At 39.2% G+C, this 60,948-nt stretch overlaps 2 protein-coding genes and 1 long non-coding RNA gene across 3 annotated transcripts in view; 2 read left to right on the top strand and 1 right to left on the bottom strand.

Annotated features, from left to right (window-relative positions):
- Positions 1 to 223: 223 nt before the first annotated feature.
- CLEC1B (C-type lectin domain family 1 member B) lies at positions 224 to 8,508 on the bottom strand. The gene is made up of 6 exons (XM_060658404.3): positions 8,301 to 8,508; positions 7,599 to 7,697; positions 6,220 to 6,339; positions 5,912 to 6,063; positions 2,873 to 2,979; positions 224 to 574 (listed from the first exon to the last, which is right to left on the bottom strand). Exons 1-6 carry the CDS (start codon positions 8,503 to 8,505, stop codon positions 430 to 432), a joined length of 828 nt encoding a protein of 275 aa, XP_060514387.3. The 5' UTR covers positions 8,506 to 8,508; the 3' UTR covers positions 224 to 429.
- A 10,377-nt stretch (positions 8,509 to 18,885) lies between these two features.
- On the top strand, positions 18,886 to 27,137 carry CLEC12B (C-type lectin domain family 12 member B). The gene is made up of 6 exons (XM_060658407.3): positions 18,886 to 19,074; positions 20,916 to 21,014; positions 22,851 to 23,069; positions 23,578 to 23,732; positions 23,909 to 24,024; positions 26,683 to 27,137. The coding sequence occupies exons 1-6, from the start codon at positions 18,984 to 18,986 to the stop codon at positions 26,831 to 26,833; spliced, it is 831 nt and encodes a 276-aa protein (XP_060514390.1). The 5' UTR covers positions 18,886 to 18,983; the 3' UTR covers positions 26,834 to 27,137.
- A 30,884-nt stretch (positions 27,138 to 58,021) lies between these two features.
- Positions 58,022 to 60,948, top strand: part of LOC132694737 (uncharacterized) — a 4,752-nt gene continuing 1,825 nt past the window's right edge. Inside the window, exon 1 of the long non-coding RNA XR_009617458.3 lies at positions 58,022 to 58,478. This is a non-coding gene — a long non-coding RNA (uncharacterized LOC132694737). The remainder of the gene's footprint in view (positions 58,479 to 60,948) is intronic.

The raw sequence follows: 60,948 nt of genomic DNA, 5'->3' as shown, positions 1-60,948 counted from the left end.
TTCCACTACCTTATGTTGTCTTTCAAACGTAGATATCTTGCACAGCTTCGGTTGATGAAAGCCTAGCCGTTCTCATTCCAATTTAAAGTGTTTTTTTGTTTGCGTCTGAAGATGCAGTGAATCATACTGGGTTGACATAATTATGAGGAGAAGACAAGAAGAAAGAAAACCCATGGAAACAGAACAACTGAGAACAAACGATCAACTCACAGACTGGCTTCCGGAGGTATAAAGAAGGGATTAAGTTATCCCTTAGTATGAAGGGATAGATAAAGGAGGAATGAAGCGGGGTTGGTAGAAAAGATAACATAAAGATGACTCCAAGGGGGATGAAGGGAAAAAATAAACAATTTTATGTCCAGGAAGTCCTTCATCCAGATCTGTCACTGTACAATCAAGCACCTGTGATATCCTTCCCATCTCTTTGCATTACAGGAGTGTGTCCACCTTTGTCAAGCCTGCCTTCCTCTCACACATTAAGTAATGTTTGTCATTACAGAAGGTGGGGTAAATTTTCCCATTATAAAAATAGGCACAATTCATATTGTCTCCTCCATTTCCAGAAAGCTCAAACCTGTGAATGGAAAAGGGAGAATGAGTTCCCGTGAAAAACGATGTCAACAATCAACGATCAAACCCTGCATGCAAGTACTTTGTGGCACAAAGTGGGAAAAAAAAATGAAAACACACATTCAGATCATTGAGAAATTTTCACTCTGCTCGGGAGTATAAAGTATGCACAGCTGAGGAGCTCCGTAGCGATTTCAAACAGCATCGATTAAGTAGTAAGTGAGCAGTAAGCACCATTAGAGTCCAGAGAAAGAGACGGATATGGATGGGATCTAAAACTATGGAGAAGGCTTTATCTTTTCATCTTTTCATAGAAGAGCATGCTTTAGCTCTGTCTTGAAGGAAGGATAGGATTTAGAGCAACAGAGAGGAGTTAGAAGAACCCCGTAGGACAAGTAGCTGCACAAAATGGGAAGGAGCTCAAGAAAAAGGAAGTTGATTAGACTTTTTTTTTAAATGAGGATTTATGTTACAAGGTAGCAGATATAAGGCTAAGCACACTCTACCGTGATTGCCTTACCTTGTCTTTATTCCCTGCCACACTGCTCGTGACAAGAGAACAAAGAATGTATACATCTAATTGGTTTGCCAAACATCTGTAGGATACCTACCATGTGCCAAAGCTGTTTTATGTGCCGATGATAGAGTCAACAAGGACACGGTCCTTTCTATCAGGGAACTTACATTAAATGTAAGAGGATATTGGTAAGAAGCCAACAAATAAAAAATTTCAGGGAGTGGTAAGAGTTACAAAGAAATGAAACGATGTGATAACAGACTCGAGTGGATGTGGGGCTAATTTAGTTTCAGTAATTGAAGTTGACCTCATTGAGGAAGTGAGGTTTAAACAGACATGTGAGTCACAAGGGGGAGCCCACCATGGAGTTCTGGAGGTGGAACATTCCAGAAGAAAACAGTAAATCCAAAAGCCCTGAGACAACAAAACAAGTTGAGCTTGTTGAAAGCACAGAGGGTTCACCCGTTTGCCTAGAGTATTGGGAATGAGGCAGAAAATGACAGGAGCTAAAGCTCAAGACCTATGAAGAAATTTGCTTGTACCTGCAGTATCCTTTGCTCATCCCCACAGTAAATACTTAGGATCTGTTGAATCAATTAATTGCAAATTTTAGTAACGACCAGATTGTACAAGTTTTAGTTATATGGTTTACATTTTAACTGGAAAGACAGAGTTTTGACATACAAAATGAGCAAAAATCTTGAGGTTGGAAACTGGAAAGCCATATTAACTATTAATGCAATTGGCTCCTTTGCCTGGCTTGTCTGTAGAAGGATGGAGCCTTATGATACGAACATTGGAACCACCTTGTAAACGATGTGCCTGATTCTTGGAGAACCCTGGCGTGAAAGAGTAGGTAAAATGATGCTGAAAAGTCCAAAGAATCCTCAGAGTAATCACTTCCAACCACAAAACAACAAGAATGATAATTTTGTTCGAAAAATATGTGAAGAGAATCAGATCACGTTAAATACATTCACACGCACACACACACATGCAAATATCACAACGGTAAATTTGAGGGTAGAAATGAATGGGGAAAAATATTGGAAGTAGAGGTTGGTTGTGACACAGATAAAGAGCAGAGGCATGGGAGAGTAAGGAAGGTAGAACTGTCTTATTACCAGTGGTCACTTATTAGGACTCGGGTGTCAGTGACTCAGCTACTGCTTATGTAGCACACAGAAGGGTACAGAGCCACCTCCCAACTTTCTTTTTTTCACTTTTTTTTTTTTTTTTTTTAATTTTTTTTTTTCAACGTTTTTTAATTTTTTATTTTTGGGACAGAGAGAGACAGAGCATGAACGGGGGAGGGGCAGAGAGAGAGGGAGATACAGAATTGGAAACAGGCTCCAGGCTCCGAGCCATCAGCCCAGAGCCTGACGCGGGGCTCGAACTAGCGGACCGCGAGATCGTGACCTGGCTGAAGTCGGACGCTTAACCGACTGCGCCACCCAGGCGCCCCTCTTTTTTTCACTTTTTTAATGTTTATTTATTTTTGAGAGAGAGAGAGAGAGAGGGCACAAGTGGGGCAGGGGAAGAGAGAGACGGAGTCACGGAATCCGAAGTAGGCTCCAGGCTCTGAGCTGTCAGCACAGAGCCCGATGCGGGGCTCGAACTCGCAGACCGCGAGATCGTGACCTGAGCCCAAGTCCGACGCTCAAGCGATTGAGCCACCCAGGCGCCCCAAGCCACCTCCCAACTTTTAAGTAACTTGTCATCAAGAGAGCAAAGGTTCTCAGGAATAAAATTTGCTAGTTGTATTCCAAAAGTCCAGTGACTTACACATCTTTGGAGGGCACTGAACCATCTTCCCACCTCCAGACCTCATTAGTGTTCTTGCGGGACAATCCAACCCAACGAATGAATCCAGTCCTAGACTTCATGTATTCCTATTGCAAACACAAATAAATAGAACGGTCAGCATGCTTTCACAGGTCTTGTAATGATGTAAAGACAAAGCTTCTTGATAAGACCCTGAACAACAACAATAAATTAGATTACACGTCAATATTAATATTAATTTTATTTGGTGTTTAGAATTGTGCCAAGTTCACTTGTTCCAGAAAGAAAAATTGCTTGTAGAATACAGGGAAGAAATGTTCACAAAAAGCAGATATTCTAACCTCCTCTGTGTTTATCTTTCACTGACAGAAGACTAGAGTCTATTATTACCACTTCAAATAGAGTACCAAATATGGCTCTTAAATAAGATAACGGCAAACAACTGGAGAAGAAACATAAAAAAGAAATATATTGCTGGCGAAACTATTATTCCCTAGGTTTAACCTCTACTTGCTTTGGTTTCATTGCTTAGCTTAGTTTTGTAGTAGCCTACAAAATTTACATATGGAAGTATTAATTTGTTTCAGTTGATTGAGTAAAAGGAAGTTATATGAGGTCTTTCTCAAAGGGATTACAAACAGCGTCTGCTTTATCTAATTTGCCTTCTTTTTTTTTTTTTTTAATGTTTATTTATTTATTTTGCGAGAGCGCACAAGCAGGGGAGGGGCAGAGAGAGGGAGACAGAGAATCTGAAGCAGGCTTCGAGCTGTCAGTGCAGAGCCTAACACGGGGCTCGAACCCATGAACTGAGCCGAAATCAGATGTTTAACCAACTGATCCATCCAGGCGCCCTCTAATTTACCTTTCTCTGCCTAGGAATGAACACTACCCACTATACGTTATGGGTCATTGCCTATTGCCCCAATTAGAATATAAGCTCCCCAAGGTTAGGGACTTCTGGAAGTTTTGTTAACTGCGTAGGTTCAGATTCTGGACTAGTTTCAGTGAATATTTGTGGAATTGATGGATCAATCAATCAATCAATCAATCTATGGGTAACAAAATTAAAAGGAGTCAAATGTTCATATACGCTCATACCTCTCAGAAAAAACAGGTGAGAATGCATTCTTGATAAATAAAAAGTGACTTGAGCTTTTTGACAGATGTGAGACACAGACTGGCATTCCATAAGAGATAGTGTCTGAAAGTCACCTTTAACTGCTTATTTTTTAAAGCTTCAGGCATAACTCACCTTTCTGTTAACCCCCTGTTTTTTTCGCTAAAATACACCCACATTGTATACTTCACTCTACCAAGTATAGTCCACCTGCCGTTCAACTGTTCTTTGTTTCTCAAAAATGACATTGCTTCCTCTTTCATTCGTAAATCTCCAATCTGGCATCAGCTTAGGGTAGCAAGATTCAAGACATGTTTCCATGTCTCCAATTAATCTCTGGCTGTTGAAGTCGAGGTTTTCGGGCACTCTCTTCTTTTGCCAGATTGGAAAGAAAATTAATGTATTTATCCAAATGCCGTCTCTGAGTTTCAGTCCACGACAAGAGTTAGTAGATGAAGCAGCACACACAAAGGAGCATGCGTGTCAGTGGAATGTTCTCCTCATGTCTGGTCCAGTTCTGTGGACTCCAGCTCAGGAAAGTAGAAGTCAGTTTTACTGATCAACTATGGCAGTTTTGTAGACTATGACTGGCTTGAGCATTTGCATTTGGTTTGATCTCTGCACACAGCCCAAATCCTGATCTTGTATTCGAACTTATACTTGCGGTCATGTTTAATATACAGAATATGATACTTACCATAATAGAAGGTGTAGGATGGATACCATAAATACTTTATGCCTTTTAAAAAACGTTTCAGGGGCACCTGGGTGACTCAGCCAGTGAAGCGCCTGACTCTTGGTTTTAACTCAGGTCACGATCATGTGTTCGAGCCCCGCATCAGGCTCTGCACTGACAGAGTGGAGCCTGCTGGTGACGCTCTCTCTCCCTCTCTCACTGCCCCTCCCCTGCTAGCTCTCTCTCTTTCAATCTCTCTCTCTCTCTCTCAAAATATTTTTAAAAAATTAAAAAATGTTTTAATAAACGTATTGCTTAAAAATTAAAAAAAATAACCTATTATTTGGTGGAAGGGAGACTCTAAGGCACGGTTTCTGGTTTGCTTCCAGGATTCACGAAGAAGAGAAAAGCTATACTAAATAATAAAGAGAGAGTGCATGAGTGGATGTGAACATAGTTCGCTTGAAAATAGAGCCTTTGGGGTGGCTCAGTCGGTTGAGCGTCCGACTTCGGCTCAGGTCATGATCTCGCAGTCTGTGAGTTCGAGCCCCGCATCCGGCTCTGTGCTGACAGTTCAGAGCCTGGAGCCTGCTTTCGATTCTGTGTCTCCCTCTCTCTGCCCCTCCCCCGCTCATGCCCTGTCTCTCTCTGTCAAAAATAAATAACCATTAAAAAAAAATAGAGCCTTTGTTAGAAGCTGTCAAAGAGGAAAATGTGGAAGAGGCAACGCGTTTTGCAGAAAAATTTCAACTGAAATCCTGTGTGTTTCGTAAATGAGATTGTTCCCCATCCTACCCAAGAGCCTGTGGAAAGGTGGAGTTTGTATCATGGTTTGTTCAAGTTCAACTGTTCAACAACTTAGCAGGACCTGGGGAGCCATGTACTACTGAGATGACATTGTTATTTATATTTTACAGTGATATTGAGCTGCTGAGTTTCTTTATACTTTCAGATTCTTCTGTGAATTAGTAAATGGAGTTAAGAAAGCTGAGAAAGCTTAAATGACTTGTCACAGGAGTAAGACCAGAATTCGAAGTCTCATTAGTTCATTTTCACACTTATTAGTCTCAGCTGTGGTCATTTCTACTGGGCTTGATAAGGTTCGCAGATTAGTACAAACTGTAAGACTCGAGAAACGTGTGTGTGTGTGTGTGTGTGTGTGTGCGTTGTGTGCATAAAATCAAATGCTTCACTTACAATTTTGCTCTGCATGACTCCAAAATATTTGACAGAAGAATCTCCTTACCAGAACTTTCTGGCTGGTGATCTTCAGCAAAGTGGCGTTCATGTTAACACAGTACTGCTTACTCTCTTCCCACGTCAAGTTGTGCCTGAAAAATCCATAGCAACTATCGCCGTAGTATCTCCAGTTTCGGTCACATGGGCTGCATTTATGGCCTTAAGGAGAAACCCAGCATAGGAATCTTTACTTTCTACTTTTCCTTTTTCCCTATATTCAATGTTTCTTGCAGATCTCCAGATTCCCTACGGATAACATCACAGAAATACTCCGGAGGGGGGGCGGAGAGGAAGAGGTTACAAAACCATACTTACTGGCGCCGCTCTTTTGTTCGGATTGTTTTATTAAATACTGGCAGAACTGCTGTGCCAACCGGTGCAGAGTGCCTGAGAAATTTTTGTTCTCCATTTGTAGGTAGTTTCGCTCTGTGGCAGCTGGATGTAAACATTGGGTAATAATTTGTCATCAGGATAATAACGGTGATGCAGAGACCTTTCAATGAACTCTACTTTCAGTAGAATTGTCAAACTGAGTGGTTACTGGATACACATGAATAAACGAGGACTGCAAAGGGTCTGGGGAAAAGGGGGGAAGGGGACCCAGAACAAATTAAGAACTGCGCAAAACTGACACCTGGTGGTCATCCAAAAGAAGTTGAGTTATATGAAGGAGACCATCGCAAAGTAAGAAAATGCCCTGATCAAATGAGGTGCATGTTTTGAGATTTGCTTGAATGCAGGTTGCTAAGCAGATTTCAAAGGTGGATGGCACGTTACTTTGTTTTTCACGTCATACCAAAATCTCTTTTGATTTAAAAAATACATTATTGATTTCTGGTTGTGCTCAAAATATTGTGATATTCGGGTGAATAAAAGATGTCACAGGAGGGGCGCCTGAGGGGCTCCATCGGTTGAGCTTCAGGCTTTGGCTCCGGTCATGATCTCATGGTCTGTGAGTTCGAGCCCCTTGCGTGGGACTCTGCTGTCAGTAGAGAGCCTGCTTCAGATCCTCTGTCCCTCTCTCTCTCTCTGTTCCTCCCCCACGCATTGTCTCTCTTTCACAAAAATAAATAAAACATTTCAAAATATTTTTAACACTACACATTTTCTAAAAAAAAAAAGACGACAAATGAAAGATTCTACAATATCTTATGAAAAATAAACAGGTACACAAACCAGCAACAGCTACATCATGGGCTTTTAGATTTATAAAAAGAAGGGCTTTTAGACTTCTAAAAAGAAAAAAATGATAATTTTTTGTGTGTGGGACACAAATTGTTTCTGACTGAAAATAAACACATTCATTAAACACAATGGGAAGGAGGGCTTTTAGGAAGAGGGACTAGAGGGAGCAAACTCTCAGGCGGGGAAACTGAGAAAGCCCCATGTTGGTCGGGGCGTGGGATATGCGAGACAGGGAGAAAAAAAACTTGAAAAGATCGTGGGGATCTAAACCGAGCGGGATCTCCAAGACCAGTTTAAAATTCTTGAAAAGGATTGTAATTAATAAATCAGCAAAGTGATCGTAAACAGAAGGAAAAAGTCGGAAGTCGAAATTGAGAATTTCTTGGCAGCCATGTAGAAGATGATTGAAATAGTAACAAGACAGTGACAATTTGGTTCAGGGGCATCCACCCGGACCCTCAGGTGTTGCTTTCGCCAGGTCAACTCTTTCCCAATGAGTCAATACTTACACATCATCCACAAAGCCACCAGCCCAATAACTAACCCCACGCACAAGGTCAGCAGAATCAAAGCCATCACACGCCACAAAGGTGAGGAAGCAGAGTCAACTGTGGGCACACAATAAAGATGTTAGGGGGCGGGCTATGTGGCAGTGTCACCTCTGCCCTTGCTCTCTCAAGGTTATCTGAGTGATATAAACAGATTCATTGCCAAATCTTGCTAGTGTTCTTTTGGTGATCATCAATAGCGAGCATAACCCATTCCCCATGCCACACACCCATCTTTTTCCAATGGATTTCGACTCTGAGTCAAAAACAACGATTAAGGGTTTTGTTTCTTGGTCTTCGTTGTGTTTTGTACCCACCCCCCTAAATGATGGCTTTTATAAGCCAGAGCTGGAGAATCATACCCATTGGTTGAAATCTTCGAAAATGAGGTTAGAAAACATTCTTTCCCCTTATCCGCTTGATTTTGATTCCTCCCAGCAAGAAACTGTGTAAACCTTAGGGTAACGTTCCCTGCTTTTATCTTCTATCGCTGATATTCTAAATAAGTCTGTCTGAGCCTACGTAGGTATTAGTCAAATTCTGAAGAGAAGGAAGGTCATCAGGAAAATGAAACGACACGTGCTACCCCTAGCAGAGAAGGGAAACTCCGACTGACCGATTTCAACAATTAATTTCCAAGTTGCTGGCTCCGGGCACTCTTACCTGAGGTGAGAGGCGGTTTTCGACCTTTAATATTTAAAGTGACATATCCGTCTTCATCCTGCATGGCTTCCCTTGGACTACGAGTGAGCTTAGGGTCCAATGACTTTGCAAACTTGTCCACTCTTAACGATTTCAGTGTTGACGATTTCAGTGAGAGAGATCCTCCTCTCTCTGGTAAGGAGGAGCCATAGGAGTTGGGGGACATGGTTGTTTTGTTTTGTTTTGGTTTGGGTTTGGGTTTTTTTTTTTTTTTTTTGGATATTTTTTCTCCCAGGAAGCCTTTTCCTAGCTGTTCAGAGATACAAGGACCTTGAATGTAAAAACATAAAAATAATAACTTGCCGTGAAGGAGGAGATATGGCATTTGCTTCCTGTTTTCTTTATCTTCAGCCCTGAATGAAGGAACATCTCCTTACGTGTATCCTTTCAAAGAACAAAAGTTCATGCCTCATCTTCGCCTTAGTGGAGCCTAAATCATGTTGTCGAAATGAACCGCTTTGTGATGAAAATTTCCTGGGCAAAATACAAGCAGATACATAGACTCCTCCATGGTGAGGAGAAAGTCTAACATAATTTGATCTAATATGAGCTGTATGAGACGTTTCAGGGTCTTGTGTTAGAGGGCAGCATTTCTAACTATAGCCTACAATTCATCCAAATGCGTGCATCTTCCACAAATTATATTTTTCAAAACTTTGAGGACTCTGCAGGAAGCAGGCTTCATACTGCTTGGGTTTAGGCATCAGAGAAAACCCACCAAATAAAGTGAAATAAAGCCGAGTCGGGGATGTAGGCACTGTCTTTCAAAGGTTTTCACTTTAAAATGAATTTCCAGCAAGGGGCAAATCATCATTAAGCGGAATTGTGTAATTACAGGTATGGTGGTGCTTCGATGAAGAGCTGTTTGTGGAAGGGACAGGTTCCTAGTGCCCTGCACATCGGAGTGTGATATGTGTTTCCACGCATTTAACTGTATAAAATGGGTTTTCAGGTTGTTATTGTGGCTCACACTGAAAGGAGTTGTAAGAACAACCAGAGAAAGCTAGTTGCTGTGCTAATGTAAGAATATTAGTGAGGACGCTATTTTGTCATTAGGGTAGCTTTTATATAGTTTTATAGCAGACATATATAAGTATATATATAAATAATAATAATATAAATATATATAAATATACTATACAAACATACATATAATATAAATAATACTTACATATAAATATAATATAAATAATACTTATATCTAAAAATAATATAAAGAACTATATAAAAATATAATATAAATAATAATTATTTATATATATAATAATAATATATGTACAGTTAAAACTTCATGGCCAGAAAAGCTTCCCTTCTTCTAAGTAACTTCTAGGCATTAATCTTATAAATAATCTTATTTTTCTTTTTCTCTAGTTAGCTGAGTGTCAGACTTTACTTTTCAATACAGTAATTACATAAGATCTCATGGCAAGTATTTTGTTTACTAATTTTCCCTTGGGGACATCTTGTACCTATTTCTTTTTCCCTTTCTGTTACCTCCTTCCCTCTGAATTCTTTGTCAAATTCACTTAAAATAATCTTTCATTTTAAAATTTCTTTCCTTACACACCTCACCTAATTTTAAAAGTGAGGTAAAGAATAACCAAAACAACATGGGAGGCATTGCCCAGGAATTACTCAGACCCTCCTTCTCTTCTTCGGCTGCCTTTATTCACACACCATTCCTGAGGCTTTCCCTCTACCTTCACTCCTCTGTTCTGTGTTCTTTCTGTCACTGCCTTACATCAGCTTTCTCCCTCCCCCCAAAATATGCAGAGACACTGAAAAATAATTGTGACATAGTGACAGAGAGAAAAGAACGGAGGAGAGTGAGTTCAAATGACACATTTTTTGCAAATCTTTGCTCTGGTCTTAGTAGCCCAATAAGTAACTTCTGAAAATTTACAGTTAAATTAAATCAAATATGTAAATGTAAGGTTCGTAAGCATTCGAAAGCCTTTGTAATTATTGTAAACGTTTTCTTGTTCAATTAGCAGAAATTTTCAGGAAGTATGAAACATTACAATCAGCTTTTTCTTTGTGGCTTCTACATTCTCTAGGTCTTGGGTAATTGGTTGAGATATAAAAATATCGCGTTTATTCTTCTTGGAAATTGCCAAGAATATGTTGGGCTTACTTCCTGATTCACGAATGCTTAAAACTGTACATTTAACACCAGAAATAGGAAAGCTGAAATGTAAGCCTCAGGTGACATTCCTTTCCTATAGCTCAGCCTCTGGACTTTCTTTGGTTTTTGTTTTCCTTTTAATGATTGTAATACAACTTTTTTTTCTTTTCTTTTCTTTTCTTTTCTTTTCTTTTCTTTTCTTTTCTTTTTTTTAATCGTTGATAACACTAGCCAAAAGCTGAGAGTCTTAGGTCCAGATCTATGTTGCATAAAAATATATTTGCCTTTATTTGTATCACTCTAACGTGGCTTGGAGGGTGAGTACAGTTTCTCAGGGTCAAAGGAGCCCTTGATAACATTAGTCTTAATTCTATTTTCTTCCTCTACATAGCCTATAAATACAAGCTGAGTTACTCAGCAAATTAAACAGAGAACTGCAGGAAAAAGAGATAGAGATAACACACTTTTCTTTTTCCTTTTCCAAAATCCAAAGACTTTGCAAGATTGCGCGTGCGCGCTCTCATTTTTGAGTAAACTTTATCCCCAACGTGAGGCTCAAACTCAGGACCCTGAGATTAAAAGTTGCATGCTCTACCCACTGATGCAGCCAGGTGCCCCTTTGCTAATCACCCTACAAGACCTGTCATTGACACGTTATTTCTGTTTTTATATTTTATTGTTCCTGTTTTCTTGTCTTAGTAGAGTAAAACTAAAAAAGTCCTCTACTGCGAATATTGTGATAAGTTTGAATTACAAATAATTTTTTTTTATTTGTTTACTATTTTGGAGATTAAGAGGCACTTTTCCATAAGTTACCTTTTTTATTTTAAAGCAAATTTGTAAACTGTCTTGGACACTGAAATTGGGAGTGAATATCCACGGGGAAAGTCATTGTCCTAGTCTTTGTGGAGCAGTCTTAGGTTTTAGCTATCTAACCTTTGTTCATTAGTGTGTAGAACAACTTTCCTAACTCCAATATACACCAGCCCACTTTCCCTCTTTCTTGTTTCACTTTTTTTCCATTACACTTATCATTCTCTGACCACCCCCCCACCCCCCCACCCCCCACACGCACTCACACACACAGGGAGGCATTTTTGTCATGTATCCCCAAAGAATGTATTCCTTGGCTCTAAAATAGTGACTGGCATAGAGTTACCATCCAATAGATATTTGGTAAGTGAATGAAAGGGTATTTTCATCCTGATATTTCATGTGTAGAAAGAGAAAGTTAAGGAACGTGGGGACTTTTCTATGTTCACACTTCTTGTAAAAAGCAATATCATTTCCTGGTTCCCAAGTATCTTTTCCTGGTTCCCAAGTTCTTTCCCAAGTTATAAAGTCTTCCACATTTAAGTATTGTCCAGACTCCATTTCAGTTTATAGCTGAAGAATGAGTAAAAGACACTAGAATCACAATGACAAGGTATAGATTCGATAGGAAATCAGTTGAATTCATCACATTGTGGATAAAATTGTTTAATATATAATGAGGGCTAGTGGATATGTATGAGAGAAAGACCAAAGGAAAATCACGTTGACTATTATGAATGCAATAATGATGTCTTTAAACTGAAAACAAATAAAGGAAGGGAAAATTTTGCAGCTGGTGGTATCTTTTTTACAGACTTCTTAAGGCACGTCACCTTTTCACTAACCCCTAGTACATTTATTGGTGATATCCTGTTCCTTTAAGTCTTCCGCATTAAGATTGTTGGTTCACCTCTGACTTACTAGCTTTCTACAAATACACCAAATACTGTTTATCTTTGGAAAAGGCTAGGATTTCCTGTCATGAAAAAAAAAAAACATTATTAGTATTTTCTTTCGTTTTCAGCAAGCTTAAATATGTGGACTGAAAAGTGCAGTGCTTTATTAAAAATTAATGAACTACATAATGCATAGCTATCAGACAATAGCCATGGCAAAGCCTTTTGTTAGACAGTAGAGAAAATAAAGGGAAATGTGTCAAATATCAACTGTCACACTGAGAAGTTTATCACGCACATGCCCACAAAGTATCTGAAAAGGTAAATAAGAATCAAATGGAATCCGTAAGCCTCTTGAGTTAAGATTTGAAGCAAAGGCAAAGAGAAAGGAAAGGAATACTTTTGTCGGGCAGGGCAAACATCTAAAAGCTATGGAAGTATGAGTGAGTATGGCGTGATCCAAGAAAGCAAAGTGATCAAGCATATTCGAACTGAGGGTTCGTGTCACAATATATTGGGATATAAGGTATCCTATTAAAATCACTACTAAACGTATCCAGCAGGGGTAACTAATCAATTATTTAAATATATATTTATTGATCTCTGTATGTGTATAGTATTCTATTTTCCGGGATAACGTGGTGAGCAAAACATACAACAGTCGTGCTCTTATGGATCTTACAATCTAGTGGAGGGCGATGAACACAAATAGCAAAGAGGCAAAAAAAAGAAAAAAGCAAGATAATTTCAGATCATAAGTGCAATGTAAAAAATAGTGTAATAGATCTTTAGGGGCGGAGCTTGGGACAGGCCCTTGTGTTCATTTCACTGGACAAGTAAATGTTGCTCTGAGAGTTAAGGCAATCAATCTGTCAGCATAGCCCTTTATTGGAATCAGGGTATTTGATTATCCGGATTGGTTGAATATACATTTCAAAATAAATTCTACCATGTATTTATCCTCCAGCTCCTCCTTGTGGCCATTTTTTTTTTCTCTCTGCTTTTATCTTTAGGTCTTTGATGCCTGCGGATTTAATCTTGACTTTTCTCCTTCCCTTTTTGTAAATAGTGTTGAATGAATTTCCATTTTGCCCATTCTCTAGATACTATCCAATTAAGACCCCTCTTTAAAAGTGTTCTCTGAAATGGGCACATAATATGTGGGAATGGAATGATCATTGAAGAGTAAAGTTAGAGTATCTGATTGTGTAAACTCTATTTCTTTTAATGTATCCCAAATCAACTATACTTCCATATTTAATACGTGCCTCCCCTTATTTCCCACAATGAACAGTATATTCTGGGGGATTTAATTCATGTGGCAGCAACACGAGAAGTCAAAGTTGATTCTGAGTTTTGGGCTAAGTGAAGTTTTCATTTACTGAAATGGAGAAGCATACAGTGACACAGCTGGAAAAGCGCTGTTTATTTTTTTGAGGTGTTAAGTTTGAAACTCCTATAACATATCTAAATAAATATTCCAAGTCGTCAGTCATATGTACGGACCTGGTGATCAAACCCTGGCCTGAAGACATAGGTTTGGAGATCACCTATGTATGGCTGTCAATATCCCCGGATGAGCACAAACAGGACAAAGGGCCAGGAACTGAACTTTGGGCCACAGCAGTATTTTGAAGTCAGATAAGGAGGAACCAGCAAATCTGAGGGAGTATTAGGTAGTGAAGTAGAAAGAAAAACAAGATAATGTTGTCCTGGAGAACAGAGTATTTTGGAGAAGAATTTTAAGTTAAAGGGAACAACCAATTATATAAACACTGCTGATAGGCCGAGTAAAATGAAACCGGGGGAAGAGTCACTGGATGGGTTAATGTGGAGGTTGATGGTGATTTAGGAATGCTTTTACAGATAAAGTGAGGGGGAAAAGCCTGATTAAAGTGGATTCGGGAAAAGTAGGAAGAGATAGAAGGCATACAGAGCTTTTGGAACTCCTTCGTTGTTAAAAGAATTCGAGAAAGGGGGTAATTGTGTGTATATTTGTGTGTGGAAGGGTGAATGAAACCTTTTTTGCTTATTTTTAAAATGGGGGATAGTATATCCTACATGTAAATTAAGGTGAGTGAACCAGTAGAGATGAAACAAGTTAAAAATCTTTGAATACTAAAATGGAATGGATTCAAGTATGTATAGATAGAGACTGACCATGGATAAGAGTTTGTACAATTTGTACAAATCGTTGTACAAATGGATAGTGGTTGAAAATGATATTGTTTGACACACAGATATGACCTTCCTTCCTTCCTTCCTTCCTCTCTCTCTCTTTCTCTCTTTCTTCTGTCTTCTTTCTTTCTTTCTTTCTTTCTTTCTTTCTTTCTTTCTTCAGTATATTTGGTCAGTGGAACAGAGGAAATGTACTTTTGATGTTTATATTTTCTCAGGATAAAAAGAAGTAGGTCATCAATTGAGTTTGAAGAAAGAGAGAAGAAATTTGAGAACTGAGAAATGAGGAACTGGGAATAATCTTCTAGGAAATTCACAGAATAGATTGGTTAGCAACCACGCTGAGAAGTTATAAGTTAAAAATATAAAATAAACCCAGTTGATATGGTCACAGTCAGCTTTGTATGCAAGGGGGAGAGGAGGTAGAGTTGAATTTGACCAGGCTGCATCTTCCAGATGTGTGTGATCAATGAAGGAGTAAGCAATGAATTTGTAGTTGTACGTAAGGAAATGATTATTATAATTGACCCTCATAAATGGGCCAAGCCAGAAAATGGGAAAGGAGACATGAGCGATTCATGGCAAAAAAGAGGTGGTATGGTCACCAAACTTGATATCCTCGTGGGCATCAAAGCACTGAAGGCTATATAATTGCCACAGAGAGAGGGCTGGAAAGATAAGAGGTGGAGGTTAGAGAAGAGAATTTCTACAACTGAAGAATTAGAAGAGGTGCTTATATTGGCAATGAAATTGTCAAGAGTAGCCTAGTGCTGCCCAGTAGGATTTTCTGTCATAATGGAAGTGTTGTATATTTGCTGATGTGTAAGGAGTACGACTGAGGAAATGAGTTTTCATTAAAAAATTTTTTCTTCATGTTTATTTTTCAGAGAGTGAGAGGGAAAGCAGGAGAAGGGCAGAGAGAGAGAGAGGGAGTAAGGTAATCCACAGCAGGCTCCGCACTGTCAGTGCAAAGCCTGACGTCGGGCTCGAACCCACAAACCATGAGGTCATGAGCTGAGCCGAAGTCAGATGCTCGACTGAGCCACCGAGCTGCCCCCTGAGTTTCTGTTTTCATTCATTTAAATTTAAATAGTCACGTGAGACTAGTAAATACAATATTGGAGAGCATAGTTTTCAAGTATGATCACAGTGGAGGGATGCCAGGTGGTGTAGTCGATTACCGAGGTTAATCCGGGAACTGAGAGTCCAGTATATTGGAATTATCATCTACATAGATATTGGAATCAGTGATAATCATGACAAGAGTCGAAATTTAAGAGATTCAAGACTATTGAAAAAATGGTAAGGAAATGAGGAGAAATTTGGCGTATGACTATAGTAAGGTGTGATATATAATAGCGTAATCTGTCAAAATGAGCTAGAGAGATGCTGGAAGTTTTGAGGGAGATAAGTATAAACAGTGGTTTCTAAACTAATATAATTATAAAGTAATAATAGATAATAAAGCCTTTTAGCATCATAATAGCAGAAAATGTGTAAGACGTGTAACCAATCCTTTTTCTTTTTTTTTAAGTTTATTTATTTATTTTGAGAAAGAGTGAGAGAATGGAGGCGGGGGGGAGGGGGAGGCGCAGAGAGAGAGAGAGAGGGAAAGAGAGAATCCTAACCAGGGTTTATGCTGTCACCAGGGAGCCTGACAGGGGGCTGGATCTCAAGAACTGTGAGATCATGACAGAGCCAAAACCGAATCAGATGCTTAACCAACGGAGCCACCCAGGCACACGGATCATTTTTCTTATAGATATTATTAGCCACCAAGTGGGATTCCTCATCACGGTTTTAAAACCCAAGTATAATTTCATATAATACTGTAAGAGGTTAAATGCTTTCTTAGGGAACTTGAGGGTATGAAGGAATCAGGGCAATGAAAATGAATACTCAGCCTTTGCAAAATGTGGTGAAAGAGAAAGACCAGAGGAGAGAGAGAAAAACATCCTGAGTTTTCATTTTTGTAATCACTTGTTTAATTTAACTTTTCTTCGTATCAATGGCCTCTGCCTTTGCCTGTTACATAGAATAGTAAACAGAAACGTAAATTTGTTATTTACTTCCACATTTTTGACAGGGGAGTTTAACTGATTATGACTCAGAACCTCGAAATAATTATTTTTTTTGATTGAGCACTGCATCATTTTGAAAAAAAAAAACAAACAAACAAACCAAAGAACAGGAACAAGAAATACATGTGCATTCGTGTGTTTAGAGATCAGACATAAAAGTTTTTGAAGAATCATTATCTTCACATTGTCTTTCTGCAACCTATCCGATATTCATTCACACCCATGAAATACGGGCAGTTTATTCTGGAGAACTTTGAAGATAATCTTCACACAGAGGTGGACCTTGAAGGTTCTGGATCAAGTCCTTCAGCCATTTGAAAACAAAAACCTACACCAAAACACCCCCCACCAGTACTGTTATGTAATCTTTTCCTTCTTACCCCAAAGGAAACTTTAGAAAAGATTTCTTAGCTCCCTTGCTCATATATAGACCCCCCCCAAAATTTTTTTGGGTCCTGTGTGAGTTCCCTCTTGCTGCTTTAGCAAATTCTACAAATAGAACAGCTTAAACAACACAACTTTATGGTCTCTCAGTTCGGTGGGTTATTAATCTGACATGGATCTCACGGGGGGTAAATCAAGGCTGTCAGCAGGGCTGTGTTCCTTTCTGAGTGCTCTGTGGGAGCACCCGTTTCCTTTCCTTTGCCTCTTCCTTGGTTCCTGGCCCTCCTCCTCCACCTTCAGCCAGCAATGTTGTCTCTCTCTGGCTGAATCTAAGAAAGGTTCTCCACTTTGAAGGGCTCGTGAGCTTAAATTGGGCCCGGCAGGTAACGCAGGATAACTTCCTCATCTCAAACTCTGTCACCTTGGTCACATCTGCGATCCCTGTTGCCATGCAAACTACTCTATTCAGAGGTTCTGGGGAGGGGAAGGTGCACATCTTTGGGGGAGGGCTGTTATTCTGCCTTCCACAGGTTCTCCACAACAATTATTTTTTCAAATATAAATTAGTGAATTTTTATAAGCGATGATGGGATTAGAAGTAAATGCTGTGCCTGGAGTCTGATGCCGATGAACTAAATGAACAACCGTAGGTGAGAGGTGCTGTTTTTTTTCTCATGTTCTTCCAGATAATAGCCAGAACACTTGCTGTATCAATTGTCTGCTTTGGGGCCCCTGGGTGGCTCGGTTGGTTAAGCGTTTGATTCTTGACTTCGGCTCAGGTCATGATCTCACAGTTGGTGAGATGGAAACCCATGTTGGTCTCTGGGCTGACAGCACGGAGTCTGCTTGGGATTCTCTCTCTCTCTCTGCCCCTCCCCCACTCTCAATCTCAAAATAAATAAATTAATTTAAAAAAATCATCCACTTTCTTGCTCATAGGATGTTGTTGAAACAAAGTATCACAGTGAAATCTTTGTGCAGTGGGTTGACTTCAGTTTTACTGGAAACACCTTTTCAGGGCATTTTGAGTCCTAAGAAAGAGAACATAGAGCTTGGTTATTTTATCAAGTTATTTTTAAGATGAGATGTATATAACTTGTAGCTCAAAGAGGCGTCAAGGCATAAAGATTCTCTAGAGATTCCCCATATGCAGTGGTCCCCGTGACTACCCAGCACTGTTTGTTCTTCCGGTTGCCCCAAACTCCAGTCTTCGAAATTTTCACACCTGAAAGATGGCATATATTCTCTAGGAGTTTTAGCTGCCCCACAACAACGACTGTTGGCTGCCCGCAGGTTAAAAACCGACTAAATAAACAAATTAAAAACAAAACCAAAAGCACCACACCATGAGCCAGCCCTTTTGTCCCCAGAATCTGCCTGCTTTCTTTCACTATCCCGGAACTCCTGGTAGTTGCTTTTTAAATCTTGTCCTGAGTATTAGTTGTTATCTCCAGAGGGATTATTCTGTTTGGAATTTAGCCACGCCAGAGGCACCTGCCATGGGTACGCAGTTTTAACAGCTATCAATTTCTTCTTTATGTTCCATTGCTAGTACTGCCACTCTCCCCTCTCCACAATCTTTCTCTGTCACACACACACACACACACACACACACACACACACGTATTTCTTAAAACAGCAGCTAAATGTGGTTGGTCTTTACCTACACAGCTTTTTCTGTCTTGCACATTCTATCTGATATGAGTGAGTATAAACCAGATCCAATGTCTTCATACAGGCTTAGCTGGTCTTTGACACATGTAAACACGACAGTCGGACCCTTTACTGAAACATTCAGATCCTCTACCTGAGGATCATGGGAATTCCCCCAGGAAACCGCCATCCGGGCTCTGCTTCCAAGTACCCCTATTGCTTCACAAGAAGCAGTGCAGAAAGAACAGACGGATTGAGATCTTTTTTATTCTGGTTTCTAAAGAGAAAGGTACTTGACTTCTCTTTCTACACACACACACACACACACACACCAAACAAAAACGAAAACAAAAAACTGATTGTCATTCTGTCCTTACAGAGGGGTGGTGGGGTGTGTCTTGGGTCAGTAGAATGTGTTTATAAAAGCTCCCAGCCTTGAGAAGAACACCCTGCTCCTGAGCCTGAAGACATTGCAACATTAATTGAGTAATTTACAGTAGCGTTTTCTTCTACAATGTCTGACGAAGTGACTTACGCGACACTCACATTTCAGGATTCTGTTGGAGCAAGAAATAACCGGGATAGAAATAACCTAAGGAAAAGAGGTAGGAGTTCAGAGACAGCAAGATGTTGACCTTGGGGGATGCACAGGTGTTAAATGCTTTGAGGTCGATGCTAAGGAGAGGTGTGCTGCAGAATCTCCGAAACGGAGACAAAGTTGTGGGATGCATTAGTGGAATGAATGTTCCCAATTTGGGGGAGAAAACACGTAGCTTCCAAGATCTCTTTAAACGTGTGGTATCACTATGTTTCTTGAAGCTCTGTGCCATAGTGAAACATATTGGATACGAGAGAAATCGAATTTGGGGATTAATGGATTTCTTTTTAAAAGTGAAGTCGTGATATTGACACCTTGTGAGAGATGCCAGGCAAATATTCTTTTAGAAGTCAGATGGGAGGCTTCTAAAATAGAGAAAGTGGAGGAAATTTCTCTTTTCAAAGGTACAAATAACTGAAAAGAAGAATGGGAAGATGAGTGAGTCAGAAATAGACAGGAGATCATTTCTGTTTTAGAAGTTTAAAAAAACTGTTTTTAGAAAGTGGAAATTCCCAGTATAATTCGTACAGTTGAATCAATAATAACAGTATCTGTATAGTATTTTATATGCATTATATCATATTTTTATCAAAATATAATTGTGAAGTAAATGGAATAATATTAGCAAAGCTGAGGCTGAAAAAAACTAAATGGTTTAGCCAAGTTCCTACAACTAGTATGTGGAGTCCAAATTCAGTTCTAGTCTTCAGCTCATTCCCTTATCCCTTGTTGGAAGAAATATAAATCTCTGTGGTCAGGAATCCAGGTTAGTATATCAGACTATATTCTTAATTTTCAATAATCTGTTGACAGTTCAGGTTGTTGCCCAAATCATCTGATATATAGGAACTACTTTCTCCTCTTTGGATTTATTTTTAAGTGTGTGTGTGAGTGTGTGTGTGTGTGTGTGTGTGTGCGCACGCGTGCATGTGCGTGGTATTAGGGCGATATGCAAAGAGGACGGGAATAGGTTTGTCATGGGGTCTAATAAAACTGGTTATACATTTTCGTTTATTTGTTTGTTTAAGTTATAGCTATAATCCTTGAGATAAAAGGAGTTGTGGTTGTGCTGTATGTGACAGTGCACCTGGAAATTTGAATTAATCTGTCTGAAAATGTTGGGCTAGATGCCATTAGATTCTGAATAAAGAAATATCATAGGTTAGACTACATGTTAATTTTGCCTTTCATTCAGTATTCATTCATTAGCTACCAGATGCTAAATAGAATGTAATTGATAAAAGTAAAATCCATAATAACCTTAGCCTTGGGGAGGTTTTGTGACCTCAAAAACTTGAAGTTTCCCCTATTGTCCAGATCATCCAGAGAAGCATTTTTCACCACATCTCATACATGCATTTGGTAACCTTTTTTTTTTAAATGTTTATTTATTTTTGAGACAGAGAGAGACAGAGCATGAACAGGGAGGGTCAGAGAGAGAGGGAGACACAGAATCTGAAACGGGCTCCAGGCTCTAAGCTGTCAGCACAGAGCGCGACGCGGGGCTCGAACTCACGGACCGGGAGATCATGACCTCAGCCGAAGTCGGACGCTTAACCGACTGAGGCGCCCCTGCATTTGGTAATCTTAAAGAAGCGTGTTCAGTGATATAAAACACAAACCTAAAAATTAGGAGACACTCTTAAAGGGAAAGAGAATGGTGGGAAGAGAAGTGGGGGAGCACTGATGGTAGAGATCTTACTGCACATCATTTTAGGTATTTCTGAGAAAGTAAAGAGAGAAATAAGAGGGAGATTTTAGGAAGCTGGGGAAGCTTCCTAAGTGCGAGAAATAAAAACTCATGTGCAACTACAATTTGCACATTACAACTCTGTTGGCTTTCTTCAGCGTGTCCAGCTCCTTCCCCCATCTGGCGCCTGGCTGCCCTGAGTCTGTTAACTCTTTGTCTGATGCTGCTGATTGGGCTGGTGACCTTGGGGATTATGCGTAAGTATATTTTCATCAAACCCAAGAAAGGCGATTAGGAAACACATTTGTAAACTATGCAGACTCAGGTTTGACAATATTATATGATCACATCTCTTTCATTCTTCCAAGTCTCTAAGCTCAACAACCAAGGGACAGACTTTATGATTATGAGGATTTTGGAAATGGATTTTATCCATTCCTCTTAATAAACTAGACTGGATTATGAACACAGCTTTTGTTTTACTCTTTATTCATTGAAATGGGGAGCTTCTTTTCTGCATAGATGCACATCTACCTATTATCCCAGTAGTGACCAATAGAGAGCCAACGGAGGTGGACTCAAGGAAAAGCGTGCCGTTTCATTCACCCCAAAGACTTAGTACAAGACTGGCTTAATCTGCTTACTCAAGACCTTTCTAGTGTAGAAACAGCCTGCCTGCTAGAAATGAAAAAGAGATTAAAACAAAGAGGAGAAGTTACCTGGGGGACCTTACCCTGTATATAGAAAGTTGAACCACCTCTGCGTAACAATGGAAGTTCCAGTCCCAAGCACAATAACCAAAAGAAAAAAAAAAAAAAGAGTATTCCCTTGGTTCTGACCCATCCTTGAGCTGTCAGGGTCGGACACGATAGGGAGTTGTGGACTAACATTAAGTGGAAAAACATCCTGAGAATACACACTTTGTAGGGTGTCGTTAAGTATATGATGGACGGAGTAGAGTGTTGGCATATTATTCCCTTTCAGGGGACTTGCAGGCAAGAAAGTTTATTTTCTGGAGGATGCTAGCACCTTCCATGCTACTTTCTTTCATTTTTACATGTGGAAGATTTCATGGGTAATTAGAATTTAGACATACTGATTTGAAATTTAACTAGGAACTAATGATGTGGCTTTAGCCTTTTTTCTTTTCAGCCTTCTTTCTTTTAGAAAGAAACATGATGTTCTAGCAGCAGTAACAACTATTCAGTAGCCAATCATTAGGGATTAGCAGTTGATCTTCTACAATGATGTATATTTTAAAAATGAAGATGCACTGATGCATATTCATTGGTTCACTATAGACGGGTGAAGGGTTTTTTTTTTTTCCTGAAGGGCAGTGACTCTTAAATTTATCGTGACGATGAATCACCTGAAGTGTTAATTAAAGAGGCCGATTTTTATGGATCCAGCGCCAGAAATAGTCTAGTGTGGCATTAAAATCTGCATTAAAAATGTTTATTTATTTATTTTAAGAGAGAGAGTAGGGGAGGGGCAGAGATAGAGGGAGAGAGAGAATCCTGAGCAGCCTCCCAGGCTCCACACTGTCACTGCAGAGCCCTGCACAGGGCCCGATCTCGGGAACCGTGAGATCATGATCTGAGCTGAAATCCAGAGTTGGACACTCAGCTGACTGAGCTACCCAGGTGCTTCTAAAATCTGCATTAAAAAAAAAAACAAACAAATATATGGATGATTCTGATAAAAGTGGTCTTCACACCATACCTATTGCCTTAAAGGATTCTGTTCCCATGAAAACACCAATTACATGAACCAACTCCAAATAAGAAAAAAAAACCACACTAGACGAATGGCAAAATGGCATTGCCTTAGATGAAATATCAAAGATATATAATCATTAATTCATTCATTTAATACAAGTATAATCAGATGCAAAATCTCAATACAATTATAAAGGATGAGCCCCAAACAATTTGGAATAGCAAGGCAATCGTGTGTGCTTCGTCCATGATGCTTCAATTATTGGGAGCCACTAATACATACGACATGATGTAAGAAATATGGCTGTGTTAAAAGAATTACCCCTGGCTGAGAATAAGAGGATATGTGAACATGTATCCTATTATGTCTTGGAGTTTTGCAGACATCTCATGAAATTAACTCAGATTCAGAGAGATTAAGTCAACTGCAAAAAACCATCCACCAACAGCAAGATAACTTCTCCCAGCAGCTGAGCGACTACAGGAATTTTCCCACCGAGGAGGAGCATCTCAAATCCCAGATCTCCAGTCTATTGAAGCGGCAGGAACAGATGGCCATCAAGCTCTGCCAAGAGCTGATCATTCGCACTTCAGGTAATCAGGACCTACCGTCAGGTCAAATCTGTTGCCCCAGTGGGCACTGATCACATGAGCCACCTTGCAGTATGAGAAAGTTATGTTATCCAAAGACTCCTAATGATGTCACCCTAAATTTCCAGGGGACAAGGGAAGATAGCAATTTATTTAACATTTCTGAAAACACAGAAGTGAATTTGGGGAGCATCTTGCAATAATCCCAACCTGGATTCTTCAGCCTCTTAATGTGTGAACCATTTTTAGGTGATCCTGATGTTATAAGAAGTTAAAGTATAGCTGGTAACTCTGAGGCCAGAAGACTGAGCCCTGGAAGGAGAATTTCGATCACTGTTGCCCCAGCCCATAATTGGGGGTGATTTCATTTTCACAGGCTCCTAAAGCGGTATGTTTTCAGAATGCTGGGTCTCAGACCCTATCATCAAGTTCAATTACTTAGTTCCCAAATCCTTTCCCAGTCATGCCAGGATTATTTAATTTGTGCTAATGGGTGTAATTTCTTTTTCAGACCACAAATGCAATCCTTGCCCTAAAATGTGGCACTGGTACCAAAACAGCTGCTATTATTTTGCAACAAATGAGGAAAATACCTGGATTAACAGTAGAAATAACTGCCTGGACCAGAATTCCACTTTGGTGAAGATAGATAGCTTGGAGGAAAAGGTCTGGCTGAATTTCTTTCCCTGGTTATAGAAATTATTCATATGATGGAAAGTAAATACATGGAATTTCTGACTCACACAGTGGGAATTCGGGCATTTTGAATGAGAATTAGTATCTTAACGTCTGCAAACCAGAATGTGGCTCTCCCATGATATTTTCCCCTTTGTCTCTCTCAGGATTTTCTGAAGTCACAGCCATTACCCAAGTTTTCTTTCTTCTGGTTGGGCTTATCATGGGATCCATCAGGAAAGAGCTGGCTATGGGAGGATGGCTCCATTCCGTCTCCATCCTTGTAAGTCTCAACTGTCGGGGTGATGGGGGGCGGGGGAAAGCAAGCTAAGAATACTAAGAAATTAAGAAAATCAATGTTAACTGTAAGAATTATAAACCTAGATACAAAAATAAAAGAGTACAATGTACGAAGAAAAGAGAGCTTCAGGAAAAACTATTCGGAGCAAGACTACCTAATTTCATGTATGTGACAAACTCATGGCAAAACACGGAAGCTTTTCTATTAGTTGAAATTTCTTCTTTTTAATTTAAAAAACAAATAATACACTTTGTTTGAAGCAGTTTATAAATATTAGCCCTATGATAAAAGCACTGTTATAGTCCTATTTTAGGGATGAAACAATTGCCATAGAGAGACTAAATAACTTGCCTGAGGTCACTGAGCTCCTAAGTGGCAAAATCAGGACCGAGTGCTTTTGTGATCATGACCTTGGGCTCTCTGCTCCCTGACTGCCCAACACTTACAGTCCAGAGGGTGGTGTTTATCATGGACATACATTAACACATTTATTTAAATTCCAATTGTCAACCACTTTCTAACAGCAAGTATGTCTAAATTGGCGAATCAGTTTAATAATTAGTTTTTTTGATGGAATTTACCAATTAGATTATATGGCAAATGTTTTTCATGACATAAAATGAGCTGAATCCGCACCTTCAAGGTTTTGAGGAAATATTTAGTGTACCTATAGAATACATGATACTTTGAAAATTACAGTTTTTGCAACTATTTAAAGTTGTGAAAAAATAGATGTCAAAAATATGTCAAGGAACACAGTCTTACAAAATTCTCTTAGTGATTACAAATCAAATATTTTGAGGAACACAGCTCATCACAACTATATCAAGATGATACAGTTGTATTTGTACTTTAAAAAAAATTTTTTTTAAACGTTTATTTATTTTTGAGACAGAGAGAGAGAGACAGAACATGAATGGGGGAGGGTCAGAGAGAGGGAGACACAGAATCTGAAACAGGCTCCAGGCTCTGAGCAGTTAGCACAGAGCCCGACGCGGGGCTTGAACTCACGGACCATGAGATCATGACCTGAGCCGAAGTCAACTGATGCTCAGCCGACTGAGCCACCCAGGCGCCCCGTCCAGGTTTCCTTAAACTGAGTTATAATCACTCATTTCCCACCAAGGGTACTGTGCTTCAGCGGTGGCTCCCCACATTCCCTGAATAACAAACAATGACAGGTCTCCACTTTTGTCCCCAGATATATGTCATCTTTGTCCATTTCCCACCATTTTGTCATGGTGGGACACACCATGACAATTTTGCGCTCGCTAATGACCACTACCATTCATATTAAATCAACTAGTCTGGTTTCACCCAAATAATCACGGCGAAGAGCATGTGCAAAGTAATAAAAACACAAAGATGAGAGTCACTTCTTTGCAAATGGAGCCATATTGGGCATGAGATGATTACACACTAATCCGGAGTGTTGCTGCTAGACTGAGGGTTTATAGAACGTGCCACCGTACCCTGGGAAGTGCCACTGTTTCCATTTTGGGCTTTACGAAGATGAGTCCCTTCTCCCAAAGGACTTTTCATTATCCCAGGCCCCTCCGCTCACTCCTGGTTAAAATATGGAGGAGATGGTCCCCGCAGCAAGGTTGGGAGTCTGACGTCACTGATGCCCTGAGACTGTGGCTGTTATCATGCAAGGTGCTGGGACTGAGCTTCTGAATCACACAGCCGTTTCCTCCTGAGTGAGGCTAATCTCAGCAAGCGCATAAGCCAAGAGGAAGATTTAGTAAGCCCGGCCCTGAAGCCAGAAAAGAACACTGCAGTTTATGCAGATCATTCGAGTAAAAAGGCACACAGGAGGTTGAGACCGGATGAGCATGATTTGTAATGACGTTATTGAAGGCTTACCACCAATTCCTTACGGAGGTACTAGGGACCGGTATCAGAACCACATCTATGTAGTCACCCATGTTCTCCCTTAACCCTTATCGTGTTCTTTCTTCCTCCTCCACACGTGTGTGTATACATATATACATAACACAAAATTATATATACACAAAATTATATTTGTGCATAATAAAATGTAATAACTGTCCACCCAGAACGTGATTTCATTTGTCTGTTTTCCTTCAAAAAGTTCCAAAGTAAAGAAATCCTAGTACTTCTAATATCATATGTGCTGGGTAGTTTCTACCACGTTAATGGAGAGGTTACAAATTCTCAACCCAGAACTTAAGTATCCTGCTTAAATAATTCTTCTTGGGATTATGATTAACTTGAAATGAAAAACTCAGATATGCCAGCTTGAAGAACTTTGATATGTTGTGGGGGTGCCTGGGTGGCTAAGTCGGTTGAGCCTCCGACTTCGGCTCAGGTCATGATCTCACTGTTTGTGAGTTCGAGCCCCTCATCGGGCTCTGTGCTGACAGCTCAGAGTCTGGAGCCTGTTTCGGATTCTGTGTCTCCCTCTCTCTCTGCTCCTCCCCCACTCACACTCTGTCTTTCTCTCTCTAAAAAAATAAATAAACATTAAAAAAAGTAAATAAAAAGAACTTTGAGATGTTGTGGAACCAGAAGTCTCTCAAAGTTCAGATAGATGGCTTTCGGTAACTGAGAACACTGAATTATGATCAAATTTCAAATATGAAATTTGTCATTAATTTTAAATGGATGACTTTCCAGATTCAGCCCTAGAGAATACACCCAGATCAACGGATCCAGAGGATGTGCCTATTTTCAGAAAGGAAAGATTTATCTTTCCCGCTGCAGCGCTGAAATTTCTTGGATTTGTGAGAAGACAGCTACATTAGTGAAGATCGAAGATCTGGGTTAATACGCATCTTCCGAATTCACCAAGATGTAAGGGACTTGTGATTACGTTCATGTGAAGAAAGAGAAGGCTAGCCGACCACAGCCAAAAACATGAAAAGATGACGGTGTACGTAAACTATCAGGCAAATAAACTTCACGGAACATCCTCTGCTTCATCGTCTGATGGCTTCTGATCTGATGTTCTGGTGACTGCTGGGGACCTCGGGGGAATAGCCACTGTATGGCCCTGTTATTCTATCTCAGCATCATTTCACTGAATGTCCTCCCTCAAATAAAAGGCTCTTTTCCTGCTCTGTCATCACACATGCACAAGCGCACAGGGGTGACGTTTGAATATTTAGCAGCCAGAATTGGCATAAGCCGCAGCCCTGGAACAACATTCAGGAGGCCCCGTTGTGACAGAGATCTGGGGATTCTGATCTGGGACAGAGATCTCAGACAGAGATCTGGGATAGGGGTGCTGACGGCTAGGGCAGCAGCATTATACCAACTGATTTGAAAATATTTTAGTATCTTGGCAAATTGTTTGCTCGTACCCTTTGTACGAGCTTTGTCATATAGGTGGAGTAGCACATCATTTAGTATTTATACTATCAGTTTTTTAGATCAGTAATGTTGAGGTTATTGCTTGGGTAATCTGGGTATTAGAAATTGTGTGAAGATAGTAGAACCATTGTGTTCTATTTTTAAGAACTTTCCTGCGGCATAGCTGGTCAGCGTCCCTGCACGGTAGTCGCCGAACATCGTAAATCTAGCTTGAACGTTTTTCTGGGACAAAATTGCTTATTCGGTGAAGGAGATGGTTTTTACTCGCTCCTCATATAATTGCGCAGCTGTGTAGAGGCTCGATAGAATGGTAAACTAACCCACAATACTGATCTGGCCAAACCAGAGATCTAGAATTCACTGGAAAAACTGACATGATCAGAGTTCTGAGCTAGGTGCATTTCAGACTACTTTGACAATCCTTTGAAAGAACATCACGCTATGGACATCCAGTAGCCTTTTACTCTCTAAAGATTTAAAATTGAGAGCTGATTGAAGTGTTACATAGGCACTAACAGAAACTCTAGAACAAAGGAATCAAAGTCTAATGTGAAAATGTGGTGAAAATTATGAGCAAAATATACTTAAGCACAAATTTGGAAACATGATTATTTCATCATAGTTCAAGTGAGCAGGCTTTACTAATTATCATACAGGACTGAAACACAAGTCTAACGCAGATTAAAAAAGCAACTTTACTCTTTTATTTCTTCAGTAGCTTTCTGTCACTGTCATTCGCACAAAGACAAAATTATTCCTCAAAGGTCAACGCCTCTGCACCTGACTCCCACACATTTGAGGTTTTCTTTATTCCCCTGGGAAAGATCATTTCTTCTTTTATTCCTCTATTTCTAACCATCGAAAGATCTACTATTAGTGTTAAAATATCTTTGTTGGTTATTTTGTTCCTATGAGGAGGTTACAAGTTTCTTCCCTGGTGTCTTGTATCTTTTAACTCTTATCTCCTGTGCACTCTGACTTTCACCCTCACTGAAAGAGGACGTTTCTGTTTCTGACCTCAAAGTGGCTCTGGAATTTCACCAGATCGTATTGCTCATAGACGTCTCCCCGCTTCCCTGCCATCATGATGTCATTCCTGGCAGCCTTTGCAGTGGATGAGTAAACCCAAAGGTCTTCTGGAAGATCCTCCAACCCCTTATGTCGGAATAATTTATTCCTTGCTGCTTTCTGATACCTTGGCTTATGTTATGAGACATGCCATATGCCAGGAGTCAATCTCTCTCTCTCCCCACTATTGAAAATTTCTGGGAGATATCACACAACACACACACACACACACACACACACACACACACACTGTCAAAAGTCCTGGGGAAAGGCCATGGTTTGTATTTATTTTGGATAACTGTCCTTCCCTCATTGAAGAGTTATGTAGTTTCCAAAGCTGTCTTCGTGTAAGATTTATACAGGTCCTTAAAAGGACAGATTCCTGGGCTGCACCTCAGGTCTAAAGACTCAGAATGACTGGAGGGCAGGACTGCGGAATCTGCAAGTTTCACAAACGCCCCTGGGGATACTTATTAACCCGGCCTGGATATTCGCCAATGTTTGAATAAATGGCCTCAATACTAGCTTCCCTGAGCAAGAATATTCAAAGGCAAAGGTGGCGGAACCATCCTCAAAGCGAAAACTCTTTCTTTTCTGTCTTTAAAAACATTTTGCTTATTTATTTATTTTTAATTTCATTTTGCCAGCTTTACTGTGATATAATTGACATATAACATTGTATAAGTTTAAGATGGACAAGACAACGATTTGATATATGTATTGTGAAATGATTTCCACAAGAAGCTGGAACGTTATTTTTAATGTGTGTTTACTTTTGAGAGAGAGAGAGAGGGCGCGCGATCCAGGGAGAGGCAGAGAGAGAGAGAGCGACAGAGGATCTAAGGCAGCTTCTGTAATGATAGCAGAGAACCCAATGTGGGACTCAAACTCATGAACCGGAAGCCAAAGGTGGACACTTAACCAACTGAGCCACCCAGGCCCCCCACAGTAGGTTCAGCTAACACATTCATCACCTCAGTGGATGGCTCTTTCTGCAGTGTTAGCAAAATTAGTTTGGTTCGTGCAGGGCGAATTGGGTCAGGACAAGTCAAAATTGGGACAGAAGTAATTACAAACCTCAGCTATTTCATTTTTGTGAGCTCGTCCCACAACTCTTTAATGAGAAGACTGGTTGGGGTGGTCAGGATAGACAGGTAATATGCCATTTGCTTTATCTGGCTTGGTGGACATACTCAGTTTAGCTGTGCGCTGAAATTATACTGAGAAGCTTTGAAGAAACACTGATGCCTGAGATTATTCCACCTCTTAGGACTCTGATATAGTTGATCGGGGGTGTGATTAGGTTATGGAAAAAAGAATTTAGGCTACTCTTAGGATTCTAATTTTCAGCTAGGGTTGAAAACCACTGGACTGAGATCATTCTAGCGACCATTTTGTTGGCGTAGGGCTACCATATTGGTAAAATAGCCAGACGTCCATTATATATGAAGAGAGAAGGTGAGCTAGTCCCATTGGTGAGGAGTCCATGGCCTTGGGACAGTGGGCATGGTGACTGTGATCGGAAGCTAGGGTTGTTGGTATATTCGAGGCTGTATACTGATTGCCCTAAGTGAATCGTGCTTGTTATGTTTGCTTATGTGTGGAGAAAGATGAAAGGGCACATTATTAACACTATTTTCCTCAGGGCAGGTGTGATAGTAAAACTAGACAGGAAGAGGATAGAATTAACTTTTAAAATTGAGAATTCATTGTGAAGCAGAGGACTGAAGAGGTGGTCAAATTTAACAAGACGATCCTGAAGCCAATGGAATTCTGTTCCTCAGGTATGTTAGTCTTGCTGAACAAGTAACTTGAAGAGCTGACATGTTTTTTCCCCCTCTCCTTCAAGGTATATAATATTATCAAGATAATAAAGTGCATCTCCCCTCAGTTTTCTCTAAATATATCTTAGTATGTTTTTCAATAATCAACAAAGACTGCTTGAAATGTACTGGTTCACCCATTAAGCCATTTTTTTTTTAAGTTTATTTATTTTTGAAAGAGAGAGAGTGTGTGCACGTGCACCTGAGTGGGGGAGGGGTGGAGAGAGAGGGAGAGAATCTCAAGCAGGCTCTGCACCATCAGCACAGAGCTTGTCACAGGGCTCGAGCCCACAAACCTGAACCGGAATCAAAGATTCAGATGCTTAACTGACTGTGCAACCCAGGCACCCCCAATAAGCCATTTTCAATGATCTCACAGATCATTTCTAATGTTGTTCCATATGAATAATCTACATTCCTCTTTCCGTTTTCGTAGTCATGGGGTCTAATGGCCTTGAAGCAACACCTCTACCTTGATGCCTATTATGTAGCTCCCCAGCGATTCTGGAAAACATTTGACATGAACAGATATTTTTGGCTATCTTGAGGACCAGAAAAACATGATGTTTCTGTAGGCGATTTTCTTCCATTCTCTGTCTAGAGTATGGAGGTAGAGAAACTGTTCTCTTCACGTTCAGGTTCACAGTTAGAGGTGAGAGTGCCGTGTGTCCTCTCAGTTGCTCAGCCAGCTGTAAGACACGGCGAGAGGTGTAATACTAGAAATAGCGAATAAGTGCTATATGTGGAAATACTGAAGGAGTGGTAATGTCGCTTTGGGTCTATTTACCCAAAAGTTGCTCTGTGTTTTCTTCATGTTCTAATTACCTTCTTTGGGTTAGGATGCATGTTCTACTTGTATACTCAATTGTAATTTTATTTATGGACAGAAGTCAAATCTGTGTAAATAATAAAATACGCTGTAGCTGATCTTCATGCTTCCCAGATCTGTTTAGACTGACAAAAATTTCTTAAAATTCCTAAAAGAATCGTGTAGGTGCCTCTGAAACGAATTGTGATGACGACGATAATAATTAATTATAATAACAATAAAAAATATTCAAATCCTCTGAGGAAAAGGCCATCTGTGAAATCAGGGGACCCATTCTGAGAGAGGACGGGAGGATTAAGTTTAACGTCCTGGTTTGGGCACAGGGTTGGTTGGTAGAATAGTCCACGGCACAGGTGGACGTAACCTTGCAGTCTCTCTGCCCGGCCCCTGGGACCTGGAAAGTGTCCCTGAATAGCACTGTGAGCTGACAAGGTAAATCTCCATTTTAAGGGCCAAAATAAGTAGTTTCTGGGAGGCCAAACATCTGTTTTTAAAAAGGCACACCTGGCGGCTCAATTAAGCCCCCGACTCTTGGTTTCAGCTCAGGTCATGATCTCGCAGTTTTTGTGGGTTCGAGCCCCATGTCAGGCTCTGTGCTGACAGTGTGGAGGCTGCTTGGGATTTTCTCTCTCTCCCTCTCCCTGCCCCTCCCCTGCTTGTGCTCTCTTTCGCTGTCTTAAAATAAATAAACTTTAAAAAACATATATATATATATATATGTTTTTATAAAAAACATATATATATATGTTTTTACATATATGTTATATATATATTTTAAATATATATATTTTAAATATAAAAACATATTTTTAAAAATATTTTATATATTTTTATATATTTTAAATATTTTTTATATATTTGAAATATAAAAACATACATATGTTTTTATATATTACATATATATTTTTATATATTTTAAATATTTTTATATATTTGAAATATAAAAACATATATATATATATATATATATATATATATATATATATATTTTTTTTTTTTTTTTTTTTTTTTTTAGGTGGAGAAATTCAAGTCATGAAAGACCAGAAGAGGCTTCTAGGCTGCACCAGCAGGAGGCAGCAGACTATCAGTGAGACGGACAGGTACGCACCAGCTAAGGAATTTGAAATTTTTGTTGTCTGACATTCCGGATGTTTCTTCCACTTTTAAGGGATTCTCATAATCGGAGAGAGGAAGGGGTTGTGGGATTTTCTTTCAGCATAAACCAAGATTATAACAAAAACAGCCATCTCCAGACTATTAAACTAACAGCCAAGGGGAAAACTTACAGACACTATGCGCTGTTTTTAATCCGAGCCCTCAAACTCACAGTACTGGGCAAAGGTAAATTATAATTGGCATGATAGAAAGAGCATTTGAATTCTTATTGGATTCGTTTGGTAATGATGACAAGTTATGAATTTCTGGTCTATCTCCTTGATTCTCAAGTCTTTTATAATTGTTTTTATTACAGGAGTAATATTCCTTAAGTGCTTTGCTCCATCATTCAATCAAGTAATTCATAGTGGAATAATCAAAATAATCTACCCTCACAAAATCGGATAATTCTCTGTAAATACAAAACATGTGGGTACTTAGAGGAGGCCAATAATTCCTTTGAAAACATAAGCACATATCTTTGACTCAATTCTTCCATGATATTTTGTGATTTTAATTCAGAGAATAGAACTTAAAAATATTTCAATTCATGAACACAATTTAAAAACTTGGTTGATAACTTGCAGATGTCATAGTGTTTTATTTTGTTCATTTCTAGGTAATAACTGTAGCAACAACCGCAGCCTGTGAGATAAAAGATTTTTTTAGAAATAAGAGAAATTTTTAAAAATTCTTTTTATTGAAGGAAGAATTGTGATAGACAAATTTTAATATCTGTGCCTTAGAATTTTGGCTGTTTAAATATGGATATTACCTCAGCCTTAAAAAAAAAACCCTAAAATTTACATATAAATGTGGTTTACTGCATTATTAATTCATCTTTTAGTTTAGTGTGTGTTTGAATAGAGATTCAACCTAACAGACAAGTATTGATTTTATTCTATGGATCCAGATCTGAACTTTATCTTTTGGCAAAAAGTGGTTGGTCCAAGTTGTGGACATGTGACCCAAGCGAGGTAAATCTGAGTTCATTGATGAATATTGAGGAGGGCACCTTTTGGGATGAGCACTGGGTGTTGTATGGAAACCAATTTGACAATAAATTTCATATATCGAAAAAAAAATCTGAGTTCATGAGTTGATAAATGGAAGTTGAGAAATAGATTTTTTTTTTAAGTTGCGGTTTTTAGTTGGGTTTGCTACTTGTTGCCGTAACAATCCTCCCTGGAGAAGGTTAACTACAGTAAGCGAGCAGAACTCAGATTCAAACAGAAGCAGAGAATAGCACAGTGCAATTTCATCTGCGGAGACCTGAAATCGGTAGCTCTTTCTTCAGTTTTCTGTACCACCTTAATCACCTTCCCCTCTGTGAGATAACAGATGCCTTCATTTGTCTAGGCTATTTAAATGGACTCAACTTTCTATTAACCATAACTAAAGAGACCTGACCAATAAACAATTTTTTTTTTTAGTGTTTCTTTTTGAGAGATAGCGAGCGAGAGAGAGAGACAGAGAGAGAGAGAGTGCCTGTGCAAGTGGGGGAGGGTCATGTAGAGGGGGACAAGAGGATCTAAAATGGGCTCTGTGCTGACAGCAGAAAGTCTGATTCAGGGCTCGAACTCAAGAACTGTGAGATCATGACCTGAGCCAAAGTCGGATGCTTAACCGACTGAGAAACCCAGGTGCCCCCTGACTAATACAAATAACAAATAATAACATACAAATAACAAATAATAACAAAACTCTAATAACAAAACTCTTTCCCAAATTCTATTGGAGCAACATTTAGTCCAAATCTACCTCATCCTTCAAAGATATGTAGGGATTATTACCAATATCAAATATTTTACTACATTCTATAGCCTTGTGGTTATATTACACAGTTATATTACAGTGTTAACATATACATAGCTTTCTGTCTTCTATTCCCATTTAGATGACAGTGGGGTTGTAATTCATTTGGCAGAAATCCAGCATACTGTGAATCTTACATCTGTGCTCTAACTTTAGAAATTCTGACGGCAAGTAAAGTATGAATATAGCTTTTCTTCTGGTTTTCTGTGCCAGAAGAGAAAGTATGCCTTAGGAGACAATTACACATCAGAATAGCCAAGACGTTACATGCTTAATCATGAGATGAACGAAAAAGATCACAGAAAATGTCTTCTGAGGTATGTGTAGATGTCTTGATTGTAGGTATTCTAACAGCCCCAACCTCACCTCCAAAAATGTTCCCAGGAAAGCACACTTCACATTCTGCATTTTCCCAGAATTTGAAATCGAATGGACCAGAACTCAGTCTCAGGCACTTTGTAAGAAGAGAGGTAAACTAGCGTCGTGCCAATGATTATCATCATGGCCAAAATAACCTTAGTGTTCCCATTATTTTCATAAAATATAATCTGTACACAGAACCTTCTACTTATTCAGAGGACTAAATAGCAAATCTATTTTACGACAACAAACCATAGTGGTTGAGAGAACAGACTGCGGTTCAAATCACAGCTCAGCAGCTTACTAGCCCTGTGATCTTGGGGAAGTTACTTAACATCTGTTTGCTAATTTTTTTTCATACTCAAAATAGACATGATAGTAGTTTTTGTTTTCTTTTACAAGCTTGTTAAGATTAATTAATATTAAGCTTTGAGAAAATTGTCCAGCAAACACCAGGCACTATGTATACATAAATACATATATATTATATAATATTCATACACAAACATACACAATTAGAATGTGTGTATATATATATATATATATATATATATATGGCGCATACATATGACACAATTGGCTCAGAAAATACCATTCACACATGCACACCCACAAACAGTTGAAAATAGAATTTGTGTAATTCGCTTCCCCCCCTCTCCCCCCCCCCCCCCTGCCCAGTTCTGTATATAAGTTTTTTTGTCCCCTAAAGAAGAATGTTTTGTGAGGCTGGAAGTTCCCAAGAAGCTGATGTCCCTTTAAAATATTTCGGTTTTAGAAGGGCCTGATTTCTCTCTCTAGCTCTCTCTCTCTTTGTGCTTCCTCTCCTCTGCCTCCTTTTCTTTCGCCAGGGACCCTGGGGAGGGCAAGGAGCAGGAGAGGCATGATCTTGGGAGAACAAGGCATCTGCCTTATTCCAAGCCCTGTCCTACATGCACAGTTGGGCATGCACCACTGAAGGCAAAGCTGGAGGAAGTAGGACTGCCTGCCGGAGTAGAGGTTGGGGGTTGGCTGCGGTATTCTCCAGTAAGGAACTCCCGAAAGCCCTGGTTGCTAGAGAATCGCAAGAGCCTATCAGGCAGCAAGTTCAGATAGGGACAAACTATTGCCACTTTGCAGCTGCCAGCTGAGAATGATTTTCAGGGGGTAGGTCCCCTCCACCCCGGAGGCTATGCAGGTGGTTGTGATTGGGCTCTACCTCCATAGGTCTAGAGGGGCCCTTGCTTCCCAAGGCCTACTGAAGGGGTGCCATTTTTCCCCTATGCCTACTCTGCCGTGCAGTTCGGTGTGGCCAAGGACCTGGAATAAGACAATGGTCAGGAGAGACTGGGTCACAGGGGAAGGCTTTTGAGGGATGAGGTGCATACCTACTCCAAGCCCCAATCTACCCAATGGAGAATGTTCCCCCTGAAGACAGAGTTCCAGTTTACCCAACCCTTTTGGCCAAGAAGGGCCAGGTGGAGTGGCTGGTATAATCACCTGTCAACTTAAAATGGTCAGAAAGGCAATAATTAAGCAAAAGTGTTTATCTGGGATCATAAGCTGCAATTCAGGGTACACGAGTTTGGGTAGCAACCCACATAGTGTCTACTAGGGGGTGAAAGTCAAAGATGTTTATAATTTTTTTTAATGTTTATTTATTTTTGAGACAGAGGGAGATAGAGCGTGAGTGGGGGAGAGGCAGAGAGAGAGGGAGACACAGAATCCCAAACAGGCTCCAGGCTCTGAGCTGTCAGCACAGAGCCTGATGTGGGGCTCGAACCCAGGAACTGTGAGATCATTGACCTGAGCTGAAGTTGGATGCTCAACTGACTGAGCCACCCAGGCGCCCCAAAAGCCAAAGATGTTTAAATACAAAACAAGAATGCTTATATACATTGCTCAAATAATTCTTTTTTTTTTTTTTTTTTTTTTTTTTTTTTTTTTTTTTTTTTTTTAGAGAGAGAGAGAGAAAGAGAGAGGGGCACCTGGGAGGCTCAGTCAGTTAAATGTGTGACTTCGGCTCAGGTCATGATCTTGCAGTTGGTAAATTTGAACCCCATGTCAGGCTCTGTGCTGACAGCTTGGAGTCTTGTGCCTGCTTCGAATTCTGTGTCTCCCTCTCTCTCTGCCCCTCCCCTGCTCATGCTCTCTCCTTCTCAAAAATACATAAACATTAAAAAAGTTATTAAAAAGAGAGAGAGAGAGAGCATGCCCAAGAGTGTGAGTGGGGGCGAGGCAGAGGGAGAGCAAGAGATAGTATCTTAAGCAGGTTCCATGCCCAGCTCAGAGCCCGACATGGGGCTTGATCTCACAACTATGACTTCACGAGCTGAGCCAAAATCAAGAGTCGGTCGCTTCACTGACTGAGCCATCCGGGCGCCGCTGTTCACAAAGAATTTTGGTCACAAAGAATTTTGATGGACTCTGGCAGCAGAAAACTAATCTTGACTAAAAGGTGGCTAGGGCTTTTGCCAAGCAAAAGTTGTAGCAAGTTGCAGATTGTTGTGCAGAGTCCTTGGAATATTTGCGGTTTGGCCCAGTTCAGAAGTTCGTGGTTCCACTTGAGGAGAACAGTGAGGACGTGCATGAAGCCCACATCCTTAATGGCCTCCCAGGTCAGTTTCAAAACCCCTTGACATAAGTGATTCCATTTTATTTCATCTTACACACACACACACACGCACAGAGAGAGAGAGAGAGAGAGAGAGAGAGAGAGAGATCTGGGAACCCTACTTGCTGGAGAAGCCCAGAAACTCCATCAGGCAGCAAGTCCAAATTGGGACTGTCACCAATTTGCAGTCACTGACTGGAGTGATATCCAGGTGGGGTGAATGGGAGGGGCCTCAAGCACGCCGGAAGCTATCTAGTTGTTTGGGGGTGGGCCTTAGCTCCACAGTCTAAGAGGTCTAGGCTGCCCAAGGGCTACTAAAGGGGTGCCTAATGCACATGCAATTGCAGCACAGTTCGGCTTAGCCTGTAACAGGGCAAGGGTCAGGAGAAGCCTGGTCACAAGAGGCTTGGGAAGAAGGCATCTACTTAATTCCAAGCCCTACGCTACAAAAAGTGTGCCTATTCCCCAGGAAGGCAGTGCTGGAGAATGCTGGACTGCCTGGCTGGGGTCCTGGCTGGGGTTTCCTTTATATTAAATTTCCAATTCTGATGAATGTATCTACTCATTTCTAGCTGCTGGCATGAGTTCTTGGGCGTGCACTGAAGAGTTGATTGAAGTTGGGGGCAAAATTTGTCTTCTGGGTAAACTTCCCGATTGTTGGAAATCTGCTTTTCACATAAGAGACTGTTAAAAACTGAGAACAAACTGAGGGTTGATGGGGAGGGAGGGGAGGGTGGGGGATGGGTATTGAGGAGGGCACCTTTTGGGATGAGCACTGGGTGTTGTATGGAAACCAATTTGACAATAAATTTCATATATTGGAAAAAAATAATAATAAAAAAAAAGGAAATCTGCTTTTCAAAACACAAGATACATCTCCCGTCTTCAACCTTCTCGGGCCAGGGGTATTAGCAGCAGAAATAATAAACTTTAAAAATAAACCGCAACACTTTATTTCTTAGGGAAGTTTTAGCTGTAGAGGTTGATCCTGCCCTAAATGGTGTCTCACACTTCCCTGGGACCCACGGAGCACCGAGCCAGTAAGAAGCACCGGGCAGAATTAGCAGAGAAGGGCAGTCACACACTGCAAGGTGGAGGACATTGCAGAGGTGACAGGAAATGAACAGTGGAGCGAGAAATGGCCATGAAGGCCTCCTGAACAAATCCTCAGACCTATGAAAACTCTGAAGTATCCAAAAGCTACAAAAATATCGTCATGTATGTTTTCATTATATCCTGATTCAGCCAGAGGAAGGGTTAGCATTTAGATCCTATTTAGGGAATAGGATCAATGTTCACCAGCTGAAAAGTGAGCCTTCAAAAATGTATCCATCACCAGAGCTACCAGTACATTTATAAACTAGCACCGCGATAGTTTGTGATTCAATCACTAATTTCATTATATACTTGTATTTTAAAAAAAAAGAAAAAAAAAGAAGATAGTCTCAGAACTCATGGATATTTCATTTTAAACCCCTTTGGCACTTAGCAGACATAACACATGACCAAAACATATTGCTTTTGAGATAAGGAACCAAAGAAAGAGAAACAAAACAGCAAATAATGTTTAGTTTCAGCTTCACATCAGTTCTGGTTAATCTATGACAGGTGCTTAAACCACAAGACCTGTGAACTTAAAATATTTTAGGAAAAATCTTTCCTTAATAATTTAACTGATGGGGGCGCCTGAGTGGCTCAGTCGGTTAAGCTTCCGACTTCTGCTCAGGTCATGATCTCACCGTCCGTGAGTTCGAGCCCCGCGTCGGGCTCTGTGCTGACAGCTCAGAGCCTGGAGCCTGTTTCAGATTCTGTGTCTCCCTCTCTCTGACCCTCCCCCGTTCATGCTCTGTCTCTCTCGGTCTCAAAAATAAATAAACATTAAAAAAAAATAATTTAACTGATGAAGAGACATGAGCAGGATGGCAGAATAGGAGGTTCTTTGTCCCTTAACAGCAACACTAATTTGACGACCATCCGCACATAAAAACGTCTTCACAAGTGCTGTAGATTCCAGGGTGAGAGATTATAGGAAGGAGCATGGATATAAGAAAAGATGCATTGATGGGAGTAAGGAGGACAGCCTCACTTTGTACACATCAGCCTTCCCTGTGCCCAGGAAGTGCAGTATAAGAGAGACCCCCTCCACCTGGTAAAATACTGGTAATCACCTCTAAAGAAACAGAGATATCCAAACTACCTGGCGAAGAGTTTAGAAGGGATGGGAAATGTTTTTAAACATCGTGCATTTGGGGCACCTGGGTGGCTCAGTCAGTTGAGCGTCCGACTTCAGCTCAGGTCATGATCTCGCGGTCTGTGAGTTCGAGCCCCGCATCGGGCTCTGTGCTGGCAGCTCAGAGCCTGGAGCCTGCTTTTGATTCTGTGTCTCCCTCTCTCTCTGCCCCTCCCCTGCTCATGCTCTGTCTCTCTCTGTCAAAAATAAATAAACATTAAAAAAAAATTTTTTTAAACATCGTGCATTTGGTGAGAAAACTACCTAACAGAGAAACTGGTTTTTGAGAAATGTTTGATTGGTGGAAGCTACTCAATTCCCTGATGTTGTTCAGATGAACTGTCATTCTCTTTAAGGAGCCTTCCTTTAATCTTCTTCCCAGAAATTTGTCGATTACATTTGGGGTTTCCTACCCTGGACCAGTTCTCGTGGATTTTCCATTCCTGGGCCTGTGCTCCCGGAAACTTAGATTCTCTGTATCCATTTTTCTATCTCTTCAATGTACTGTGTAGTGACCTGTGACCTCAGTTCCCTCATGGATTAAAGAAGAGCTGTTAATTTTTAATTTATTTAGCTTTTTTTCTTGTTGTGTGGATGGCAGTGATCATTTCTGAGCTCCATATTTGCCAGACCAACACCCAGAAGTCCATTACTAATTGTGTAATCTCAGGCATAATCATTTCTGCAGTTAGAACAGGCTCATTTATTGAATGGATGGACACTGAATAACTAAAAGAGTGAGTATAGTAAGAATTAAGTAAAGTGGAAGCAGCTAGAGTCATGACGTGACAGAATGTTTTTATTCCCCTAAAAACAGCATTCAGTGGATCAACAAAACAATCGCTTTAGTTCGTTTTTTTTTTTTTTTTTTTAATAAGTAGGATTCGTTAGGAAATAGACTCTGAAATTCTGAGATTTCTGGGTAGAAGCTTTAATGCTAAATGCTTTTGGGAATGAGAACACTGAGGGTAAGGGGAGCCACGCTGGGTAAAGGAAGAAATTGTGCATCCACACAATGTAGTTGCAACAGAGGTCCCAGCTGATCCCATGGGGGAATTCTGGGACTTGGCTGGTCCTTCCAAGTTGCACTTCTTGAAATAAAAGGGCTGGGTCTGCATACCCCCCCTCCCCCAGCTTAACCAGTCATTTGATTTGGGCTGTCCTGAGAGGGTGACTTTCTTTGGCAGAGAGCAATTCCCAGTAAGAGACTCAATTGAGAGAATTCATTTGCCAACACTCCCAGGAGCTTGGGAAGTAAATACCTCAGTCCTGAAGGGGGTATTCGGGCAACACACTAGAACATCTACTGCAACCTACTCTTGCACTGTTTGGATCTGCTTGGCTAGTATAAAAGTGTTCCATGACTAGCTCCTCCAGCATTCTAGTCAGTCTCTTTTCTTGGTGAAACTTACTAGTGAGACAAACTCTTCACCCTGTCATTGCAACTAACATTTACTACCTTCTTACCTCACTACCCATTCTAGACGCCGCTCACCCTTGACCGTGCTCTCAACTAGTCTAGGTGTTTTACCTAGTGGGGTGACCATGATACTCATTGCTAAGGTATCTAAGACTCTGGCTGCCAACTTCTTCTCAGATCACTTCTACTGAACTTATCTATTAACTGTCAAAATTTAGCGGGGAGCTTGCAAGAGATATCCTAGTGGGTCACCTTGATGACAAACATATGCTTCACCTTCCCTCTTATGCAACAACAGCCCTACATTCTCCTGGTAATCAGACTTAATTAACTTTGTCAGGATTGTGACTCATTGCTTTTCCTGCTGGGCTCTTGGCATAAAAACCCCAGACTAGCAGCCATAGTTTACGCTTTAATGAGATTCTGATTGTTTGCCTGATGAAAGTGCTCCCGGGGTGGAAACCAGGGCTTTCAGACCTGCATATCTTAAAGTTGAGATTATGTAAACACAAATTCCCCAAACCGATGGTAGCAGTGGTAAACAGGGTCAATCCTATTTCCACCATTGGTTCCCAGATCTGTGGATTCTACCTACTGAGACATAGAAACATGTAATAATTGTTGATTGAGAGTGTTTTCTGTTAATCCGATATTCCTCATGTGACTCATGAGTCTTTAAAGACTCTAAAACTATTGAGAAAGGAGGTGACCTTCTAAGTAAATAACCCACATTAACAATTGTAACAGCAATAATGATATTTTCCATACTGAGTTGTGATAGCTAATTTTATGTGTTAACTTGAGGACCATGGGGGCACCCAGACATTTAGTTAAACATTATTCTGGGTGTGTCTGTGAGGGTGTTTCTGGATAAGGTTAATAATTTAATTGGTAGCCTGAGTAAAATAGATCGCCTGCCCTAATGTGAGTGGACCTCATCCAATCAGTTGAAGACTAGAATTTTTTTTTTTTTTTTTTAAAGACTGAGTAAAAGGGAACTTCTCCTGCTTGATTGCCCAGCTGGAACACCAGCCATTTTCTACCTTTGGACCGAAACTTACAACATTGGCTGTCCTGGGTCTCTAGCTTGCCAACTGCATATCTTGACACTTTTTTAGCCTCCATAGTCATATGAATCAATTTCTTGTACCTATCCTATTGGTTCTGTTCTTCTAGAGAACCCTGAATAATATAGGTTTTGGTACTAAAACTGGTTAAGAGAAACAGAATGTTGAGGATAAAGTTTCTGAATTAGTTCTGGAGTTTCTGAAATTGGCTCTTGATTTGATTAGATTTAAAGACACTAATGACTATTTCCAGTTGTAAAGGGGGCATTGATAGTCCACGGTGTGATGTGGCAATGGATATACAAAAACATCACCACTGGATACTCATCATCAACCACTTAAAAAAAAAAAAAAAGAGGAAGCTGGGGGACCATGAGACTTTCATGGTTTTTTTTTCTCTAATAAAACTAACAAATATAACAAAACTGGTTGGTTGTTTGTACTGGATAAAGTGGAGAAAGAAAAGGATGAGCTCAGGGATTTGAACTTCCAACTCAACTGCTGCATAAATGATCTCAAAACTTTATGTATGCCATGAAGGACACCCTTATATTCTCCACACACAGGGTCGAGATTGTTGAAAATCCAACCTAGAATCTCATCCTATGATTATTGAATTACTACAGATATTGAAGTCCCAGCTTCAAAGAGTATCTACTGTTAAAGAGAGAGCGTTGAGTGAGGAAGAATGGAGTCCTGAAAGTTGGAATGGGGACATGTGGGAATATCCTGGTGAAGCTGGGGATATTGAGCCTCTAAATTCTGATGGATCTTATTTACCACTGGAAGAGATCTCCCCATCCCCAGAGGGAGCAGCCTTTCACCCTCAGTGGGAGTAGCCTCTCTATCCCCTTCTGAGAGGATTAACCTTACGATGCTGAGGACACTGTACAGACTCCCTGAGACAGCTGCTCAGCAAGACAATTCTGAATATCCTCAGGACCTCCCTTTCACTCTTCCTTACTTCTAAACTTATAACAAGACTCAAGTCCCAGAAGGTGCCTAACGGTACAAAGTAAGATCCATGAGAAGGTGAGCTCTACTTCAAAAAAACAACTGGAGTTTTCTAATTTATGCAGATGAAAATCTGGGAAGCATGTGTGGGAATGAATACTAAGGCTGTGGGATTTTCCCATTAGATAAAAGGAACATGAAGTTGGATTGGGTCAAATTTATTAATATGAGGTCACTAAGCAGAGATTCTGCATTTAATATTGCAGTTTGGAGAGTTAGAAAAGACTCTAACAATTTGTTTAGTTGGTTGACTAAAATATGGACCAAAAGGTGGCCTGTCGTGAGAACATTGGAAATACTAGAGCTGTGTTAGTTTAATGTAGGAAAAGCTGAAGGAGGTTGGAATGTTAGAGTGGATTTGTTATTTAAAACCTACTCACCCACACTGGGAGGGTCTGGAAGACATACATACCCTTCACCATGAGAGATAAATTTGTGAGGGGAGTCCCTAGCATCCTTGAAGGACGCTGAGATCACTCTTCTCTGTAAACTAGACTTACTGTAGGAATTGCAGTCACTGAATTGGGAATAAAAGCAAGGAGGCTAATTGGATCCAAAGTGGCAGTGGCCGAATGGCAACATTCAACTGCAAAGGAAAGCTGAGTGTTGTTACTATAACGGACAGCACAGCCAAAGCAGCCACCAGAATACTCTGACTCACATAGACCTGTGGCCTTGCACAATTAACTAAGGTGTTCCTAGAAGTGAAACAGATGGGAAGCCTACTAAGTCGTCACTCGATCAGTATAAGCAGAAAAGTTCTAGGTCAAGTGAACCAAAGTCTACCTGGATCATTAAAATATAGAGTCATGGTTCTTCAATCGATTTCCAGACTTAAGCCAGTTTACAGACCCAGAATGAAAAGGAGGACCGGTCCCCATGAGGAAGGGTTTCGGTATATTGCCTAAAATTTATACTGTTAATCTTTTCCCCAACCTTCCTCAATGAGACCTACAGCCTTTTACTAGGGTAACTGTGCACTGCGCAAAAGGAAATAATCAGAACTTTCAAAGACTGTCTGTTGGACACTGGCTCGGAACTAATTCCAGGAGACCCAAGACATCACTATAACCCACCAGTCAGAGTAGGGGCTTATGCAGATCAGATGATCAATGGAGTTTTAGCTCAGATCCCTCTCACAGTGGACTGGGTGGGTCTCCAAACCCATCCTGTGGTTATTTTCCTTTTCTGGAATGTACAATTGGAATAGATATACTCAGCAGCTGGCAAACTCCCCACATAGATAGGTTCCTGGACTTGTGGAATGAGGGCTATTATGGTGGAAGCTACTAGAACTGCCTGCACCTAGGAAATAGTAAACCAAAAATAATACCACATTCCTGGAAGAATTGCACAGATTAGTACTACCCACCATGAGGGACGTAAAAAATGCAGGGGTGCTAATGCCCATCTCATTTTTCCTATTTGGCCTGTGAAGAAGATAGATGGATCTTAGAGAATGACCAGAGGGTTTTGTAACCACCTGGGGATGATTATTCCAATTGGAGTTGCTGTACCCGATGTGGTTTCATTGCTTCAGCGAATTCAATACACCCCTGGTGTTTGGAATGCAGCTACTGACCTGGCAAATGCCATTTTCGCTCTTCCTGTCAATAAGACCAATCACAAGCAGTCTGATTTCAGTTAGCAAAGCCAGTAATACACTTTCACTGTTCTTCCTCAGGGGCATATCAACTCTCAAGGTCCATGTCATAATTTAATGTGCAGAAACAATGATTACCTTTCCTTTCCACAGATATCACACCGATCCATTACATTAATCACATTACATCATTAAGTATAAACATTTCTAATCTGTAAAAAAGAAAAGAAAGTAAAGAAAGAAAAGAAAAGAAAAGAAAAGAAAAGAAAATTGCTCTTTCCAATCTCTTGTATTAAAACTTTGTAGTTTTAATACCCCAAAGAAAATTATTTTGTTCACTTACTGTATTCGAAAGCAATACGAATTCATTTCCAAAAATTTGTGTACATATTCCCTTTTAACCTAGCCTTAAATATTTGTTCTCCTCTCTACTTATTCTAAACTATATACAGACAAAATTAAGATAGTTGTTATGAGAAAACGACTGAGTCATCAAAGGCGTCCTCTGTGCTAATCCCCCCAAATTTCATACTACCTTGAGTAAGTGTCTTAACCATCCTTTGAGAAACCACAAGTATTTCTAAAGGATTCTGCTAGACTGAGTGAGGCAAACATATACCAAACATTTCCTGGACTGAACTTAAATGCATGTTCTATGTTTCTCTCTCTTAAGAGTTCAAGTATTAGCAACCAAAATTGTATCTAGGTATTTGTTTATAATCAGCAAGCAGCTTGCCTGAAGTGGATGGAAGGAAGATAGATATGTAAAATTAAAATACATAAAAATCTTCTTTATTTAGAAACCAAAAGTGAAATATAGCATTTTTTTTTCTTTCTGTTGCTGTTGCAAAGGTCATCACTCTGTTTCTTCTCTTAAGCAGTAACAATGTGACTTAAGTTTATTTTGATTGGCTACAGGATTTCGAGATGTTCCAATACCATTAAATCACCTTCGCTAGGTATGGAAGGATGATTAGGAATTAATCAGGAAAATATCAATATAATATTAAATATAATATGTTGCAAGGAGCTACACAGACAAAGGCTTGGAGGTAAGATATCTATTTGGTGGGTTTTAGAAAAGCAAGCATGATAGGAACTTACATTATGAAGCCATGTGGTACATGATAGCATTGGGGATTTGTTTCTTTCCCATATGATTGAGGGCTTTATATGCAAGATATGCAGAATATTCTGGGAGAGGAGACAAAGGGATGGAAGACATAAACACTAATGTTTTTAAGTTTATTTTTTTTAGTAATCTCTACACCTAACATAGGGTTCAAACTCACAACACCAAGACCGAGAGTCACATGTTCTTCCAACTGCACCAGTCAGATGCCTCAACATCAAAACTATTTTATGCGAGGAGCGTACGTGGGAAAATAGGGAATAACTGAAAACATTAAGGAGGTGTGAGTTATCTCAGACGAATGGTTTGCTATGCAAATAGTATAAAGACATTAAAGAGTAAGAGGGTCATGTGTCCAGATCGTGGACGTTTATATAACTTAATATGCTTAGGCATAGTTCTATGTATTGATGTCATGGTATATAATTAAAGTCCTTATAAAATATGCTAAAAAGCTCATTGACTAGGGATTTGAAATTTTCTCATGTTCTATAGAAAGATTAATCTAATAAATAGGAGTTAGGATGGCAGAGATATGGAAAACCGCATTATTGGTGGTAAGAGGATTAGGACCTAGAATGAGCTAACATGGAGAATAGAATAGAATAGAATAGAGTTAGAATAGAATAAAGTTCCTAAAATGGAAATTATTTGGTTTTACTAGAGGAGGGGGTATTGAGGTAGGAAGCACAATGCTTCTCATATTTCTACACTGATATATAGGAGTTGGTATAACACATTTATCTTTATTTTGTCTTTTTTTTTGTGATTAATCAGAGAAAACTGTTCAATTGGGTAGATAAAAAGCTTGCTCTAGAGGTTAGGAGTGAGGTCTACTTGAGATAATGATGTGGCCTTCATTCACATTTAAATAAATGTTAATATATTTGGCATATGAAGAAAAGGGCATATGTAAAAAGACAAAGGTCTAAAATAGAACTTCAAAGAAAAACATTGGAGACAGAGAGAGAGAAAGAGAGAGAGAGAGAGAGAGAGAGTCCAAAGAGATAGAAAACTAGTCAAGAAGCAATATGACCACAATGGGGGAGGTTAAAGATGAGAGCATTTTCAAGAGGCATTAGATATCTATACTGTAAAATGCTCCAGGGCTATAAATTGCCTAGTTAATTGGCAGTTTATGATCAATGGTGACCTTAAGTGTGACTGAAGTCCCTTTACTGTTACTTTTAAGAATTTTACAATTTTTAGTTAGCTTTTAGTATTTTTCAGATTTTTATGCTAACATAGCCTGTCATTACTAAAAACTGAAAGTGTCTTTAGAGACCTTCAGTTTGTTAATGCACATTTTTCATGAATATTATTTTTAAGTGTGATACTGTGGTTTAAAATAAATATGTATTTTGGTCTTCCATCTACAGTTTCTGGCTTACAGCTCCTAAACTCCTTGGAATTTCCTAAGTGATAAATACAATGGGAACATCTTTTATTATAACTTTTGGTCTCTGGTCCTCAATTCCTGAAATCAAGCCACTTCAGAGCCCTAAAGGTAAGATGGGTATTTTGTTATTTGTAACAAGTTCCTTTCAACCAGGAAGGCTTGACAGAGTTTATGTTAATGAGTTGTCTTGAGGAAATCCCCAAGCCTGGGGGGGGGGGGGGTGTTGCCAGGGAAACCAACCACGAAATGAGGGTTGGAACTTTCAGCCCCACCCCTGGACTTCCGCAGAGGAGATTGAATATACCAATGGCCAATGATTTAATTAAGCCTGCCAATGCAGTGAAGTCTCTGTAAAAACCCAAAAGGAAGGAGTTTGAGAGCTTCTGGGTTGGTAAATCAGAAAGTTTCTACCTGCCATTATGCCTGGCCCCAACCCCAAATGCCACAGGAACAGAAGCTCATTTGGTCGGGACCTGGCCGTATGCATGTCTCCATCTGGCTGTTGATTTGTATTCTTTAATATTCTTTGTAATACACCAGTAATCTAGCAAATAAACTGATTTCCTGAGTTCTGTGAACCCCTCCAACAAGTTTATTGGAAGCCAATAAGGGGATTGAGGCACCCTTTGATTTATAGCAAATCAATCAGAACCACAGGTAACAGTCCAGGCTTGCAATTAGCATCTGGAGTAGAGGCAGTCTTGTGGGACTGAGCCCCTAACCTGTGGGATCTGATGATACCTCAGGACAGTGTCAGAACTGAGTTAAAAAAAAAAGAAAAGAAAAGAAACAAAAGAAAAGAATTGAGTTGAACTGTAGGACACCCAGATAGTGTCCAATTGCTTGGTGATATGGGGAAAAAAATTCCACCACATTGTAATTGGTGAGCAAAATCGTAATAAGTATGTTATATTTTTGTGGTTATTATTATTACTATTGTGAAGGACACTTCAGTAGTCCTGAAGATAAGAAAAGTGTTTTGTTCCATCACAGGTCTTGTAGTAGAATCATTTCTATGAATATATTTTCTAATAAATTGTCCTAGCATGACTAGAATAAAGCACGTATGATAATATCTTAGTCTTCTATGATTCTGAAGGGTTGCATTTGCAAATGCAGCAGAATCAAATTTTCACTGGAACAAAAATCAAATGTGTATGTGTGAAAATACATCTTTCATTTACCTATAATTTAACCTACCTTTCAAGTCCTTATTCCCCTAAAATACCCAGAAAATTCAACTATGCCAATTTGCCAGACAAATCAGATTATATCTGGCCTGTTGTCAGTATCTTACCTCTCATTGGCATATATTCAGTAAATTCACAATTCTCTCATTTTTTCCTTATGACATCTCACCAGGCAGGTATAGTCAAATACTATATTTTAATATCACTTAAAACAATTCTTATCTTGGTGTTTATGCTGCAAAATTGGTATATATTTAAGATTATTTACTTTAGTTTGGTGCTTTTTTTCTTTAGGAATTGTTTTTTATTTATTTTTTGCTTTTTTTTATTTATTTTGAGAGAGACATAGAGAGCAAGTGGGAGAGGGGCAAAGAGACAGAAAGAGACAGAATCCCAAACAGGCTCCTGCTGTCAGTGCAGAGCCTGATGTGGGGCTCGAACTCACGAACTGTGAAATCATGACCTGGGCTGAAATCAAGAGTCAGATGCTTAACCGCCTGAGCCACGCAGGCACACAGGAATTGCCCTTTTATGGCTTATATAAAATACCTGTAGGTCTAAAAAAACCAAAACTATCATGTAAATCTAGCTTTTATTATTTCTCCTATCCCCTTCCTTCATTAGTTGTGGTTTACCCTAAAATTTTTTTTATTAAAAAACAATTTTTTAATGTTTATTCATTTTTTCAATTTAATTTTTTATTTTTTTTTAATTTACATCCAAATTAGCATATAGTGCGACAATGATTTCAGGAGTAGATTCCTTAGTGCCCCTTACTCATTTAGCCCATCCCCCTTCCCACAACCCTCCCTTAACCTTCAGTTTGTTCTCCATATATTCATTTTTGAGAGACAGAGACAGAGCGTGAGTGGGAGAGGGGGAGAGAGAGAGAGAGAGAGAAGGAGACACAGAATCTGAAGCAGGCTCTAGGCTCCCAGCTATCAACACAGAGCCTAATGCGGGGCTCGAACCCACGGATCTTGAGATCGTGACCCGAGCTAAAGTCGAACATTCAACCGACTGAGCCACCCAGGTGCCCCTATAATTTTTTTCTTCTAAAAATTGTAAGAAAATTACCCATAAGTATGTGTGTATGCAAGTATGTATTTAAATTGTAGCCCTCCCCACAATTTCCTAAGCAAAAGGCTATCTACTATAAATTTTGTTCTCCTCCTTGCTGTTTTCATTTAATAATATCTCTTGAAGACGATCTATGACAATATAAGAAATGGGCTCTTATATATCATTTTTAAGTGGCATATTACTTTACATTATGAATGTACAGAGTTTATTCGAACAGTCACTTATGGGTGCACATTTGGGTTGCTGGTACTTTTCTTATGGCAAAGAACCAACAATGCTGTTAGGAATAGCCTTATGCGTATCTTTTTGTTTGTCACTCTACTTTGAGTATAAGATTTTTGGTTTGTCATTCTATTTTGGGTATAGATTCTTAAAAGTAGAATTTCAGGGTCAAAGAGTAAATGCATATGTCATTTTGCAAAAGGCTCCTCACTGGGGATCTCATCATCTTTCAGTTCTACCAGTCACGTATGAATTGCCTGTTCCTCCATAATCTCACCAGCAGAATATTTGTAACACTCAGAAGATTTGTTATACACAATTTTCTTATTAAGTGTGCAATTAACTTTTTTCATATGTAAAACTTAATTGTCATGAATCAGTAAGGATATTTTCACCAAAAGAGTAAGAAAGAAGATAAGGGCTAGATCATAAATTCCTGAAGTATCAGCTTTATTATCTTGAGAAAGCTCTCATAGATTTCTCATTGATGGAAATATGTAGCGGTCTGGGGAAAAAGGTTGATTACATGATTATAAAACATAGCACTCCTCAGATGTTCACTTTTATTTATTAATTGAACTTATTTTTAAATATCAGAAATAACACATGTTTACTGTAGAAAATGGTAGGAAATACATGTGATGTTAATGAAACTAGTCCACTTAGCCAGAATCAACATGGGACTACATCCAAAAAGAATTTAATTTTCTTATACATAAAAATTGAAAAAGTAATATTAATTCTAATGGATGTTTTCCAGAATTTTTATTTTGATTACATTTAATTTATTGATGAATATGAGAGGAGTAATACGTTAGACACTGAAATTTCTATCTAAAAATAAATTACGTTTGTTCATCTTGCCATCTTTTACTACAATTTTAAATCTTCATCATTTCATGTCCCCTATTAAATTTTTCATCTGAGTTTTATATATTTGTTATGTTGGGCAATACCTTTTCTCTCATTGGAATGATTTGCTTTTCTAACAGTTTTTCATTTGTGTATAATAAGGTATATGTCTTGGATATTTGTCATGAGATTGGCCAACATAACTTTCAGTCATTTTTTTAATGTCACTTTTTCTACAAACCCACAATTAATATTTTGTCATTTATAATCAATTGTCACTAATCTTTTAACTTTTCTCCTCTTCACTTGCTAGAATACTGGGGCAATGTAAATAAGAATGGTGATAAACACATTTTAGTGAGTACAAAATATATAGAATCATCATTTTGTTTCATTTTTGACAATAATTTTATTCTTTTATTTTTTTATTAATTTTTTTATTATGAAATTTATTGTCAAATTGTTTTCCATACAACACCCAGTGCTCATCCCAACAGGTGCCCTCCTCAATACCCATCACCCTCCCACCCTTCCCTCCCACCACCCATAAACCCTCAGTTTGTTCTCAGTTTTTAGGAGTCTCTTATGTTTTGGCTCCCTCCCTCTCTAACCATTTTTTTTTCTTCCCCTCCCCCATGGTCTTCTGTTAAGTTTCTCAGGATCCACATAAGAGTGAAAACATATGGTATCTGTCTTTTCTCTGTATGACTTATTTCACTTAGTGTAACACTCTCCAGTCCCATCCACGTTGCTACAAAAGGCCATATTCATTCATTCTATCTCATTGCCAAGTAGTGTTCCATTGTGTATATAAACCACAACTTCTTTATCCATTCATCAGTTGATGGACATTTAGTCTCTTTCCATAATTTGGCTACTGTTGAAAGTGCTGCTATAAACATTGGGGTACAAGTGCCCCTATACATCAGCACTCCTGTACCTCTTGGGTAAATTCCTAGCAGTGTTATTGCTGGGTCATAGTGTAGATCTATTTTTAATTTTTTGAGGAACCTCCACACTGTTTCCAGAGCAGCTGCACCAATTTGCTTCTGCTATCTTCGTGTCACATCGACGAATCCAAGCATAAATGAAATACAACATCTGAAAAACAAATGAGAAAAGTCTATTAAAGATGTGATATTGACACACACATATGCATAATAGATATGCACTGATATACTATAGATTAGTATATATATCAGAATTTACAATCATTTGCATTACATATTGAAATGACTAACAGAAGTTATATATTGAGTGAGATGATTGCTTACAATATGAGAGAAGGAAGAGACTGCAATCTGAAATGGAACGGGATTTGGATCTGGAATACTCTGAAGACAGAAGGAAAATCATAGTTATAGACGAAGAAAAATGATGAAGGGATTATTAAAAACACTCAGAGAAAACTTAAGTATGTTTGGAAGGCTGCAACAAGACCCTGGTCCATTGTATTGTATTGTATTGTATTGTATTGTATTGTATTTATTATTATTTTTGTTGCGGAAACCCTATCACCTCACTGTTTCCAATGATCTTTCTATAAGACTCTATTTTAAGTGGTCCAATATTATTCTGTAGCTTTCAGATTAAAATTCAAACTCTCCCCATTATTTATGGGAACACTCATGACATTCTAATTTTATCCATTAGTTTATTTAGCTCCCTGTCAGCCATTCACTTTGAATACCTTGAATTTTCCGAGCACCCCCTGCTATCCCTCACTAATTTTATTGCAATATGCCTCCTCTCCCGGCATTGAATACTATACACCCATCCAGTCTGGACTGTTTTCTCCAACTATATTGTTTCTTACACTATATTTATGCTTACAGGCACTTATTACACTGAATTATAATTTTTTGTTTACTTGTCTTCTTCTTATATCATGTGTTACTCAAGACAAGGGATAGTTATAAAGGTTATGCATAAAACTTTATATTTTCAAAGGTGTGTTGACACATAGAGTGAAGTGATTTCCTTTATTCCTTTTTTTTTCTTTTAATGAAAGAAGGTAAGAAAGGAAACAGTGAAGAAGAGAGGGAAGAAAAATTCATCAGAGGTTATAGAATTTTCAGGAGAAGAAAGGATATGGGTCCTCTCAGAGTTTCTACTGTGATTACTTGTATCACCCTTTATATTCAGCCTCATTTGAAAAGGAAATTTCATATACTCCATCTTTGTCTTCCACCCTTAAAATATCCTGACAGATTTCCCACTTTCACAGAGATCTAATGGAAACACTATTGTCTTAAATAACAGTAGAGTCAACCCACCCCAACTGCCTTATTTCTTCTTAGCAAGGATCATAAGGTATATAAGAGCCCCAACACATGAAATATAATTTTTATGAAAAAAAAAAAGATGATGAAAAAGAAAGAAAGGAAAGGAAAGCAAAGGAAAGGAAAAACTACCTCCTTTCTCCCAAAAAAGAATTTAGGAAAGAGGAGAGTGGTATTTTAAAATACTCCTCTAATTAATATACTTAGAGGACTCCAAAAGATATTATCTATGTAAGGTACAAACAGGATGCTACAAAAACTAGAACTCTCAAGAATCATATAAGGGTTTATCAGATTAAAAATATGATTGTTGAAATAATAATCAGTAGAAAGATTTTAAAAAACAATCTAAAACCTAAAACAGACAGAAAATACAGAGAAAAGATGCTAATCTGCAAATCTTAATATTTGAAAAAGAGAAGTCATGGAAAGAACAGGAAATAGAGTGGAGGAAAAATAAACCTATAAGTCACAGAGTATATTTTTTCCTAAATTTGAAAGACAAACTTTCAGATTGAGAAGGCCAGAGAGTGCACAGCAAATAAATGATTAAAAAGCACTCATACCCAGAATATCTTAAAGTTTCAGCTCCCCAAATGAATAAAATATCTTTAAAAGCTAAAATCAGGTCATTTTTACGGCATGAAATTACACTGGGAGCAGACTTCTCATCAACAACATTGTTTGCTAAAAACAGTGAGGCAACTCTTGTCATACTCTCTAAGAAACTAATCTTTAACCTTTGAATTTATACCTAGCCAAAATAAAGACCTTTTCAGACATGCATGAAGACAGAACATTTATCTTCCATACACCCAGCTAAATTCCATTAGAGCTAAACTCCATTAAAGTGTGAGTGTAAAATGTGAGTGTAAAAAAAGGAAGAAGGAATTGCAAAAACAAACAAATGGAATCTAACCCAAGAAAGAGTGAGGAAGAAGAAGGATTAGTTTGATAAAAATAATAATTAAACACATAAAGAAACTAAGTCATAAAAGACAAAGAAATGCTTTTTTAATAGAAGAATGTGTAAATGATTACAGTATTTTCATGTTTTCTTTATTTCAGATATATTCCAAGATTTTGAACCCAGTAAAGATTAGAGGGGAAAATGGAGAACCCGGTTACTGAGGAGACTATATGAAACCATTTCACTCACAATTTTCCTCCTCCTTTAAGTCTTCACAGTATTTTGCAGTGAAGTTGTTCAGCTCGTGTAATGTGTCTTCTGTCATATTTTTGAAACTGATATGCTCATTTGAGATATTATTACATATATTCATGTATAGTGTTACATTTTTCTCCCATTGTTGTATTATGCTTTGTTGAATGTAATCCACTGTTCTGTTGCCAAAGATGAGTTCTTGGTAATCTATAATTTATATCAGGAGATTTATAACTTTCACATAGTCAAACTTTTCTTGTGACATTATATTAATGTCACAATAACAATTTAAAGTTTAATGGAATACTCCTATTAAAATGATACCTATATATGTGTAAAATACTTAACCATATGTACTTTTAAGATTAAAACTCATTTGAGGTAAAAAATGTTTTATGTTACTCAATGGAGAACTAGTTCCTTGTTTAAGGAAATGCCTGAATAAGCTTAAAAAGAAAAAAAAATAAAGATTTCCGTGAAGCAGAGATTTCAAAATAAGAGATGATGCAATTCTGTAGTTAGTTTATAGAAATGGACATCACACTTTTGAAATGAGGAGGCGCCATAATATATTGGTGAGTCTCTGTTGTAGTTTGAGTTTCTTGGACAGATATAACCATAATTTAAGGGTGGAGAATTGGTAAACAGCAGTCTCAGGATTAAAAAAAAAGTTCAGAACCCAGGGATCATGTCTCTAAGAACATCAGAAGAGTCAGAAAACTTTATAACTTCTTCATTTTGTAGACTGTTTTGGCATATTTTGGCTTTTCTATGTAGACCAGTGTTAGTTTACCTGGGAACCCTGCAACTTAATAGAATCTTTAATTTTTAATTTGAGTTTTATGAGGATTAAATTAGATAAAATCACAAAGAATGGATGCTCAAGAAATGTTAGCTATTATTATAATCATTCTCTCATTTCCTCAAGATGCCTTTGTGCTCACTATTGTAGGAGGGAAAAGCATCTCCTACTAGCATGCAGGCTTGGGAAGAGATGCTCCCCACATATGGAGTGCTTAAAAGAACCTTTTAGGGGCACCTGGGTGGCTCAGTTGGTTGAGCCTCTGACTTTGGCTCAGGTCATGATCTCACAGCTCGAGAATTCGAGCCCCGCGTCGGGCTCTGTGCTGACAGCTCAGAGCCTGGATCCTGCTTCGGATTCTGCGTCTCCCTCTCTCTCTGCCCCTAACCCGCTCGCATTCTGTTTCAGTCTCTCTCAAAAATAAATAGACATTAAAAAAAGGGAAGCTTTAGTTATCAAATAAGTAATTAATAGATGTTTAAAGAAACAAATTATCATAGGGTTTGGGAGTTTAGTCAAAGAATGGAAGAAAACACGATCAATGTAGCAAAGAACAGAAACACGAAGGAAAGGTAAAGGGACATTAAAACCATACAGTGTAAGATCAAACGATAGACGGATGATCAAATATTCCCTCCTGGTCACTTCCAGACTACACAGAACTGGAAAAGTACTTAGGGTTCTCTGACCCTGGAAATTAAAGGTAAACATAATCATTCCATCATCAGCTATCACTTTTGGACTTGCCCCTAAAATTCCCTTTACTTTGAGGTCTAATTAATTGCTTGTATATCTGGAAATTGTCTTCCAGGTTTTTCTCAGATGAAGTATATGACTTTTTATTTTGTTAGGATGGATGAATTATATCTTTTCTGAAATTCAAGATAGACGAATGGTAGTTATTTTCTCTCCATACGTATTCAGTACTAGAGGATGTCTAATTATTCTTTAATTATATCTTTGTTTAAATCTGTTCTTTTTTTCTCTTTATGAACTCTTATTACTTACATAATAAATCACTTGGATAAGTTATCCAAGTCTATTATGATTTTCATATCTCTTTAATTTTGAATAATTAAATTTTAATTTCTTATTCAATTTTAATTTCTTCTGTATAATCTTCCAAAACATCCAGTTGGGCCATAATGAGCTCCACTCTCTCTTTTAACTCATCTACTGAAGTCATTGCGGTGAAAGTCACATTGTTTCAATTTAAAATTTTTTGATTCCATAATTTAATGTCTTACATAATCCTATTATGCTGGTTGTTTAATTTTGTTATCTTTCTCTTCCAGGCATTCTATTTTACTAGTAGCTATCTGTTTGGGGCCTTTGGATTTTTCCTCCTTTGGCCTCTGGGTCCTCTAAAATCAATAGCTATTTTTATTTTCCCTTAGTTTTATTTACTCTGGAGTTTGAGATCAAGCTTTGGAATACTTTGAGAAGTGTCAAACCTACGTGTAATGGAAGTCACACTTGTTCCGTCCGCTATATGTCAATGGCAGGCCACGTGACAAGTTTTAATTCTATGTTCCATATAAAGGGAGACACCTGGTCCAATGCCTTCTCAGACACAAGGTCTAGTACTCTGTATGATTTAGAATTACAGGACCTTTTGTGCATGCCAATTCAGCTTATATACAAAACCTTTGAGATCAGAGAGACGAGCGAGTCCTTGAAGACAACACAAGAAGGTTGGTACAAACTTTCTGCCATAGAGTTCAATAATCTCAAGAGACTAGGGACAAGAGAGGAACAAGAGTGGAGTAAGAGAGCCCTATCTCTTCCCCTAAGTCTTTTTTGTTTGTTTGTTTGTTTGTTTGTTTTCTGTGAAAGAGCCAGGCTCTTAACTATCACAGAAGTAAACAAGTACATCACCTCCTTTTTACTGGAACCTTATAAGAGTTTTGGACATAGACATATTTTTTAAGTGTGTTTGTTTGTTTGTTTGTTTGTTTGTGTTTTGTTTTGTTTTTTTAGAGAGAGAGAGCATGTGTGTGCGTGGAGGAGAGGCAGAGGGAGAGGGAAAGAGAGCATCTTAAGCAGACTCCATGCCCAATGTGGAGCCTGACATGGGGCAACTGACATACTTTCAATGTCTTTTCTATTTCTAGCTCCAGTTAGCGGAGGGACTTGATACTAAGAAATGGGAAGGAAGGGCAGAATAAAAGTGAATTTGGACTATCTGAGATGTTAATGAAAAATCACTGAAATTGATCATTACAGATAGATCTCATTCTTTTACCTTGTTTGTTTTTGTTGTTGTTGTTGTTGTTCTAAAAATTCTAATAAAATAAAAGGAGGATAAAGAAGGCATAGATTCACAATAATGAGGAGAAAGGAAACCATAGAAATGGCGTTTTGGAAGGTGGATAGCAAAAGCTACTGGTAACTTCATGGGCTTTGGGAAAGTGAACCAAAGTCAGCAGTGAGAAAACAGAAAAAAAAAAAAAATGCTGACCCTCATTTAAAAATCCCAAAAGCTCTATGAATTGGTGACAAAGTCATACTTTATTATTCCAAGTGGAGGTGTGGGGAAGCCTGAAAACTGGAAAAGTACCTGAGTGTCTATAGATGATTCAGATACTCCTTTTGCCCCATATTTTCTCCCCTATTTCATACAACCGAGTTACCCTCTGTGAGATAATAGGATATATATCTAAGTCTGTATCTGTATCTATACCTGTATCCCTCTATCTGCCCTATTTTCTGTCACAGAGCTTCTAAAGCCCTGATATTTTCCGAAGTAATAAGAATATTAGGAACATCTCTTATTCTGACATTTGATCTTTGACCCTGCCTCTGACATAAGGATCTTAAGTCCTTATAAATTCCCAAGTGATAAAAGCCCTAGGAACATCTTTTGTTCTAATGAAGTGACTCTGAGCAGGCTCATGGGAGCTGGTCACTGGAAAGAGCAAGCCATGATAAGAAGCTTGGAAGTTTCGGCACCCTCCCACCCTCTTGAGAAGGGAGACAGGCTGAAAAGGGAGTCATTAACTCCATCCATCATGCCCATGGGATGAAACCTCCATAAAAATCCCAGAAGTATGGGGTTCAGAGAGCTTCCACACTGGTGAACATAACATCCATAAGGTGACATAACCCCGGCTCCGTGGGAATAGAAGCTTCTGGGCTCAGGACCCTCACACGCCTCACCTTATTATCTCTTTATCTGGCTGTTGCCTCTGTATCCTTTATAATATCCTCTGATAAAATGGTAAACCTAAGTGTTTCTTGGAGTTCTATGACCTACTCTAGCAAATCAATTGCCCCTGAAGGGGTAGTTATGAGAAACTCTGTTTTGTCGCCAAATCTGACAGAAGTTGTGAGTAATCTGGCCACCAATACTTGCCATTGGCATCTGACGTAGGGTGGAAGCAGTCTTGTGAGACTGAGCCCTTACACTGTGGAACTGGACCACTGTCTCCAGGGAGACAGTATTGGAATGAAGTTGAATTATAGGGCATGTAGGTGACGTCACAGAGAATTGCTTGATGAGGGAATAACCTACAACACTTTGATGCCAGAAGGGTCAGAAGTGAAGTGTTCTTTGTGAGTGTAAAGGAGACTCACAGGGAAAGAAACTCATGGTAAAGAAGAACGGTTTGTTTTTTTCCTACAACAGGTGGAAATGGAGTTTTCTCTCAATACCCTCTCTTACCCATATTAATGAAAAACTGTCTGGGGAAGAGTATTGAAGGATTCCTCTTCCAAGGAACTAACTGGCCCAAGAGGGGAAATGAAAACAAACAAACCAATGCAGATATTGACAATTGGGTTCCTCAGTGAAATGCCCAAGTCCACAAACTCTACGTATGCACCGACGTCCCACTCAGTTGATCGGGTATCACACTCTTAAATGAGTATGGGCAACCAAAGATCACCAGATATTTGAAAAAAAGCTGCTACCGTGAAAGACTGAGAAAAAAATATAACACACATAAAATGGATGAAGAAGAAGCAGAGAGAACGCAATGAGAATACTCAACAAGTTCTGTAAATAAACTAAAACTCTCTTAGATTTCTGGGTGCACCAGGGTGGCTTGGTTGGTTGAGCTCCTGACTTTGGCTCAGGTCATGGTCTCTCAGTGTGTGGGCTCTAACCCCATGTCAGACCCTGTGCTGACAGCTCAGAGCCTGGAGCCTGCTTCTAATTCTATCTCCCTCTCTGTCTGCCCCTCCCCTGTTTGCACTCTCTCTCTCTCAAAAATAAATAATAAACATTAATTTTTTTTTAATTTTAAGCTCTTAGATTTCTGATGGAAGTATAAAAATAAAAAACAAAGTTGAAAGTTTCTTATAGTTAAACGTACCCTATCCAACCCAGAATTGTACTCTTATGTATTTATCTGATAAGATTTTTACTTTTTTTACTTTTTTAAAATGTTTATTTATTTTTAGAGAGAGAACACAAGCAGGGGAGGAGCAGAGAGAGAGGGAGAGAGAGAATCCCAAGCAGGCTCCATGCTGTCAGCACAGAACCTCAGGCGGGGCTCGAAGTCACAAACCAAGAGATCATGACTGAGCAGAAACCAAGAGTCAGAAACTTAGCCAACTGAGCCACCCAGGTGCCCCTACTTGATAACATTTTTTTAAATGTTTATTTATTTTTGAGAGAGCGAGAGCAAGGGAGGGGCAGAGAGAGAGAAAGAAAGAGGAAGGCGAGGGAGACACAGAATCTGAAGGAGGCTCTAGGCTCTGAATTTTCAGCACAGAACCTGATGCAGGGCTCAAACCCACGAACTCTGAGATCAGGACCTGAGCCAAAGTCAGATGCTTAACCAACTGAGCCATCCAGGTGTCCCCTGATAAGATTTTTAAAAAAATATGTCTACATAAAGACTTGAACATCATAGTAGCTTTATTTATATTAGCCCCAATCTGGAAGCCACCGAAATGTCCACCTACAGGTGAATGGATAAACATTTTGTGTATTCATACTATGGAATACTACTCAGCAACGAAAAGGAATTAGCTACTAATAACACATAATGTGAGTCAATCTCAAACACATGCTTAATGAAAGGAACCAGTCATAAAAACCCATTTATATAAGGTTCAAGAGCAGGCAGAATAGTGCAGGACGACAGAAAGTAGATTAGTGATTACCAGGGGCTAAAGTTGGTGGTGATGGCGGTGGGGGTAACTTTGAAAGGGAAGGTTTTGTGTGTGTGTGTGTTTCATCTTTTGTTTACTTTTGGGGAACCCTGATTAAGAAATTTTATTATAGGGGCGCCTGGGTGGCTCAGTCGGTTGAGCATCCGACTTCAGCTCAGGTCACAATCTCACGGTTTGTGAGTTCGAGCCCCGCATCAGGCTCTGGGCTGATGGCTCAGAGCCTGGAGCCTGCTTCTGATTCTGTGTCTCCCTCTCTCTCTGCCCCTCTCCCATTCATGTTCTGTCTCTCTCTGTCTCAAAAATAAACATTAAAAAAAAATTTAAAAAAAAAAAAAAAAAAAAAAAAAAAGAAATTTTATTATAGAAAATCAATGCATCTGATGTCTCCAAATAAATTTGTAACAATAGACACACAGGAGACACAGACAGTAGTTGCTATATCATAGCCTTGTTCCTTCCAAAGGATAAAACGTCACTCAAAAATGGGGCGAGGGGGCTGAAAGGGAGAGAGGTGGTTAGAAGAAGTAGGTACCAGCCTTTTTTTTTTTTTAATTTTTTTTTTTAACGTTTACTTATTTTTGAGACAGAGAGAGACAGAGCATGAACGGGGGAGGGTCAGAGAGAGGGAGACACAGAATCTGAAACAGGCTCCAGGCTCTGAGCTGTCAGCACAGAGCCCGACGCGGGGCTCGAACTCACGGACCATGAGATCATGACCTGAGCCGAAGTCGTCTGCTTAACCGACTGAGCCACCCAGGCGCCCCGCAGCCTTTTGATTAAAAGTCACACAAAGTGGGGAGCCTCTGTGGCTCAGCTGGTTAAGCATCTGACTCTTGATCACGGCTCAGGTCGCAATCTCATGGCTCATGAGTTCAAGCCCCACATCAGGCACTGCGCTGACAGTGCAAATCCTGCTTGGGATTCTCTCTCTCTCTCTCTCTCTCTCTCTCTCTCTCTGTGTGTGCCCCTCCCCCACTCACACACACACTCTCTCAAAATAAATAACTTTAAAAAAAAGCACACCAGGTATCTTTTTGAATTGGCAAAAATATTGTATATCTTGATTTTGATGGTTACACAGGTTTATGTTTGTTAAATACAATGAACTATACACTCAAAGTGGGTGGGTGTATTATTTTGTATTTTAATTATACTTCAATAATGTTGAATTGAAAAGACAATTTTTAAAACCTCAGAGAAGTAAGATATGATTTTGTACCTACGCCCAAGAATAGGATGTGATACAAGAAGACTTTAGAAAACAACAAACGTTTATTGAAAATGAATGATGCCAGGAACGCATTTTTGAATAGGAAAATTAAAAGATAATTTTAAAAATCATCCATGA

This window comes from Panthera onca, chromosome B4 (genome assembly GCF_046562875.1).
Source record: "Panthera onca isolate mPanOnc1 chromosome B4, mPanOnc1 haplotype 2, whole genome shotgun sequence".
NCBI classification, from domain to species: Eukaryota; Metazoa; Chordata; class Mammalia; order Carnivora; family Felidae; genus Panthera; species Panthera onca.
This window is presented reverse-complemented; position numbering and strand designations above follow the sequence as displayed.

Bases quoted from the DNA above. Each gene is read 5' to 3' on its own strand.
- CLEC12B (XM_060658407.3), top strand. From the start codon at position 18,984: ATGTCTGACGAAGTGACTTACGCGACACTCACATTTCAGGATTCTGTT. The intron at 19,075-20,915 runs GTAGGAGTTCAG...GGCTTTCTTCAG, and splicing joins AAATAACCTAAGGAAAAGAG to CGTGTCCAGCTCCTTCCCCC. The intron at 23,733-23,908 runs GTCTGGCTGAAT...TGTCTCTCTCAG, and splicing joins TAGATAGCTTGGAGGAAAAG to GATTTTCTGAAGTCACAGCC.
- CLEC1B (XM_060658404.3), bottom strand. From the start codon at position 8,505: ATGTCCCCCAACTCCTATGGCTCCTCCTTACCAGAGAGAGGAGGATCT. The intron at 7,698-8,300 runs GTAAGAGTGCCC...GTGTGCCCACAG, and splicing joins AAAACCGCCTCTCACCTCAG to TTGACTCTGCTTCCTCACCT. The intron at 2,980-5,911 runs GTAAGGAGATTC...TGTTTGCAATAG, and splicing joins TCACCAGCCAGAAAGTTCTG to GAATACATGAAGTCTAGGAC.